Consider the following 72,089-nt stretch of genomic DNA (forward strand, 5'->3'; position numbering starts at 1 on the left):
CAGCATAAGAGCGTAAGTTAAAAACTTTGCAATTTTATCAAGACATACGAACAGCTCGAAAGTCAAATCTACACGGAAAGGAACATTTGTCCCTCGCCAATAAGCGTCCGAAAAATTAAAGCTTTCCTGAAAACAGTCAAAAAGTTATATTGACTTGAACATACCACAAAGTCTTATTTCGCTTCTCCTGTAAAATTACGAAAATGTTAGTTACGCCCTTATGTATTGAAAGCGACGAAATTACATATATTAAATCTAATCAAAAGAATCCTGAAATGGAAAAAGAGATACATTTAAAAACGTAACCTACTTTATTAAGGCCCTATGATGAAAACAATTCTTTTCACACCAAATTTTTAGCGATTCCGTACTCGGAAATTTTTGAGCAGAACCAAAACGGTCAAATATGGACATTTTCCTATTTCATGCTTTATAAGATACGGACACGGATATGGACTCAAAAATACAATCATCCTTACAAAATATGGACATATGACAACCCTACATACAACATATGTCGAAATCTATGTAGGTCATACAACACAAACAAAGCGAGAAAATTATCTTCAAACAAGATATTCAATATATGTTTTACTTGTATTTCTTTGGCAACTCGACATTGAAATAAGGGCAAAAGTGACTTAAGTCCTCGTCTTAAAAAAAAATGTTGCTCCAATCAAGAAATTTAGTAATCTTTTTAATGTTCAGCAAAATAAATGAAACATACAGGAATATTGGTATTTCCTTTAATTTATAATACCTAAAACCAATTTTATGATTAGCTTAAACAAAACATAGGGCAAAGACTTAGAATGCCTGTTTATGCCCAGTACCGGCGGAAGGGCCGGGTGAGCCGGGCGACCGCCCGGGGCGCCAAATTTTAGGGGAGTTTGGGGGCGCCAAATTCCTGGCTAAATTTATATTATTGTAAACGGTGAACTAAAAATTAACTTTTTCAGAAATCGTGTAGCAACATTGGTTACTACCTCATGCCATAGGCCTCACTCTTTATAACAGCCCCGGTTTCTTCTTGAATCTCCTATAAAGGAAATCCCTTCATCCCTTCACCTTATTTGTCTATAAAAAAATCTCCGCTGACAAAGCTAAAGGCTATTGTTGAGAGTTGGGAGTTTTGAGCAACAATAACACGCTCTGACACTTACAACCGCCGCGGTGCCGACAGTTGCACTCCTTGCGACAAAGCTATGTCGGCCGCTCTAACAATACACACGAACAATATTGAGTTATCGGCAACCAAAAAGAAATTAGTCCTGTTTGTACTGTCAAATGTCTCGTGAAAGTAAATTATAAATCAGAAGTCATGTACATGTAGTGTAGGCTTCATGGTATGCGTGTTCTTCTTTTGTCTCCTGAATTTCGACTCTTAGTAGAAGAATCGTAGCGTTAATGTGTTCTTTATCAACATGTCGGAAAAAAGAAGCCTTCTGGAAATGTACACAGAAAAAGAAGAGCAGAATTCGCGGCTGATAATGAGAAACAGGCAGCAACATTAAAGAGATTCTTTCGTACTCCTGAAACAGACAATAATGGAAATGAAAACGTAGAACCAGAGACTGAGGAAACCAGCAAGAAATCAACAAATATTCCAGAAGATAACAACACAGTACAGGTAAGTAGGCCTACATTACGTAACGTATTTTCGTTTTTTTACGTTTAATAGAGAAGAGGTGTTTACACACGTAGCGTCTTAACAGGCTGGGGTGGGTAGGGTGGCGGCCTCTCAGATACGCGGCGAACTTCAGGCTCAAAGAGAGTTCTTTCCCCATTGATATAAGTAGCAATAATTACATTCTATACCAACACTGATGCTTGATACATGTACCAAAGCGATGACTTTTACTCGTTAGATGTGTATTAACCAACTTTAGCTGTATTTCAAGCATTCATCTATTAATTAAGTAGAGGGACTCCATAGTCTAGAGGTTAAAGCGTTGGACTCATGTCTACGTGCTCCTGGGTTCAATCCCCGGTCTTTCCGCTTTTCAACGACAGGAAAACTGGGGAGTCACATAAATAAAGATATGACGGTCACTTGACCTGCAAAGCTCCTAATACGCCTGTTGGTGGGTAGTGACACGACCGGCTGACCCGCGTTCTGTTACACAGGTGGATGAATTTTCACCACTCGCTATCAAATGGCGTTGGAGCAGGCCCAGGATCTATTGGTCTACCGTGCCAGTGATTATTATTATTACTATTATTATTATATTATTACTATTATTATTATTATTATTAGTAGTAGTAGTAGTAGTAGTATTGTAGTAGTATCGTCTACTATCTAGAATTCTGAAGATTTAAAATGTATGATTGTTATCATTAACAGATCCCCGTGGAGTTTCGCTATCACAAATTTTGCAATAGATCCATTATTTCATAAACATATCGTAAATAAGTAACATGTTGGTGAAAGATAAAAATAAGCACTATAGTATGAATAAGGCATAATAAATCAATAGTTGATCAATTTTAAGTCACGAGCCGCAGTTCATTGCGTTTTCACTTCCCACTTCTATCAATCTTGATTCTTCCATTTTCTGACAGTCCTTCCATATTTCTGTCCCAACACTTTCATTTCACTCTAATCCACTAAGAATTCCGTGTCTGTCATATGTTTGTAGATAGCATTAGTATGTCTGATGAAGCCAAGGTGTTAGTTGGAGAAGTGTTACACGCTTTTGGCTTTTAAATAAAGTGTATTTGCTTTGTACAGCTATTATTTTATTTTATTCCGAACATGTCTGAAGGTCTGACTTATATTTTACACTGGTATTCCTTAATATACACACACATATAAATACTAAATATCAGTCAAACCTTTACAAATCAATGTAAGAGAACGCCAGAAACTAAAGTACTTAATAGTATCATTCAACTTGGCATAAATTTTGTAACGGAGAAATTAAAGGTGTAATGCATTTTGACAATACATTATAATTAAAAATTACACAAAACATGAATATCACGGGAACGCCCCCACAACGTTTACACACAAAAATGCAGTATTATAAGGTGAAGTACTAAGCGAAACGCTTATTATTTAATAGTGTATCTTGACTAAATTAATATTTATGAATTATGAAGAAAGAACAAGAAGTTTTCTTTCCTAATGTGATGTTCACTATCATTTTTTAAAGTTGTTTTTTTTTTTTGCAAATATATAGAAGTATATTGTTCCTAATACTAATATTATACTAAATACAGTGATGTGCCGTAAACTATAATTTTACGTCTACGCGATTGTCTACTGTAATCTATACGTAATCTACATTACACCTTTTCCCGTGTAGACTATGTAGGCAACCACCATCAAATGTAAGGAACAATTTCGTTGCTCGTTTGTTCATATTTCCTCATTCAGTTGTTTCGCTTCGGTGCAGCGAGCATTTTTGCCGATCCGAAACGTTTCAGCATTCTTGCCAATTTGATGTCGAGAACAGAACCCAAATAACCCCTGCGGGGCTTCTAACCCGTTCCTACTACTACTACAACTACTACTACTTTAGCTGTGGATCTATATAGTACAAGGGCAACCTACTACTACTATATTTGCTGTGGATCTATATAGTACAAGGGCAAACTTAATTTAATGAAAGAAGTTTAATGAAAAATTTTAATAAATGATCGTTAAAGTACTTTTGAATATTATTTTTAATCTTATTTTAACGAAAGAAGTGTTATAAAAAATTTTAAAAGTAGTAAAAAAGACTGTCCGTAGGCAGGATTTGAACCCACGCCAAAAACATTTTCTTTACTAGCATGTTGCGCTAGCCCACTCTGCTATTTTTTTAAAGTTAACTGAGCCACCGAACGTGACTCAGCAACTTACTTGACCTAACTACACTGGACTTGCTTTACGTGCTTTACTTGGTTAACTGGCTTACCGAGAAACGACAGGATACGAACACAGAAACATCGAGGACAATTAAAATCACAAAGGCTCTCCCACCGGGAATCGAACCCGGGACCCCGTACACCAAAGGCGCACGTGCTAGCCACTAGACCAGCGGGGAGGGCTAATGTTATCAGAGCCGACACCATTTGCCGTTTACTTTGTGCTATATGTAGAACATGTCTTGTGATATCGTATCTGTATCGACCAATCAGATCAGAGGATATCTGAAACGTTTGGGATCCGCAAATATGCGTGCAGCGAAAGATTAGGGAAACGAGTAACATATACAAAGTAGAGGGAATTATCTAATCTGTATGTTTACTCTGCTCTGCATATACCACTTCCTTAGATTTTCCCCTTCGAGCACTGGTTTTATAATGAAATTTACAAAACTAATTCTCACTTGTGAGCTTTCAGTCTTGAATATGCTGTATTTGACAATTTTTTCTTGCATATTTTACAAAATGCATAATATTTTTCATTTTCCTTCATCAAGACGAAACTAAGTATTCGAAAGTTACTATTCGCTGGTCTAGGCATTTTATTTTGTACGCAATTTCGCAAGGTAACGACAAAATAAAGCTCCTTTATTGTCCACGATGCCATATTAAATTACGTGTTGTTGACATATTCTACATAGTCTACGTTGTTTACATTGTCTACGTATAGTTGACACGTAAACGTAAACTATCGTTTTTTACGCGTAGACGCACATCCCTGACTAAATATAGACCGAGAATTTGATCCATAAGTTTTGCAACTATAATTTAGATCAATATAAAATATATCGTATGAAGAGGGTGAATTTAGAGTCAAGGTTTGTAGAGAACTCTTTTGGGAAGTTTGTCGTAGAAACATTGTTAGTAATTCTTCACTATTAACAACATAATGCTAAAGAGCATACATGTTAAAATATAATAAATTTTATTTGATCTGTTGCAATGTCTCTTTCTTTGAAGATAATCAAAATAATTATTATTTTCCTTACCAACCACTACTAAACTTATATATTCCTCACTTGTCATTTTTTCCTAACATAATGAGCTCCATAATTTGCCATATAGATCCATGAATCCTCGTTTGTGTCATCACAATATTCAAAATACGCTGACTTCAATACTCATTTTAGATCACTGGTGTCACAAGGCTGACTATCAGAAGTGTAATCCTGAAAATCGTCCCTACTGGGTATCCTTTATGCATGTTTACTTTTGTTGGTAACTAGCTGCACATGTGTTTTACATTTTTGCAGTGTTTTGAACAACAAACCGGAGTGTTCGCAAAATCTTAATATTTTTGATCTTGATTCTGTGTCAGGGGGCCAGCCTAACCCAGCGTATCCTAAAATAATTTAATAAACAAAATAATGAAAAAGATATTATGACCTTATATGGGAGAAGTGCCAGGAGTGGGACAGTTTTTAAGAAAATATATTTTGCACACGTATCAAGAATAAAAGAAAGATGATGTTAATTTTATTTGATGGTCTGATACTTTGAGTTTATAGAGGGTGAGTCAAAATAAGTGTTACAAGCTAATGTCTCGCGAACTATACCTCAAATAAGAAAAATATTATTAGTAAATGTACAATACAGACGGGCCTAAAAACGACTCAAACATGAGGTCCTCCCGCCCCTCAATTTTGAAGGGAGGGACATTTACGTGAAATGTTCAAATGGAAACATAGCTCGAGCAATATGTCGTTCGAAAGGTCTTGGAAAATAAAACAATTTTGTAGGAAACAATTTTTGATATGGGGAAACGTTTGCAAGATGGCCACCAAGAAGGGTCCTGAATCAGCTAAAATTTCCAGTACTTTAAATCAGAAACGGCTGAGTAGAAAACGGTGAAACAAAACATGAAAAAGCTATAGGCAACGTGGAATGGTATTGTTGCGGTGTCCCCAGGACCTCCATAATGTCGCCCGGGAGCAGCTTGAAAATTTATAATGGGAATATAGGTTGGGTGATACCTTGTTTGATACATCGTGGAAAGCCATAGAGTTTAGTAGAAAATTTGTTTTGATATTTGGCTAGCGAGTTTCAAAATGGAAACCAAAAATGGTTACTCATTCAGATACAAAACGCAGTGTTCAAATTTAATGTTACACGCCAATATCCAGCGAACTATGCACCAAATAAGAAAAGTTTTAAACCTCAATGTACAATACAGACAGCATAAAATATGTGATAAACACGAGGATCCCACGTCCCCATTTTGGAGGGAGAGGTGTACGTGCAATTTTAAAATGCAACATAGGGCGAGTGATACCTTCTTTGGTAGATCGTGAAACACCAAACGGCTTAGTACAAAATTAGGCCTTGTGTTTGACCCATTTTTAGGCCTGTGTGTATTGTATATTGACTCTTAACTCATTTCTTATTTGATGCATACTTTGCTGGATATTGTCTTTGTAACATTCATTTTGAATACTGCTCTTTGTATCTGAATGGGGAACCATTTTCAGCGGCCATTTTTAAAACAGGCTTGCCCGAAAACAATGTAAGATTTGTACTAAGCTGTTTGGTTTTCCACGATCTATCAAACAAGGTGTCATTCGATCTATATTCCCATTTGAAATTTTCAAGGTGATCCCAGGTTCACATCATGGGAGCAATGTTGACACCGCAACAGTACCATTCCACGTTGACTATGGCTTTTTCCTTTTTAATTTTTTTTCATCTGTTTCTACTCAGATGTTTCAGAATTATAAGTACTGGAAATTTTATCTGATACGGGACCATTTTTGGGGGCTATCTTGAAAACACTGTTGAAAGGGTATATTACAGTCATTTTAAATCGAGATATGATATTCTATTGTGTCATAGTACGAAGTCCTATAAACTCATCAATAACATGAACAGAAATTGTTTTTCCTGAATTATTAGCCAGCCAGTCATTGCACACCCGATTGTAATGGGTCTTTAGAGATCCATAAAGCGAAACTTCCACCAGATGCAGTTTGTGACGGCAATGCGGGGGGAAAATGTTCATAACACGCCATTTTGTTAAGTATTCTCTATCACAATGATGTTTACGTGGTTTTCGTGGTGATCGAGGAGCAATATCATTGGATTTTCTTTCGAATATTTTGAAATTGGTTAATGTGTTCTAAGCAAACACCAAATATCTCAGCAATCATCCATCCAGTGATACTTGCTAATGCCAAGCTATGAGGTGGTATTTTCTTCAAAAAAGAAATTCTTGTACCCTACTCTCGAATATCGAAAAAACGGAGGAATGCTATTTCTAACTGCATTGAAGGTACATAGCGCTGTCACTTGTTCAGCACGTTCCGCTCAAGTTACCTGTCAGACTTGTTTCTGTCCTCGTGAAGCTTTCACACGTGGCGTTGTGTGTACGATACTAAATCCAGTTTGATCGCAGTTAAAAGTACACTTCAGAGTGATCTTACATTTCTCATATGCTAACTTCAAATTGTTCAAAAAGTCGTCCACGTTCTGTTTATTGAAGCTGGTAATTCTTGATAAACTTTTGATTCCAGAGATCGCTGTGATAACTGAAGGGGATACTCCATAAAAACATTAAGCCAGTCGTATCCCGCACTTTTGTACACAGTTTAAGATTCCAGCATATTCTTCTTTAAGGCATTTGCATATGCGTAAGCCAAAGTTCGTAACTGCCTCGTTTAAGCACATAGTTCATCTTACTTGCGGTACGGAGAGTTTCCCACAAAAAAGATTTCCTTGAAATACTACAGCATCTCTATTTGAGTCTTCCTTGTACTTTTTAATATGTCTAGCAAAGGCTGATTTCGATATGCTGTGTACTCTTGCTACCTCTCATATACTATTCTTTTTGTCTATTACTATCTTTACAGCTTGCAGACTATCACTGTTTGCTGTTTGTATGTGAACTAAATTTATCTTCTTCCGCTTGCGTGGCATTTTTCTGAAACACAGATGTGAAAAAAGTACTAAATAACACAACGTTAGCCAACCAGAAACACAGGAATTATAATAAAGCTACCTAATGTTTTCACAGTTGTGAGTGGAAGGAGTGGGACAGTGTCCCAATCCTCCTCAATTCATCATGTCGTAATCAACTCTATACCCAGTTTTACTACTGTCACTATAAAGCCACGAACTCTGGTATTATAATCATACAAAAATGTTCTAAATATACTTTGAATACCTAACTCTCTACTCTTACATTAAATCCTCTACTACCTCTTCATATTGTCAAATATTTTTATAATATAAATCTCACATGATTGTTGTCAGCGATGAAGGAAAATTTGTCTTTACTTCTAAACATTTGTGCACATTCAGAATCTGGTAGCAATGCTGTTTAAGTGCTGCCACCACATCTGCTAGCAACCACTATGGCTTAACACAAATGACAATAGAGATATATCACTGTCCCACATCTCCAACTATCCCAAACGTCACACTTTCCCCTATATTTGTGTTTGCTCCCTGATACGGAATTTTATTTTAAAAAATCATTATCTGAAAGTGCCAATGGGGTACATATTTGGGCAAAAGTTTACTTTGGGTCTCACAGCGACTTCAGTCTTTTGATAAAGATATAAAACAAATAACTCTACGTTGCTTCAAGACATAAATTACCTATAAAACACCCTTTAGAAATAACATTACAAGTGAAATTATAACGTAAAGGTATGGCGCATGTTTGTTTTAGCTAACCACCTGCTCGAGGGTTATGCCCTCCATGGGGGAAAGATAAGTCAGGGGTAGTGCGAAAAAGGAGTTAGACATGGTCTAAGGGATTTCCAACATTTTATAATAACTTTATGTCATAAATAACGTAAGCAAATAGGACATTACGGTCTTTACAATCGTAATCATAATGACAGCGGAGAAAGGAAATTGTACAATGAATTATAGACATGATTAAAGTATTTGGATTTACATTTCATTACATTGCGTTGATGAGTGAAATATCTATGAGATAAGATGCATTTGGACGAGACAAATGGGATATTGTATTGTGACGGATATAGGCTATTCTTCCCCCTTGGCGACTGCTTCAAGCATTATTCAATGGGATGGGAAGCTATGTTAGTGACAAAGGAATTATTGTGTAGAATATGATTGTATGATATTGTGTAGGGTGATAGAGAAGAAACGTTCTGATGAGCGGAAGATCTTGATGATTCGGTGGTAAGGAATAATGATACATTGAAAAGAGGAGGAAGAGGTAGAATGACTGATACTGTGAACGACATTAAAATAGATATGGGCGTTGATGGAATCGAAGAGGGGTGGATGATGAGGATTGAGCGTTCCGGAAGTATTTGCGGCAAAGTTTTTCTACATGGAACCAAATGTACGGAACGCTCAATCCTCACACACACACACAAGCATAGGGCTTTGTAGCAGAGCTCGGGAGTTTGATGTGGTATGGAGATCTGAGGGTGTGATGTTCGAGAACCATAAGTTTTTGATTAAAGGGGGTAGCTGCCAAGTCCTAACGGTATGGCCGTAACTAAGCCTTTTTGTTGATGTCCTGGACATAAGTCTTCCATCTGAGGTGTCTATCTATGGCGAGTCTTAAGTATTAACGGTTTTGGAGGTTCTAAGACGATTGTCCTTAACAGTGATGGAGGTAAGTGTGTATTACTGTGAAATTTGGAGCGTTTCTTAGGAGGCAGAAATACTCTAGTTTTGGGTTTTTAGCAGCATTGGATTTCATTCGCCGTTTATTGCACCACAAAACAAAACTGTGCGTTGTTGGTTGTAAGGCGTTGTTTACTTAGTGTATAATACGACAAATTGCAAGAAAAGCGTATGGAAATAACTGAACATTTTGTGGGGGAAGAGGCATGTCAACAACATAAAGTAGATATAATAAGGGTCATAGTAAAGAGCCATAGATACGCCTGAGTGCACAAATATAATTTGATATAACTGTTGATTAATGTATTCGTAAGTAAGGTGGCCAAACAAAAAATGTAAATAAAACGGATATATGCGATAAGAAGGCGAAAATGTAGCAGTTTTGAAAGCAAACCCTAACGCTACACCTCATTAAATGCGTTCTCTAAATCAAAGAGTACCAGACAGAATGGCTTGGTGGTATTATACTGCATACGGATCCAGTTAAGGAGACGCAGAAGCTGATCGTTGATGCTAATTTGTTGGCGGGAGCCTGCTTGATGGTGTGGTAAGGATGGTAATGAGAAAGATGAGCATGAAGTCATTTGGCGATATATTTTTCTAGGATTTTGGTAAAGATTCTGTTGAGTTGTATCGGACGATGTTCTTGATTTTAAGGAACAAGAGACATTTGGATGATTTCTACATAATTGTTCCGTGGAAAAATATGACCAAGAAGATTGAGCAGTATTGGTGGATTGTCTTACATGTCGATAGATGTTATTGATTCCAGGGGCATTATAACGTTTATGATAGATGACATTAGTGATTTGTGTGGTAGAAATGGAGGCAGTGTGCTTTGTGAGTAAATATGTTGTGCGCCATGTTGGGTTGAAGATGAATATGTGGTGAATTGAAGTTGAAATGGTCTACAGGAAGATAAATAAAATGTTAAGTGAATGATAGAGGTGTGAAAATCTCCTATAATTAGGAAGCAAAGGTTTTAGGTTTTTCTTGGTCTCTGTGCAATGCGTAATCGTGGTGTAAGAGAGGATAAGAAGTTTGGGTAATTTTACCAGGTAATGCGTTGAAACGCATCTAAAATGCGAAGGGTGTGATATGGCAGAAATTGTGTTTCAGGATTTAATCCACTGTCGTAATTTGTATTCTTTAAGATAATTACACACTGTTCGGTGGAGGGCTCTATGATGCTGAAGAGCTTCACGGTTGCCAGGGCAAACATATTCTGTATAGATTGAGGTGAGTGCTTAACTAGACGAAAGTAGCGCGGATGGATTTTAGAACGATGAGGTGATATATATGCGGTTTGAGGGATGAACTGCTCGGTTGCGAGTTGAATGATTGGTGGTAGGGATTAACCCTTAGAGTACCAAGCCTACAATGTTAGGTAAAGTACTAAGCCTGGGTTATTTTGACCCATTCGTGCTTCTTGTTAAAAAAAAAAGATGAAATTTCATTCAGGGAGTTAAAATTTCTCAAGTACAATGAAAAGTGCAATGTACCTGATCGTTTTTTATATTACAGTAAATTTTATACGCGGTATACACTGTCAGTGGCGGCTCGAGTTTCTTTCATACAATACCTGAATTATAGTACTGTAAGATTAGAAATTTACACATAAAAAACACTCTCTTTGTTAAGAATAAATTCTGTCACACATTGTATTTTGATCACACCTGGCAGTCCGTGCAGAGCGGTTTGCTGGTACAATGCGCTTTACAAACAAGCTTGTGACAGATAATATACTTTTGAAGAGTGAAGAATCACGTAGCTTGCTAAAAAGAAAACCAGATATTTTAAAAAAACTGAACAAAAATTTAGCAATTGCTGAGGAAGAAATGTGTAGTGGTGAGTGCGGATGGGGAAAAGGGTGGGAAAAAGTGTTTGATAAAACAAAACTTTCTACTACTGTCACCCCAATCAAAGCTCGGTAGAGCGGGGAAGTGATTGTTGCAGGTAAAAGAAAAATACCATTTCAATAAGCAAAATAATAATAATAATAATAATAATAATAATAATAATAATAATAATAATAATAATAATAATAATAATAATAAAATATGTTATTTTTGTGTGCCGTGCCACGGAGTCCCATGGCTAGGTCAAAATGTCCTAGCTATCTTTTCTGCCAGTTTTTGGGTATTTTGTGTTTATTTTTATATGAATTCTACTGAAACGATTTCCAAAAATAAAAATGGTTGTTAATGGAGAAATACATAAAATAATAGCCCACTACCTCTCTTTAATATTATAGCATTTCTTTATAAAAGAACATCTGGGCCAAATTGACCCAGTCTTGGTATTCGAAGGGTTAAATTCATTTTTAGTAAAAGAGGGATAGGTCGCTGACAGTGTATGAGTTTAGTAAGTTTAGTAGCGAGGTATGAGAAGAGGGGGTTGTGAGATGGAGGAGGAAGTAGTGGAAACTTCTAGAGTAAGTGTAGTGGGCACATGTTCACTACCCAGGAGATCTAGGATGTAGATGAAAATACTGTGGGCGAGAAATGATGTGATCACTATGTCAGGAGTAGTGTTAGATAAGGAACGGATTGGTTTTGGTAATGGGTGAATGAAGCCTGTAGTGGAGGCAGTAAAAAAAATGTTAAAAGCTGTTTCTCTCGGTCTGAGCGGTATGGATGTTAATATCAGAAGATATCAGGTAATGTCGGAAATTATTAGAAATATATTGGAATGGGAGGGGAATAGGACGACCTGGTCTATCATAGATAACTGTTATTGTGACAGATGAAGATTTGTAATAAATAGTTATGATTAGATGTTCTGGAATATTCTGGACACATGGTGGACAGTCAATACTATACCATGTGTAAGGATAAAATACTATTGTCGCGCCGCTGGTTTACTTGAAACATGACACGAATCACTTCCAGTTGCCATCACTGGCGCAAATCCCGGGGGGCCGAGGGGGACATGTCCCCTCCAATCTTGAACCTGGGGGGACTGTCCCCCAATAATCTGACGTGAAAAGTGCTTTTTGGGATAAGTGTGATGATTTGTGTCACACTTATGTAAGATGAAAGGAATGTAAGATGAAATTGATTTCTCTTGGCTTTTCCACCTTTTACAAAGGATCGTATTCTGTATTATTTCAAACTGAACTTCGTGCTGTAGTGGGTTTAGTAGTCTCATCAATATCCACTTCCGCTACTTGGGTACAAATTGCAATAAATGCCAGAGGAGGATATGCCCCTCTCCTCATGCTGGAAAGTTGTCTCAGCTATAGGTACGGACACAAATTCTGGGGAAATGGCGGGACATGTCCCCCCCCCCAACATTTGAACTGAGGCTCTCCCAATAATCCCATTTGAAAATTTTTGCATATAAGTGTGATTATTTGTGTCTGACTGCCACAAACGAAAGTGAGATGAAATTGATTTATCTTGGCTTTTCCATTTTTAATGAAAATTAAAGCGTGCGACTGTGCGTGACGTAACCTGATGTGAAATTTTATCTCCTCCTCTCCCCTAGGCCCTAACATACGAAGAGTATATAGACTACCCAATGTCAGTAGAACCCATCTATTCAGTAAATGCGCATTTCATCTATTTGTAGTATTAGCCTAGGCATCTACTCATGCTTCTTAAGCTAACTAACTCTATGTCCTATTGAACCCGGAGGTTCAATGCCGAGTTCACAAAAGCTCTCCACTGACTTCTATCCTTAGCCGACTGGATCCACTTTCTACTTTGGATGCTTATTTCTGCGAGATCCATCTTAATATTGTCCTCCCATCTGCGCCTTGGTCTTCCTAATGGTCGTTTTCCGATTTGTCTTCCAGTCAAGACTTTGAAAGCGTTTCTACTTTCTTCCATCCTAGCTACATGACCTGCCCACCTAAGCCATCTAGACTTCATGACCCTAAGAATGTTTGGTAATCCGCATAAATTATGTAGTTCCTCGTTATGAAGTTTCCGCCATTCCCCATTCCTGTTCTTCTTGGGTCCGAATATTCCTCCAGGGTCTTGTTCTCAAGTGTTTTCAGTCTATGTTCTTCCCTCAGAGCAAGCGACCATGTTTTGAAACCATACAGAACAACAGGCATGATTATCGTTTTATATATTTTAAGCTTCAAATTCCTCGACAGAATTAGTGACGACAAGAGATTTTGAACTGAATAATAACACGGATTTCCTGTTTTTGGTCGACATTTCATTTCTTCTTGAATATGATTTTCGTTTGTTAATGTTGATCCTAGATATTTGAAACTATCCACTTTATCAAAAGTATTACAGGTGTTTAATATTTTAACGCATTCATAATTTGCCATATTACGGTCCCGACGCACTTCCATGTATTTAGTTTTCTCTGCATTTACTTTTAAACCCATGTCCCTGCAAGCGTTTAATAAGACCTCTGAATTTATTTGTATTGTTCTCCTATCACCTCGTATTAAATTTACATAATCAGCGTACGCCATAACCTGGTGAACACCGTTCAACTCTAGGCCCTGGTTGTTATCTTTGATTTTCCTTATAGCGTATTCCAGGACAAAGTTGAATAATAATGGCGACAACGCATCTCCTTGTTTCAGGCCATTCTCGACGTGAAAGCTCTTGGACAAAACTTTTCCTGCCCGGACTTTACTTTTGGATTCGTTTAAAACATGCCTTAATTAATCTAATTAGCTTTTTCGGTATTCCAAATTCTGTAAGAACCACGTACAATGTTTCTCTTCTAACCGAGTCGTAAGCCTTTCTAAAATCAATAAATAGTTGATGTAGCGGGGTATTGTATTCCCACTTCTTTTCGAGTTGACGAATGGTAAATATTTGGTCGATAGTTGATCGATTTCGTCTAAATCCGCACTGATAATCCCTAATAATTTCATCTGCGTAGGGGGTCAATCTTGCTAATAGAATGTTTCAAAGGATTTTATAGGATGTTAACAGGAGAAAAATGCCTCCATAATTATTACAGTCAGTTTTGTCGCCTTTGTTGTGGATTGGAACGATTGATTCTTTCCACTCTTGTGGCAATTCTTCCTTGTTCCACGGAGAATGAGTTGTGTATCTTGTTCCACGATTTTTCACCTCCAGCTAAAATTAACTCAGCCGGAATTTCGTCTATACCCGGAGATTTGTGTTTCTTTAATTTCTTTATATCGATTTCTACTTCTATTCGGTTGGGTTCTGGAATATATGGTTCTGCAGTGTGTATCTCCCTTTCTCCACGCACATTAGATTTTGGCTGCGTGTTCATCAAATCGTCAAAGAAGTCTTTCCATCTATTTAAAATGCTATCTGTATCAGGGAGAACTGTTCCGTCGGCTTTCTTTAATATAAGCACGAGGTTGATAGCTTTTCTTAGATTCGTTGATTCTTTATACATGTCCCGAATGTTTTTATTTTTACTATTATCTTGAAGTTCGTTAATTTTAGTTTTCAAAAAATCGCGATCCTTTGTTCTAAAAGTTTTGGAAGTTTCCCGCCTGATGTCTACGAAATTTTGTGCAGTTATTTCATTAGGATTTTGTAGCCAACGTAATTTTGCCTGTTTTCTTTTCTCTACTAGCTTAATGCATTCCTGGTTGAACCATGGTTTGTTCCTACGTATTTCCGCGTGCCCCAATTTTTCTTTTGAAAGAGGATGCTTCGGAAGCAAAGAAAAGAATTCAATTGCTGGAATATTTTTCTCCATAATCTTAAGGTTACATCTGTTAACTAAAGAGTATATGACAGGTTTCAGATTTCTGTAACGAATCCTCATCATTTTGCTCAAATAAGAGTACTGTTGCATCATACGTAATTGATATTCTTTCTTTATAGTTTTGTCATTATTTATATTATTATATTATTATAAAACAATTTTAACGTGGATCTTTGTGGATGTCTAGTTAGAAACATACCAATTATAAATATACATGTATTCAGATTTCAGAATGTGTTCACGGCAGTTATTTGTAATACTGATATGTAGTATTACTTCATCTACATCGCCTAATATATAATATACTCTACAAGAGGCTCACCTCAGAAACCAGATTCATCTACCGTAAAATGAGTTTCACCCTTCTCTAGAATAAGCCTCAAATCTGCCAAGCTCCCAATGTTGAAGACAATCAATGGCGTCTTTAGGATTTTGTTTCGATGGGTTATGCCCAGGAAAGTAAGTGGGCAATTGCACATCTGAGTTTGAGAATTAAATATACTTTAATTTATGCATAAATTGAAGTTATTATGGTAAGAATTGCAGACCGATAAATTCTATATGGTATGATACAAAAATTTAGGAGTGAATCTAACCCTTTATTCTATTCATAGAAGAAAAAGGGAACATCCTCTTGGCCATCCTAATTTCCCGGGCTAATTATTCCCCCGTTTTGGTTTTCTTTAATTCAAGCATTTCCGTCTTTTAAAAATAATTAAACGATATAAATTTTCCTTTGTTATAATGACTAAAGTCCTGTCATGTGATATCCGCGTAAGTTGGTGTGGAACACCAGTTTCACTTATCAACTCCTCTTAATTTTGGTGTTATTGATGACAGCCGACTTGAATCGCAACTAACAACGGTCGATAAAGTATGATAGCCGAAACGAAAGAAAGTAACATCAAGAAAAGGAAACAGAAAAGTAGAAAGGACGAAAGAAAGAACAGAAGAACGTAGTTCTTTCATGGAATGAAATTTGACAAGTACAATATTATTTCTGAACAAAGAGCATAAGAAAATGGAAAGTCAATGACATTCTTAGAAATGGTAAGAAGGATTATTGTTGTATGTGGAATGCGAAAAACTAACAAATTTATTTCAGAGGGAGCTTGAGCCCGATATCCCCCTAAATATGCCACTGTAGACGACTCTGCTCCCCTGATCCTCCACAACTTCAACCTTTTCAATTTCATAAATATTTTGAGCATTATATATATATATTATGGGAACGGTCTTACCCGTCCCCCCCAATGTTCAAGACAGATTTGCGCCGATGGTTGCCATCACAAGGTGACAAAGTTGCTCATTTTGGTGACTATAAGTTGGGCTTAGATATGGATCGACAGTAAACATGGGATAACGTCAGACACAAATGACATCCCTTTGTCGACAATTTTATTCGACTCGATTTGGGATAGTACAATATTCATAACGCGCGTAAAAATAACAGCTTACGTTATGTCGTCTCTATTTTTCAGACAGAATGTGTCATCTCATATAAGGAGTTGCTTCTCCCAGACCGCTAGTTCCCCGTTCCATATCTTACTCCCAACCTCAGAAGCCAGCAATCCAACTCAAAAAGGAAGTTTGTGCCTGACTGAAGGAAGGTCCCTTTGGTTGAAATTTGTAAAGTGCTACAGGTGTTACGGTGGACACTTTTACTAGAATGGAACAATAGACGAGACAGTGGATTCTTTTGCCGATATTTTTAATGCAACAATAAATACTTTGTACTGTTCAAAAAAGTAAAAACAATGAAATTTCCAACAAGGCACGGCGAACAGAGTCGTCACATATTCTGAAATAAGAAAAAGCTTTGGGAACTGTGGCGTGCATTTCCAAATGAACACAAATCTTTAAAAGAATTTCTGATATAGGACTTCATATAAAAAAGTTATTGAGATGCAGCAAATACCTAGACTATATTTTAAAAAAAATCAAACACCAGCATCAACAACACTAAACAATTTTGGTCCTTCTAAAATTCTAGAATACCTCTTGTAATGTACAATCCGCGGCAAAAAACCTGCAACATGAGCATATAAGTTTATTGTGAAATGACGAAGCCTTTTGCTCCAAAATAAGTGTGCACGGGAGGAGGCTGAGGTTTATCCTGGCGTGATTCATGCCACTTAGACGTTATGTTCATTCCCTGTGCTGTTAGGCGTAGTTTCACAATAAACTTACATTCTCATGTTGCAAGTTTTATGCCGCGGATTGTACAATGATGCATCAGGTGCAGAAGTTGAGGGAAGAACAGAAAATTTTAATGAATTATTTTGTAATAAATTCTAAACTGCATAATCAACGTACTTCCCTGTTCAATCCGTTTGCTCGTCTACTTTATCTCATTTATCTATCACTCCTCCATAGGATGAATTACTTTTATTTTCTCTCCGGCCTGAGAGCCTCTGGCCAGGACAATATAAGCTAAACCTTTGTGCGTTCGACGTCATCTATTATTTCTTTTCCACTTTCGTTCATTTTTCATAGATGTTTCAAGGAACCCTGTTTTCCCTGATCTTGGAAAACAGCCCGTTTCTCTCCCATTTATAAATCTGGATTAGATAGTTATGTGTCATCCTAAAGCAATATCTCGCTACTCTGAAACATATCAATCCTCTACGAGAAAATTATCAAAGACATTACTTCCGGTTCAGTGCAATCCCAAAGTTGGTATTGGAGGGTGGACGGCCCTTCTGCCGTCAGAGGGAGCAAAAACGTGATTTTTTTTGTTTCGCATTTACATAAAATGTAAGTAAAACTTTCATTATTTTTCAGTCGTTGTTTCATTTTTAACAGCCCTAATATCAAAAATAATACAAGAAGACCATATCTGTATGAGTTAGCATTAGAACAAATAAATGAAAACCTGAAAGCGCGTGTTCTGAAATCTCAACTTTAAAAAAAAAAAAAAATTGCTGCTCTTCTTGGCACAATACAGAAAGCAAACTGCCGATTATGAACCAGTCTAACCAATCCGAATAGATAATTCCTTCATCTCCGGGTCAAGAGAAAACAGAACTCCCCTTGAATGTAATGATTGTGAAAAAAACGTGTTCAGAAGGCAGTCAACAATTACTACTACTTGCAATACATGCGAGCAATCTCAGAAAGAGGGCAGTGACCTGGATGTTGATTAACTTTGAACTCGCCTTGAGTCTTCATATTGTGGAAAAACGTGCAAAAAGCACTCAATGATTACTGCTCCCTGCAATAAATATCAACATTATCACAGCTAGCTCAGTGACATGGATATTGATTAGGTTAGATTCTGTTCTTTTGTGTTTTATTCAGTGTGTTCACTCATATTTAGCAGTGTTGTAATTTAATTTAAATTAAAACTATACTTTTGGTCAACAATGATTTGTCTTAAATTACTAAACCTAAATGCTCCAAAATATACATTTTGCAACATGCACAATGCTGGAAAACGTGATTAATCGATGACGGCCGAATTGGCGTCGTCGCGAGCGGAAACGTGATGTGACAGTACGTGAGCGGATGAAGGTTAAGGAACGTGATATTTAACGAATTTTATCGCAAACTTAAGACAACTAAGATGTTTCGCATTTTTATATTTTATCATGTGTGTAACTTGACTATACCATTTTATGTACAAACATTATTTTTCAATAAATCTTTTCACATATCTTACAATATCTTTCCACTAACAAAATATGGACTTCATGTAAATGATTTTCACAATTATGCATAGCCATCTTTTACCTGTATGAGATAGCATGTTTCCCCAAAATTGAACTTCGACTATACCACTCTTCATGGTCTTGACACGAGCAGTTCCTCCCCACGTGTATTAACATTTGAAGGCCCACAGGGATCAATTTGATCCTTTTTCGATATTCATTTTTTCTTATCTATAATATTTTAAGGAAGTGAAAGGTGGCATTACCTGACTTTTCCTAAATTGTTTATGTCGCATTAAGAAAAAAATGATATTGTGGTTGTGCAATTCAATAGTCTGATATCGATCGATTTGCCTTAAACGCCCAGGGGATCAAATTTATCCTGAAGTTGAAAATGTTATACTTTCTCGCATCGACTATTATTTTGCTTTTCCTGGGCAGCTTTTAGTTAAAATGATTTAATTTGTCAAACCAAACGTTACGAAACCTTCCTTTCCCGGTACCAGGATATCTGTTGGGCACTATTGAGTTAGAATATGCACTCATAGCGTCATTTGTCGTTACGTGGTTGGCGCAATGCAGTAGTTGACACTTTGTTCGAAGGTGTGACAAATAAAATCTATGAATAAGTAATGTTATAGTAAAGAAGCATCTACGAAAATGGAACAAAGTAAACAATTAAATTCTCATGAAGTTTTTGAAGAGCTTCAAAGAATATCCGAAGAGAAATCTGATGGCGGTGAAATGTCATCGAACTCAGAAGACAATTTGGAATGGGATACTTATTTTAGAGAGCAATCTCCTGAAGAAGTTAGTGTTCCAGATGAAAATGAAATTCCCGAAGGTGAGTACATTTTATTTCAGTCTCTTTTATTCAACATGAGTTTAAATTCTTTACAAGTCAATGAAGAAATATGATGAAATATTCGTTGTATAGAACTGGGATCATCAGTAAATTTTTAGATTTTACTTCCCTGTAATACCGAAAGCATAATATATTCTATCATCAAGTTTAGCTAAAATTTTAAATCTTTACTTTGAGCAGAACTGTGCCGTTCAATTTTATGTACAAGGGCGAATATGCTACGAAGAAAGCTGCTACCTATCATGCATGTACAATACTAGGACAAGTAACAATCGCCCTTGTACAAAAATACAAATCAAGAATAAGCAGACTGTCTGCCACTAAATTGGTTATGGTCAAAGTAAAGAGTTGCCGCTAAAATAATATTACGTACGTTGATATATTTTTATTATTTTTTTATTACTCGTAATCATCTCTTAGATATGACTGGTCCTTCCTATGCAATATATCGATTCCAGGTTCGTCGCGTTATTTGTTTATTTTATAAATGCTAAAACAACCTTACTCATTGCGAAAGTAATAACATTTCTTCCTATTTGGTCAATTGCGAAGTAACATTTTATAGACCAATCATATCTTTGCATGAATATTTTATAATTTCATAAAAATAATGTAATAAATTTACATTATCTATTTGTAAAATACGAAAGCAGTCGCAGTGAATCTGCCTTTTTTTGCAGGCATTCCAGTACATAATAAGGTGAGATCAGAACAAGATGGAAACATGTGTGGATGTTCAAGTGAAGGCATCAGTGCGGCGGCGAAACAGTACACAGCTCCATACGGTACTGTATGGGAGTAAATACCTGCTAATGTTAGAAACGCGGGTAGAAAATGTCTACATAACATTCTAAGAGAAATTCCAGGACCAACACCGCATGTCAGAAATGTAAGTAGTGAATCTGTGTCAAGTGCATGGCGCGTATTCAAAGACAAACGCATACTTACCGACACACAAAAAAAGTATACTGAAACAGAAGCTCGTCGTGTGCTGAAGGACAATACTTCGTCACTAAGTTTATCGGAACTCGAAGCTTTCATAGGGATTCTGTATGCTCGTGGCGTTAGTGGCAGTAAAAATATTGAGGTTCATGCAATGTGGTCGAAGTCTTGGGGATTGCCATTTTGTCCCAAGACTATGAGCAGAAATCGATTTTGCGAAATAATGAGCTTCCTAAGATTTGATATTAAAGCTAACAGATTGATTCGTGTAAAGGAAGATAAACTTGCTCTTGTCTCTGAAGTTTGGTGTAGGTTCATTGAAAATTGTATTGCATGCTATAAACCAGGACAGAACATTACAATAGATGAACAGTTGTTTCCTAGTAAAACTGGTTGTCCATTTCCGCAGTTTATGTCAAATAAGCCAGATAAGTACGGGCAGAAATTCTGGCCTGCTGTAGATGTAGATGGGAAATATATTTTGAACGGCTTCCTTTGCGTTAGTAAGGAGGAAGAACGCAATGGAAATCCAAGAGTTCCGGAGTACGTTGTCATGCGTCTTATGGAGCCATTTTCTGGCAAAGTTCGAAACGTTACCACAGACAACTATTTTACGTCACTAAAGCTCGCTGACAATCTGAAAGCAAAGTCATCTATTATTGTTGGGCTAGTGAATGAAAGTAGAAGAGAAATACCGAAAGAAATTAAATCAGAGAAAGCACCTTTGTACTCGAAAAAGATTCTCAAAAGCAAGGACGTAACAATGACCGTTTATCAAGGTAAGAAAAGTAAGAATGTTTTGGTATTGAGCTCTCTTCATGATACCGTGGACATAATCGACAATAATAAGAAAGCTCCTGAAACCATTGCTTATTGTAATGAAACGAAATATGGGGTTGACGTTGTTGACAAAATGGCCAAGCAATATAGTGAAAGCGTCATCACGAAGATGGGCAATCCATACTTTTTATAATGTACTTGAACTTGCAGTAATTAATGTAGTTGTAATATACACAGCAGTCATTGGAGTTAAGATATCACGAAAGGAATTTATTCAAAGGCTATCAGAAGAACTCCGGAAAGAATACCTGCAGCTTCGGTCTGAGGATTCAAAACAAGCCACAAGAACAGAAGACGACACATATTGAAATTCAGAAATACCGCGTAAACGACGTAATTGTCAAATCGTTGTAAACTGCAAGAGAAACAAAGCGTCTGCAAACTGTAGCACTTGCAAAAAGGCAGTTTGTGGAAAATGTGTTCGTAAAGTAACTTATAAATGCAGAAAATGTGTGTAATCACGGCGATACCAGCGCAGTATTGAACATATTTGTGAACAAAGATAAAGGAAAGTTGTAAGCAGAACTATAAATAGAATTAGTTACAGAGCTTCCGAAATAAATTATGTAATAAGATGTAAGTAATGACTACTATGTACTTATGTGGTAAACACACCAAAAATATATGTTCACACACACACACACACACACATATATATATATATATATATATATATATATATATATATATATATATATATATATATATAACACGCTAATAAAACTTTACTGGAACTTGGTTTTGCTTTTCTACACAGTGAAGAAAAAGAAAAAACTCGAGTAGTGTTTGTTAGAAAAGTAGGTATGTACAAAAAGAAGCTAGGGATCAAATTAATCCCTACGGGCGATCTAGGTGAAACGAATTTCCGGGCGTTCTAGTGTTAATATATCTGCTGCGAAATATAAACTTTACTTAAGTCATTTCTACACACTTAGAACGCTTTAGTTTTTAATGTTTTCTCCAGTGTGTTTTAACATGTGCATTGCAAAATGTGAACTCCATATAAATCTTCTTTTTAACTGAGTGTTGTCATGTGTGTGAGATTTTCATCTGTGTATTAAAATGTCCTGCCAAACTTGAGTATACCAAATACTTTTCTAAACTCGTCGTATGTGTGAAGTTTTCCACTTGTGTATATTACAATTTGTCTTGCCAAGCTTGAACGTGAATGAAATGACACTAGAATCAGAAGTTGCTAGCTCGTTATTGCTAGATTTTACAGTATTGCGCTTTAATCCTTATAGAAATGTGTTGAAATACAGTTATATTAATACAATGGACTAAAATTTTGTATGCTGTTTCGTTTCGACAGGTGTGACGTTTTCTTACAATACCAGATAGGTACAAAGTAAGCAGGACGTTTTTGAATAAAATTTAAAACCTGATTTAACAACTTTTCCTATAAAGGTAATGAAAAGTTGGTAAGTCGTACACTCAACAACTTCTGAGTACACAATAAAGAATAGGTAAGGAATAGAAAACATAGGTACGAACTGTATTTTTAACCACCCACATGCACATTCACTTTACATCATCATCCCGCGCTTCAGAAACGACAGTGAGCGAAAAAGAGTAGAAGATACTGTGTAACGAGCTTTTGGTACACAAACTCTTTCCGAACATACACCACGAATTCCGTTAAAGTCATAAACAGTTTAAATAAGAATGCCATTAAAGTCCTTTGAAATCAAAGATATTAGGAACTGGAGTGAAATCATGTTCAATATTGTTAGTGAGTTCTTTTGACACATACAACCTTAATGCGATTTTTGAGTGAAGTTCGTCTGATCAATTTAACCCATGTGACAGGGAGGAGGACTTGATTTTTTGATCGCTTCTTTCCTTCAATTTGCCCAGTTTCCGTCAATGAAAAAACGTCTTGAGAAATATAAATATACGCGGTGAAACGGACCTGTACAACCATGTATTGGCCAGCAAGATGCAGCCAAATCGCAGATGGTCCAGAGGGCCCTAGTGTTGGAATAGACATAAAACATGTTTGTTCTGCTGGAACTACACTTGTAGCTGATGAAGGTGCACCCTCATTATCGATGTCGCTTAAACTTGTTACTCCTAACTTCATTACATATATGAAGACTCAAGAAGGGGTATATTTGGAGTCACTATTCTCAGACAAACATTCACTTGTGGAATCCTCAATTCGAATCTTCCTCGGCGTCAGCCATTTTTTCACTATGCTGCAATTCCTGTGACGGCAGCTCGTAGAGTAGATGTGGAACCAATTTGCCGTAATATGCCCCAAAATTACGAACTTAAAACTTGTATTCCAAAAGACATTTCGTTGCAAAGGGGAGGTATATCATTTGAAGGTCTTAATGTGGTCTGTTTCTATTAATATTTAATATTATTGTAGACCTCTTTTGTAGGATATTTTTCGTAAACTTAACATGTTTTCCAAAACTTGACTTAAAATCTTGTCAAATCCCGTTCTATATCCTATGTCTAGTTGCATGTCTTGCAAAAGCTGATTCCAGACTAAATCCTTTTCTACACCATTTGCATCTGTTTGGTTATTGTTTTTTTTTTAATATTGCCATTTGCCAAATGTGAACTGCCAGTAAATGTTTTTCTATACTCTCCGCACGTGCGATTATTGTCCTGTGTGGATTAACATGTGATTCGCAATGTGTGAGCTTTGAATCTCTGTAGTCTTTACTTTATTGAAATGTCTTCTAAGGTTCGAGCGTAGACTTTCTCCTTTTCCAGTTTTTCACGTGTGACGTTTTCTTCCTGTATGGGTCAACACGTTTGAACTTTGAATAAGTTCCATTCCAGTGTCTTTGCACGTGTGAGATTTCGCACCTGCATGGATTAACATGTATGAGGATTTTGTCCTGTGTGGATTAACATATGTCTAGCCAAACTTGAACGTAGACTAAATTCCTTACAACACTCCTCCCATGTGTACTAACATATGTGTAGCCAACCTTGAACGTAGATTAAATCCCTTACTACATTCCTGGCATGTGTAATATTTTTCTCCTGTGTGGATTAACATATGTGTAGCCAAACTTGAACGTTGATTAAATGCCTTACCGCACTCTTGGCATGTGTGAGGTTTTTGTCCTGTGTGGATTAACATATGTGTAGCCAAACTTGAACGTCGTTTAAATGCCGAACCACACTCTTGGCATGTGTGAAGTATTTCTCCTATGTGGATTAGCATATGTGTAGCCAAAATTGAACGTAGACTAAATGCCTTAAAACACTCCTGGCATGTGTAATATTTCTCCTGTGTGTACTAACATATGTGTAGCCAAACTTGAACGTAGATTAAATGCCTCACCACATTCCTGGCATGTGTAGTATCTTTCTCCTGTGTGGATTAACATATGTGTAGCCAAACGTGAACGTTCATTAAATGCCTTACCGCACTCTTGGCATGTGTGAGGCTTTTGTCCTGTGTGGATTAACATATGTGTAGCCAACCTTGAACGTAGATTAACCCTTTATTTACGACATTATGAACCAATGAAGCTAGACATGATCTCCTTAGTGCTTTTTGCTTGAATTGGAGTAAAATAAAATATTTTTGCGCAACAATTAAAAAAAAATATTTTTTGAATTTTTGGCGGTCCCTTTGACTCAAAAGTACCGTCAGGTCAGAAATGTCATTTTTCACAAAATGTACAGTATACAAGAAAATGTTTTAACTCTTTGTTTTGTGATTTTTTAAATAAAATATGACATTGTAAGCGAACAACTGACCTTTAATACCACTCAGAAATAAATGTAGACATTTACTATAGATATACCACATTGAGTTGACACCTAGTCTTCTGTTCTGAGCGCTGCTGTCGACTGAAGAAATTCCACTCCCTTTCGCTAATTCTCTCCCGTTCAGCAACAGCTGAACACTTATTGGCTCAACTCGTGGGTGTGTCGAGGGTGAGCTTTAGTTTGCATTTTTGCCACGGCTCAAGACATTTTGGCGACACTATAACCACAGTTGAATACAAGGTAGCCTAAGTACCAACAGGAATAACGTCGAAATTAGTATATACATTAATACTAATTTCGATCTATTTCTATTGAGCCTAGACTATTTTGGCACGATTGGAACGCATAAATCTATATCACTGCACCAATAGTCTTTGATTTTCGGAAGTTGTGCTACCCAAAGAGAAACTGTAAACCAAGAAACCCATAAATCTCTTCCACATTTATTCCTTCTGTATCTTCCTTTGTTTTTGCACGTAATACAAATTGGATTGGCAGACGATGTTATTAATGACATTATTTTCAAAAAATGTCAGGAAATAATCAGTAGCGGTATCCAATGAATAGAATATTTCTGTAATGGGACCTTTCTTTAGTGTGAAAATCGGAATAGTTGTGCTTGCATCCTTCTTCCGCCGTTTCCTTGCGATTGGAATATTCGATGGAAGCGAACTTTCTTCAACTTTAACAGCAACTTCTGGTTCCACATCTTCGGGTAATGGCGATTCTCTGGAACAAGAACTTGCCTGTTGACCAAAACTCGGATTTTCATTGTTTCCGTCGCTTGAAACCTCAGGCGTTACAACATTGTCGTCCATCTCTTCCAAGCAAAAACGGATTTCGTCTGAGGGGAGCAGGCGTCTATGTTCAGCCATCTAAAAATGTTAGTATCGTAGGAGAATTACATAAATATCGTACAAATAAGTTAATTTTAGAGCCCTATTTACTCAAATGTGCCTAGCCTGTAGCTCAGTCGGTAGGGTGGCCGACTGCCCATCCATCGACTACGGTTCAATTTCCGGTGGGTGTAGTAGAGGAACCGTTCACCTCAGACCTTAAGTCCCCGAGTGTTGCTCTCAAACGGGTCGAATCAGGTCAGAGCAGCTCGAGTCACTTGTCGGGTCAAGTTAGAGCTAATCGGGTCCCAGGTCGGGTTGGGTTGGACCTTGACCCGACCCGTTGAGAGCACTATCCCAGAGGTTCACTCATCCTCTGAAAATGAGTGCCGACGAAACCGGAATCAAACCAGTGGAGAAGGTTACTCAAAGCGGCTGGGAATAGCGGCACACTGACTACGTACACTCCGCAGACAAGCCGCTTAGCTGGCCCTGGTCCTAACAGGCTGTTGCGCCGTATGTTCATTTATTTACACTAATGTTACTGAGGAATCTAGTAGAAACTTACAAATTTACTAGCACAACCGGAAGTGTGATTGCTCATCAGATTGAATCCCAAACTCTCCCCATGGGTACCTTGCTGGTCGCACCAATGAAACATCTGAATGTATTAGTGAGTGCATTATTGGCGCGACCAGCATGGGAAGATTGATCATCAGATGCTTTCCCGAATATTCCCTATTTACTTTGACTTGATTACGGTATCCATTTTTCAGATTATTTCCAAATATACATTATGTTATATAAAAAAATTCATGGTGACGAATGCCCCCTAAACCCCTGTCCACATACGCCACTGCTTGCATCTAAGTCAGATAAATCTATGCTTCATTCATTCAAAGAAGTTGCAAACACATTTCACATTACATGGAGAAGTTTACTCAATTCTCCCAGAAAAATAACAAAAACAAGTAAAATGATCCAATGATCTATCTTTCCAGCCCGGACGGTACTTCAAAGGCAAGAAACAACAAATGGCTTTCTCGCACACAACAATCAAAAGATTCCGAAAATAAACAATGAATACATGAATACCGAGTACGTTGATAAAAATAAAAAATATCTGAGCACCTATCTGTTTTAGTTAACTCTCCAGGACCTTTCAAATCCTTAGTAGCGAAAACTTCGTGGCACCCTTTCTGAATTGCTGAAACAAAATGGCTTTGGTGGGAAAAATATTTCTTCTACATCGTGCAGCCAGCTGTTGGTCGTTTTGCAAAACAGAGTGAAGCGTTACCAAGAAGTACCGTTCGAACACAAAGTACGAATGATTTCCTATAACGTTTTCTTTCTGAATGTACTTAAAAGTACCGTCAGTAAACAAAGGGTTAAATCCCCTACCACATTCCTGGCATGTGTAATATTTTTCTCCTGTGTGGATTAACATATGTCTAGCCAAACTTGAACGTTGATTAAATGCCTTATCGCACTCTTGGAATGTGTGAGGTTTTTGTCCTGTGTGGATTAACATATGTCTAGCCAAACTTGAACGTTGACTAAATGCCTTACCGCACTCTTGGCATGTGTGAGGTTTTCCTCCTGTGTGGATTAACATATGTGTAGCCAAACTTGAACGTAGACTAAATCCCTTATCACACTCCTGGCATGTGTAATATTTTTCTCCCGTGTGGATTAACATATGTGTAGCCAAACTTGAACGTTGATTAAATGCCTTACCGCACTCTTGCCATGTGTGAGGTTTTTGTCCTGTGTGGATTAAGATATGTCTAGCCAAACTTGAACGTCGTTTAAATGCCGTACCACACTCTTGGCATGTGTGATGTTTTGCAGCTGTGTGGATTAACAGGTGATTAGCCAAGCTTGAACGTCGACTAAATGCTTTACCACACTCTTGGCAACTGTAATATTTTTTTTCTGTGTGGATTAACATATGTGTAGCCAAACGTGAACGTTGATTGAATACCTTACTGCACTCTTGGCATGTGTGAGGTTCTTGTCCTGTGTGGATTAACATATGTCTAGCCAAACTCGAACGTCGTTTAAATACCTTACCACATTCTTGGCATGTGTGAGCTTTTTTTCCTGTGTGGATTAACATATGTCTAGCCAAACTTGAACGTAGACTAAATCCCTTATCACACTCCTGGCATGTGTAATATTTTTCTCCCGTGTGGATTAACATATGTGTAGTCAAACTTGAACGTTGATTAAATGCCTTACCGCACTCTTGGCATGTGTGAGGTTTTTGTCCTGTGTGGATTAAGATATGTCTAGCCAAACTTGAACGTCGTTTAAATGCCTTACCACACTCTTGGCATGTGTGATGTTTTGCAGCTGTGTGGATTAACAGGTGATTAGCCAAGCTTGAACGTCGACTAAATGCTTTACCACACTCTTGGCAAGTGTAATTTTTTTTTCTGTGTGGATTAACATGTGCGTAGCCAAACTTGAACATACACTAAATCTCACTCCACACACTCCGCAGATGTGGGTTTTTTCACGTGTATGCAATAAGTTACCGCTTGACAAAGTTGAACTTCGACTAAAGCGTTTACCACTCTTTTCGTACGTATGACGCTTTTCACTTTCCTTTGTCAGCATATATCTTGACAAACGTGATCGATGAATTCCTTCGCCAAATTGTATCAAAGTATGTGATTCCTCATCTGAATGAGAAACTGCTTCCTTTAATGTAATGACTGTATCCTCTTCTCCGTGGACAGCTAATATGTTATCGCACCTGTAACAAATTCAACAAACAAGGAAATGTGAATGCAGACAATCATTAAGTAACAACAAAAAAATGTAATCATACGCTATATTTCATGATAAAATTACGCTTAGTCTTTTTATTACATGAACTATTTTAAAAATATGAAATGGAGTACCAATGAGAAGTCTCCATATCTCTCTATTCTCAAGATAAGTGGCTGTAGTTTGTTTCACTATATCAAATTTAACAATCATTTATATCGTGGCAGTTATAAGTCTTTGACGAGATAATGGCGGCTGCTTTGAAACAAATGTACAGTATGAGAATTAAATGTCTTATCTGTAGTTTCGCGTGAAAAAAAATTAACTTATGATCCACAGGTTTAAGAACAACTACCGAAGATTATTCACTTATATCATCATAACTGGAACATGGAAGATGTTTTGAAACGAAAAAAAAAAAAATAGAGTACCATACAACTTTCCAAGCTGAGGCAGAGAAATTTAACGTAACCAGACTAAAGATTTATCGTTTACAGCGTAGTAATCATGGTTCAGTGGTCCAGACGCTTGACCAGTAATCTGGAGGTTCTTCCACCGAATACACGTCGAGCAACTTTTTTTTTTTTTTTTTTTTTTTTAACTCTAGGAATTTCGATTACGATTGATCGGCAATGACAGACGTTTTATTACATTCATATATTTGAATAGTCGTTTGTTTCAATACTTGAAGTATCAAATTTTTAGGAATAATACTAGTAATAATAATAAGTATCTCGTGAAATATTTAAACAATAAAAACTTATTATCGCACAGGTCATACCATTACAAGCAGAAATGTGACATTAGGCAAAAAAAAATATTTCGGTTTTTTGTAATGATGTCCAATAAAAGGGAAATTTCCCATTTCGATTCTAAAACAAACCGAACAAAATCAGGATGAGGGTTAACATCCTAATTTGAGACGGGACAAGGCTAACTCACAATATCGTCACGCCTTGGAGATGAGAATCGAGACGAGACGAAAAGCATCGTAAACATTGCTCGTCTCATCTCGATTCTCGAAAGAGTATATACTACTCTTTAGGTAACAATTGCTCTGTAGACTGAATCTTATATATTATTTTGTTACTTTGTATTTCAGAGCTCACTGATATGGTCTGTGTATATATTTTTGTAGCAAAGCTTATATAATTACATTTGCAAACTACACATGTTAGTTTATTATAACCCTTAGTGTTCAGTGATATTCATTTCTTTTTATTACAATTGTTTTCCTGAAAACCTACAATAGAATATTTCCTACAGGAAACTTTAGCGGAAAGCTTTCGATTAAAAAGAACACTTACGGACACTCTTCACTAAGTATATCTACGTACCTTTAACGACGTCATACATAATTCACCATCTTTAAACACAAACTTGGAGGAATAAAATCACGTAATACTATACGTATAATATTGTATTGAACACTGGACACTTATAAACACTTACAGCGTAAAAACTACAAAATAATAATAATAATTAACACTTGAAATAAATTTTCAAGAAAATCTTTTCCCGACTCTACCATCGCATTTCGAAGGAAGTATATATTTTATTGATAAGATTTCAGTCAAAATATATTTTCTTCGCATAAATGCGTCTTGAAACTAGTTCACATTTCATTAAAGTACGAGTTAAGTTCAAGTTCCTGCACAAATCCTGAATCAGGGACAATAGGCATAAGCTTGGTCCCGGTTGTATTTACTGTACTATCTGTGAAATTTCAAAGTTGAAGTTACGCATTGGTTTTCTGCACATTTTGTTGCAGATAGCACCCTCATGATCAGGTGTTTGTTTCGCTGGTTAGTAGAAAGTACAGCATACTGAACATACGTTCGCGAAATTGTGAATGAAGGTCAAAAAACTAACTTAATTGCAAGAAACGTGACATTCATTTGAAGATTTCATAGTAATTTTCAATGTGTAATTTTAGCAGTAATAGCTTAAAAAGTAATATATATATATATTTCACTTTAAATTTTAGTATACATTCAAGAATATACGAAACTCATTCACCCAGTGATTAACAAAACCCGAAGTCCCACACCTCATAAATTTAACTTCTCGACTGGGTATCATCCTACACTAAACAATGCCAACTTCGATCATTATAGCCCATTCTTAGAGTATCGTATCCTATAATATTATCTTATTGTTTTTGACACACTAAAATCTCACAAACGTTTTAGTTCACAAGCATATTACTGACGCAAGCGACGTGACCCGCCTATCGTAGACATATCGATTTCATTATTTGTATAAAAATGTGATGTCTTCTTATTGTAAATGTTAACTAAATATATAGCACGTAAAATTTCTTTTCGTTTATCTCACGCTAAGTAAGTTATTCAAAATTTAACGTCTTTTTCCTGATTGTTAATAACCATCATTAACTCTTTCAGCTCTGACCTACACAATTGTGCAGGTAGGTAGAATCGCCAACATATACAATACTGGCCGAACGTTAGGTTTACACTAAGGTAACTATAATGAACAAGTTCAAAATGTTACAAAATTCGTAAATATCTGCGTTTATGAACAACTGATACGGTGTTAGCTGAATGTGTGAAATAACCAACGTAAATGTCGGAACGGTAAAATCTTGTAGTGATTAAAACATACATCACTGGCTCGAAAACGACCAAATAACCGCATTGCTAGTAGTAAAATAATATTTCAAATCAGGATAAAGGTTAAAATTCATGGCAGTAAAAAAGAAAGTTTGAAGGCGGAACATTTTTTTTTTAACCATTCACATAACTTCTGCCAAATATCTATTACATAGCTACAACTTTTTTATGCATGGCATGGTGGGGTTTATTAAATATTTTATACAATACCCAAACTAAATAAGTGAATATCGTTTCACAGTCGACTTCCAAAATATGCGAATTAAATATTCAAACATGAGGTAGTAAATCTGTAACAACATGTTCACATATATTAACAAGATCAAAGAAGAAATCTTTTCCTTGGACGCTGGATCTATCACAAATATCTATTACTAGTTATACGGTACTCTTTCACTTCTAAGGAGATAAATGTTGAAAAAACTTGTTAATTTGAAGCACTTTTAATTTGAATAGAAAGTTAAGGAAGAAGACAGAACGTATAGTTGGGACGCTGACCCGATCGCAGAAGAGCTGCTCCACAGCTTATAGTTTTTCTCTATGAAAATCAGATAACAGGATTACTAATCACTTACAAAACAACAGCTGCTACATACTTGTTATCATTTTCGTTTTATAGCGATAAATGTTGAAACCGGAAACGGATAATTTTAACCACGTCCAGCTTGAATTGAATTTCAATGGAAAAAATGAACATACTATTTGAATGCAGAATCGATTACAAGAAACTGCAACGTGATACATTTCAGCACTCTTCCTCTAAGAAAGTAAGTAATGAAATTGGATGTAATAGTAAATTTGAACTACTTCCGTATTTGACATGTATACAGTTAAAAAAAAATAGTCGTGATATTACGCCAGATTCGACACCAGTTTTGGAATTCCTGTTCTAAAATAGTGTTAAAATGTGTTCATATATAAAAAAAACGATTACAATTTTAACACTGATACTTTCTATATTTTATCAGAACAATAATCCATAGGTCATTTTTGAAGAGAAAAACTGATTTTACAATGCAAGTACGTCCAGAAAACTGATGCCACCGGCAGTATCAGTTAGTGGAAGGTTTGGCTGCATAGCACACAATCGCAGTAACTTTCGGAATAAAGGAAAAATAATGCATTCCTGTGTTAAAAAAATGTGCTTTGGCATCGTTCTAAATTTTCTGCAAATATATATTCTTACTTGTTAAATAATTATTAACTTGTTACCTTATTAAATAAATATTAACAGATGTGAAGATATAGAAATCCATTTTGAAGGGAAGATAGGAAACTGTAAGCATATACAACGAAACCTCGTGTAAACTACCCTAATCCATGAACACATGGTCTAAGAAAACATATGTAAAGTGCAAGAAAAGTAATATTAATAATACATGTGAACATACAGAAACATATTTAGAATGAAAATATTTCAACTTCTGTGACTTGAATCCACGACCATTTGTTCCAGACAGTAACGCGTTAACCATCTAACCACCGAATCAACCTTGGAAGTTTTGGTTTGTCTGTTTTACTTACTGTGCAAAGAGGCGAAATTAAATCAAGATGTAAATTATTCCGTACAAAAATCCTTACTATACATAGCATAACTCCATAAAGACAACGTTTCGGCTATCACGACCTGAGGCTGATTTTTGGGAATTTAAAAGATATAGGACAAAGTTAATTTTAGACTTTATTAACCAAGCCTCGTATATGGAGGAGAAATCTTGAACCATTTCTCATCAGTTTTGTATTTTGTACATTTGTGTTAGTAAGCCTAGCTCCGGTTTTACGGCCATATATGCTCAAGAGACAGGGACACTGATCACGTGAGTGCAGCATTTTTGGTGATTGTTTCCTTATATCTGACTTTCGGGACAATCACCTTCCACCTACGCAGTTATAACTAAAAGCTAATAGGACGATAATTCCGGTCCCGATGCCAGGAGTGAAAATCGGGATTTTCCCGGCTGACCATATACAAGCTTTGGTTTGCTAAAAGAACCTTCAGTGCTTTGCACGAACGCCTGGTCGTCGCTCGGAAGGACACCCACGAAGGCGAGTGCGGTGCATTGTTCCTAAGTAAACACACGTTATATTTTTATGAGTGCTATCCTTGTACGGATTGAGCTACGCAAGCTTAATCGCTGTTTGCGTACCTGATAGCCAACTTTTTTTTTAGTTTACCATCAGTGATTGTACTACATTTGCATACGCTTTGGGTAAAATATTTTTTCTAATATTGTGCAGAAATCAGCAGTGAAGTGACTAGTACATATGTGTTAGCACGTTAACATTCGTTAGTAATTTCAGTTTTGCGTGACAAACTCTGGCTCCAAATCATTGAAAAGGAAGGAATAATTGTTCCGGCTTGGACGATCGTTTATTACTATCAGCAGAGGACTCCAGCGGACCCATGGGATTATCCGACTTGGAACGTCTGAGATTGTTATAACTGCAACGCTCCTGAAGGTGTTGACCAGTCGAAGTTTATTGTAAGTGAAATCTTAATTTATCAATTGTGCCACACAGCCCCCTGTATTAAAAGAAAAAAATAAAATAAAGGTGGAAATGAAGAAGTGGAAACGGCCGTAAACATATACAGTAAAAGCTACTTGTTCATTTGTAACCTTTTGATGTTCTTTTAATTAGTATGAATTGCATTCAGTATTATTAGATTTTCTATACAGTTTAACCAGGTTTCGTGATATGCACCGCAAGATAATTTTAGTTTTTTTAATATCTGAGCTTAATTTGATCATTTGCTCACTTTTCCATTTTTACGGTATCTATGCATTGTCTACCGTTCTCTCCAACTTCGGTCTATGCAAAACGTAGGTACAGAAGAAATCGTAATTTGCCGTAGCAAAGCAGGGAAAACGGAATAAACAAGTGACAGAGGGATGTGTAAACTTTGGGGAAAAAGGTAAAGATCAATATGAACGTTACGATTATATTTACAAGATTCAAACAACGACAAGAAACACGATTTCACGGCCAGAGGAAGAACCCATGCAGTAAAAAGAAAGAAATAGAAGTGTAAAGATATTTGACCGAAACTAGCCTCCACTAACCACTAGTCAATAAAATTAAGATATCAACAAGAAACGCAGAAAACAAATTATTAATAACAAAACAATGTATTTTGAGAGTAAAATATAGCTTGTACCAGGCGATATATTCCTGTGAGAGCCTGCACATATTATATTCGAAGTTTTATTTACACTGCACGAACATTACCTAACAAAGCTACGAAATGTCATTCCCGCATGGATTATTGGTGAGGAGACTTCCTTCAAGAGGTAGAATTGGCTTCGTAGATTTATGAAATCAACTTTGTAATTATCCTTAAGGAAGTAGTGTCAATATCGTAAATTTGGGAAATCACTCTTTAAATCATCGGTTCCTTCTTGTTCCTCCCAAATATAGGTAGGTGGGCAACATGGAAATTATGAAATGTTTCTCTACCATGAAAGATCAGTTTTAAAATTTGATAACGTCACTTCTTCGTAACTGTCTAGATACTATATCCTTGGTCTTCGTTTTGCTGGTATTCCTACTGCATTTTCAACTAACAGCATGGTGATACAATTGGAGTGCCGAATAAGATGGCCAAGCATGCTTTTTCTTCTTTTTCCTATTATTTTCATGATAGTTTGCCCTTCATTAGCGTCACTTAGTCCTTGTTGATTTCTTTTTTTTTTCGGTCCATGTTATACGCAACATTGTGCGCCAATACCAAATTTAAAGTGCTTCTATCTAGGATATTTTAGCTTTTCTCAATGCAAATCCTCGATTAATCCTACATATATGTAGACGCAACAGTAAGTTCTGAAGATTGTGGATAAACTTTTGCCTGATTTTGACCTACAGATCTAAGGTTTCTTTCTGGAGCCAGATGTTTAGCCATATACATCTAAAAACCGTAAATAAAATTAAAAATTGAAATGGAACCGGGGACAACTATATTGCAGAGTGCAGTTACATGGCTGATTTGAATATACGCCTTAGATTGTGCCCCTACTTGGACAGCATGTGAGACTCATTCTAAATATTCTCCGTTCGATTCGCCTAGTTTTTTTTTTCAATGAATTACACATTGTAAATTATGTTGGCTATTGATACTTAAATGCGATTTATTCCACAAGGGAAGAGAAAAAACAAACAGAAACATGGGGCAGGAGGGAAATCCAGACCGTCTATGCTTAAGAGTTAAAATTTCGTGGTTCTGTCCATCTTTCTCTGTCTCAGCATGATGCACATTATTATATTCATTTTGTTTGCATTAATTTTCATCTCTTAGAACGTGAGTGTAATTTATCCTATCTAGTGCTTCTCTAAGTGATGCCGAAATACTCATTCTTTGTTGCTTCAATTGGAGAAATATCCTGGCGTCTCATGTTCGATGTTCAGCTTTAAGACATACACTGAAACAAGTCACCTGGATAAAGGAGCTACTATTTCTTAGAACGCCAGCCTCCTTAAATGTTAGTGGTTAGCTGACTAGGACAAGAAATAAAAAAATGGATTAAAAAGAAATAAGTGAACATTTAAGAATTAATTGTAAAAATTCCGATTAGTAATGCAACTAAACGCAATCATCAAAAGAAAATGCATAACATGGTGAAAATTAACCATAAAAGGAAAAATTGGAATAATACACTCCGACTATTAAAATTAGGAAAGGGGAAAGAGAATTACACAAAGAAACGATGGAAATTGTTACAGGTCATGGTTCCTGTAATTTTTATACTAGAAGATTAAATATCAAGTATGATTAAACATGTTACTGCATGGTAGACCAAACGCCGGACTAACCTATCGGCCATGGGTTTATGCTCCCTACAAGCAACGGCTTTTGGGTCAAATATAGTGAAATGTCACATGGTCGTTTTTCTGAAGTTTGATCCCACAGATATAAAACAATCAATCTATGTGACTACTCTATCTTTGATTTATATTATATTCAACTTTTCAATTTGGAATTCATGCTAAAATTTGTACATGTTTAAATATTTGGTTCTGTAGCTATATTTTGCACATTTCAAGTTGGTAGCATTGCTATCCTGGATGTGTAGGCCTGAATCAGAAATATTCGATTAAACTTTTCTATGCAAACGTAAAAGTTATAAAATTGCCTTCTGCCAGTTTCGATGACTCACTACGGTACCTGTGTTTCGAGCAGGTGTGTTTCCAAACCTAGTAACTTATTGTGAAATAGCTATCATTTCGCTGCGTTTTATCTTTTTTTTTTTTTTTTTTTTTTTTTTTTTTTTTTTTTTTTTGGAAGAGGAAGGTAAGATGAATATTGTGTAGAAGCTGCACCGTGTACTGTGTGAATAGTGTATAGAAGTTGTAACGTATAAGAGATGTAAAGAGTAGTTTCCAACCTTATCTATCAAGATTTGTGTGTTTTTAAGATTCCTGGAGACATTGGTTTCATGGTAAATTCAAGGTCCAAACATAACAGCGTCTGGAGGAAGGTAGGATCATTATGTCGTTTCATTAAGTTCCTGGTTTCAAGTTTGTAAAAGTTCAGTTCTGCGCTTAAATACAATTACTATTGATGCGAATACAGTTACCATTGCCTTGGACATTCCTGACTGGGTATATACTATTCATTTCACTCCGTTTGCTTGTTTGGAAATAGTTCCGCAGGTGTGAATTCGTTGTGCTAATGATGACACTATGATATTATTGCCACCTGGAATACAGTTTTGATATTTCGTGACTTTTCACGTCACACTCAGTTAAAATATAAATTAGTTGTTTAACAAATTGTTCAATTCTTGGTGGAATTCAATCGAAAATAGTCTGAAAATACTTTTAAAAATTTAGAAAAGGTGCAAATTAAAGAAAGGGAAATATACGTGGAAACACAAAATATATCAAAGAACTGATACACAAGTAAACTATAAACCATTAGCTCCATAACCTTCTCGTCAGTCTTGGTTCATTGTACTCTCACGTTCCTACACTTTCGATTGGATCATCGAATATATTCCCCCGTGTAAGAAATATAATAAAAGTGGACAATAGTTTTTCTTAAAGCAGTTTATATCTTTCTCTCATAAAACCTTGGATTCAAAGCCATCATCGTGCTCTCCTAATGTAAACCTGCAATCCAGAATGAAATTCAGCTTAGACAGTGTAGTTTTCTATGCTACTAAAAAATTTTGTTCGAAAGGCGGGATGTACCTAATAATTTCGTATTTACGATTATATTCCTAATCTGGACTGTACCGGGCTAATTTGTAAATAAATAAGTAACGTTTCGCTTGCATTTTATGAGTATATCTCATTAACCCACAATGAAATTCGACTTAACATCGTTCTGAAATGAAATTAAATAATAATGATGATGTCAGGCTACAGGAGTTCTATATAGAAGAACGAAAAGTCCATTATAAAATACAGTTTTCAAATGTACTACGAGAACATTATCTGATAAAATGCTGCTGCCCCTTAACAAAAACTGAAACTAACCTCACTTAGGAATCGATTAGTAGTCATAATGGCAACCTCCCTTTAAAGGAAAACTAAAAACAGGCCGAAGTTGGGCAGATCTTTAAAGGTATTAGGATTCTATTTTGTCAAAAAACATACTTTGCATAGTTATTTTGTATTGATAAATCTATTCCTAATTTTCTATTCCAAAGCTTTTCTTAAATAAAAAAATACAAAATCCTGCGCGACTTGTATCTAAAAGCATTTTCACTTGTCTAAAATCTAAAAGCAGAGTAAAAAAAAAAAATATTTCACTCACCTAATAAGAAATATCTTGTACTTAAATTGCATTCTCTGCAATTAGAAGCAAAATAACTGGCAATAGCTGTTAAATTTCGAAAGATGTATCAAATAGAATGGTTAGAATTTTTTTCAAAGTTTATACCTCGGATATTCTTACATTCATTTATATTCTCAACTAAGATCTCAATTCATTTCACTCGTCTAAAAGAAACGGTCTCAAATTATACCATCCGCAGAGCAGGAGCCGTTCTGATCACCAAGTTTGAAACAAGTCTAACGCTACGATCAAAATTTCTTTCATTGTTTGTCAGTACGGACATTAATACTTCCTTCTTCATTAAAAAAACATACTCACGAATTACTTGCCTCTTATACTAGGAATAGCAATATGTCAAATATATACCTGTACGATAGGATCAGAGCACCGCAAAAAAAAAAAAAAAAAAAAAAAAAAATCGAATTGGAAAGCGTTTGAAATAGAACGAGTTGAAACTTTCTTTGTAGTTTTCAGCTAAAGATATTCTTACAAATTTCTAAATTGTAAAAAGCACAAACTCCTAATTTATTACACTTAACTACTAAAAATGAAAATAAATAAATTTATTATTCCGTAAAGTTGGTTGTAGAATAGCTGCAATTAAAAAGGTACAAATCCGAAACAAAGAAATCCGAAGTCAGAAAAATATTCCCAATCCTTCTTCTTGAAATATTATCAAACATGTAGTTGGTAATAATGCTTTTTCCGCTTCTCAACACAAAGGATATAATTTGAAATTGTCTTATCCGTAATAACTAAGGGAAATACATGTGTTGCTATATAATAAAATATAAAATATAAAATTATGTCCGTAGATAACAGAAACTAAAATTATCCATTTCTTCTATTTTTTTTACCTACTCTAAATTTTGATCTCTCATTTACGCACTCCGAGGGACTAAGTTGGAGGTGTTACACTTCAAATCAGGTTATCGCTACCCGATGGGTGAAATAGTTAGTTATCATTTTCTACAATGTAGGAAAGGATAATAATATCCTAGGTAAAGCTATACAATAATACCCAATCGTTTTATTTGTATCATGTTTAGAATTTGGATCTATTAACGGCGTCCGTTCTGCTTCTCACCATAGGGGTTATAATTTGAAATCACACCATTTAAAAGACAAGTGAAATGACTAAAATTTTCGAGGATCTTACAGAAAGAATGGGGCTAGATATGAATCACAAACAATTTCTTACTTTTTTATTTGAGACCCTGAATATTCCCGGTTTTTCTCCCTGGCCTATAAAATCCCGGGAAGGAATTTATTTCCATTTCATTACTTTATCTTCCAAATTATAAGAACAATATGATTAATTCCTTTATTTTAATATATTATGACTTACTTCTAGGTTTTAAAGAATTTGGACGTTAAAAAATCAAAAACTATTGACTGTACTTTATATAACTAATAATATGATTTTTTTAAGTTTAATTTCCATTTGAACTAAAAAGTAGGGTAACTGTTTAGTATAGGGGCCAAACACTAGCAAAACGTAGGACAATTTACGGAACAAATGAGTTGGTAGTGATGTTCAAGTAATCCACAAAGTATCGAACACAATTTTTTAGGGCGGTATGGGATTTGCACGAACCGTAAGTGTAAGTGGAAGTGATTTATGTGAGAAAAGATAGTGAATTGCTGGTAACGAAGGTAGAAAAGAACGTGCCCTGCGGGGCTATATCCCACCTTCACTCGCTAACGCTCGCTTGGCAATGCTGTGTGAATTTAATGTTGGTAACGTAATTTAACATATGAAAACATAAAACAACCGCAACAGAATAGAATATCGCAAAAAGTAGGAGCATATGCTGGTCCACCAAAGATAAACAATAGTCAAAAGTAGCAAAGTACTAAATAACAAATTATGAAAAGGAACCATTTTTAAGTAATTTAGAATTACGTAGAAATGGAGATGTAGCGCTATTAATAAACTCTCAAAAACCTTAGCAATAGACGTTGGTCTGTCTCCTGTCTCTGGCTTGAATTCTTGAAGAGGTACTCGGACTTCACTTACATGTCAATTAAAGCATGACATTTTGAGAAATGGGCAGGAAAAAAGATCGTGTGGCAATATTACATGCAAAATTATAAAGATAAGAATTCTTCTTGCAAATATTGTGAACGTACATATTTATGCCTAAATGTTGACAAAATGGTGGGACATGTGTCTTCTGCCAGTTACCCAACCTAATTTGTTTATAACGTAAAAATGTAATATCTTTATATCAGTAGTAGAGTCAAGTTTAGGAAATCCACTTACATGTAAATTTAAACTTTTTAGCGGGTTAAAAGTATGTGGACCTACTATACCATTTTTGAAACATATTTTCTTTCGTAAAACATATTGTAAATAAACATCCATTTATGCGTACTCTCTAAATATAATAAAATATTAATAAAATAACATCATTGAGAATATACATTTTAAAGACTCCTCTGGGGAAAACTGTAATAATATACTGTGATATAAAAAAGAATTTACCTTTGAAATGATAATATAGAAATAGAATGCATTTTTATTTGTGATTGTTCATAAATTCAAAGAAAATTCCCATTTTTGGGAATCTTCTCGGGAACATTCCCGAAAAATATATTCCCAAGAATTTACCCATCACTAGTCTTGTCATGTTCTCGTCATAGGACAGTTTGTGCATGTGGATAAAGCCTTCGCCGTTGTTCGAATTGCTAGCGCGTGCCATTGGTGCATGTTGTCCCGAGTTCGATTCCCAACGTAAAAGTGCTAAAAATTAATTTTACAAACAGCTTTTTTAATTAATTATCCGTCATCAGCTCAGAAGTTAGATGAAAAAAAAGACAAAATCTATTGTGCCAATAGTTTCGAGAAGCATGTTCTTAATTATATCATATTGTAGTTAAATTCTGAAGTGCAAAATTAACTAATATCAGTATAGCATATGTATTGTAGGAGAGCTGTAAAGTGGTACTATTTTATTTTTACTGGGGACACGGTGGCTGAATGGTATAGCTCTGCTACTTCGTTTGGATTCCCTCAAGCTAGTTTTTTAGTTGAAGAACAAAAACGTGTACGTGGGTTTTCGCGGTATTCTGCCGTTTCCTCCCACTTTTCTCACTCTACCGTTCATTCATTGCCGTCATCACCGTCTGCCTTGGTGCATAATTAACCCATTCCGGACGGGCCTTTTAATACCTGATTTTTCCTTGTAGACGACGGTTTTTTGGCATATTTTAAAAATTCGTAGAAAATACAGTTTTCAACACAATGCTACTGATTATACCATTTTATAAACTACAGAACTTCCCCTTTACACAGGTGTGTATCATTCAACACTTGGTATATATTTTCTAACATTTTACTGCATATATACTTATATCAATTACGCAAAGCGAGAAAAATTTTTACAATGTAACAAAAACTACAAAAATATCCTATACGCATGTAATATATAAGCTATAGTTCGAAACGAGACACAAAATACACAATGTGAGAGTTTCAATAATGATACTTGTTATGCCCACATGGAAACTCGAAAATCATGTGTAATTAGCCTTTGTGTGAAAAATTCAACTTCTTCGCTATTTTCACAAGAAAAGGCAAAAAACCGCGTATTCCTACAAAGTTGTAATTACAGCTCAGTTGTGACAAAAATTGAGCACACACGCCACCTAGCACTTGGAATCTGAACCACGTACTCACGATTAACAAATACACGAAACGAGGTGCGAGCGTCGCCCATCGTTTCATTGCTACAAAAAAGAATAGTACAGTGCGAGGATAGCTCGCAGCTCGTCTACAGGGACAAAACATTCACTGCGAGCTATGTTCGCAGTCCGTCCGGAATGTGTTAAGTAATATTTAAGTAAAAGTAACAATAACTAAACCCCTTCTTCTTAATATATAAAATGATTAGCCCGTGGGCAGGATTCAGGCTTACAAAGCATAAATCACATTTGGCCTGAGTAGTAAACTTTTAAATATACAACCATATTTCTCGGGCCTAACTTTCTAAATATGCACTACAACGATATTTATTGGGCAGTTCTTTCTGGAGAACTTTCAAAGCACAACTGCATAATTAAACCTCCAATTGCTGTAAATAAAAATACATTACAACTTCCAACAATACAATACAATACAATACAATACAATACAGAAAATACAACTTTCTTTGTAGTTTCCAGCTAAAGATATTCTTACAAATTTCTAAATTGTAGAAAGCACAAACTCCTAATTTGTTACACTTAACTACTAAAAATGAAAATAAATAAATTTATTATTCCGTAAAGTTGGTTGTAGAATAGCTGCAAGTAAAAGGTACAAATCCGAAAAAGGTCAGGAAAATATTTCTAATCCATATTCTTGAAATATTATCAAACTTGTGGTTCATAATAATAGTTTTTGGCTTCTTAACGCAAAGGATATAATTTGAAATTGTCTTATCCGTAATAACTGAGAGAAACACATTTGTTGCTATATGATACAATATAAACCATACAATTATGTCCGTAGATAACAAAAACTAAAATTATCCATTTCTTCTATTTTTTTATCTACTCTAAATTTTGACTTCCCATTTACGCGCTCTGAGGAACTAAGATGGATATGTTTCATTTCGAATCACGTTATCGCTACCCGATGAATGAAATAATTAATTATCATTCTCTACAATATAGGGAGGGATAATAATATCCTAGGTAACAGCTATAAAATTATACCCAATCGTCTTTTTTGTAACATGTTAAGAATTTAGAACTATTAATAGTGTGCGTTCTGCTTTTCACCATAGGGGTTATAATTTGAAATCACACTATTTAAAAGACAAGTGAAATGAGTAAAATTTTCGAGGGTCTTACAGAAAAAATGGACCTATATATGAATAACAAACAATTTCTTACATTCTTTTTTATTTATTTGAGACGTGTTTCCAAACTGTAGTGATTAATGATGCCATTTTCGATTTCAAGTGCTGAATGTTTTAAAGATTATTATAAATCTTTTAATACATAACTCAAATCATTATGTATTGTCCACGATTACTCCATAGATTATGATTATTAATATATATTTTATTGCTATATCTTTTTATGTTATGTTAAACAAATGATACACATTACGAATTTTTTCCGCAGCATTATGTAAAAATTCTTATTATAACACTATACAAACTTGTATTTTACCACGCGCCAAGCGGAATAGCACTAGCTTCAGGAAAAAAAAGTGCATAAAGAAATTTTGAAATAAAAAACTGATAAGAATAAATAAGAAAAGCGACAATCTTGCGATTCTAATGTCCTTTCCGATACATTCTCAATTCCTTATCATAATTATAATAATAACTATTATTATAAAAACTAAACAAAATATATACTAATGAGTATAAAAAACTACGCCAGAGGACTATGGAGTCGAAAGTGATAGCGGCCCTATTTGATCATTTTCTCATCTCTACTCTTTCACATCTGTACTACCCTACTCCATAATGTTAGTTCTAATTGTATATTAACTAGCTGTTATGAATGAGTATACGAATAATCGAGCTTCATCCTCCTAACGTGATGACACAGAAAGAGAAAGTTAATAACATCTTCTTTAACACTTCCTTTTCCCCAGTTAACGTAAACCAAATAATGATATATAACCTACCGTTTAATCAAAACTATAATGTCTTGCATAAAACTGCTTTGAAGTACCATAAGACGGGGTTACTTTGCACATCGGGCGTTGCTTTGCACAAAATTTGAAGAAGAGTTTCACAGTACTCTGTCGGTAAAACCATGAACAGTAGAGAGGAAGTTTCAACTGCCACCGTAAGATAGAAGATATAACTGTATTTTGGCTATAATGTTTGCGGTCAAATTCAGTTCAAATTAACGGTAAAGTTCGTTCTAGTAGAGGTATGGAAAGCAGTCACTGTAAAGGCTGATAAAATTTAACAGATATCATCTAGAAGAATTTCCGTCCAAGTTAAATTAGTTTCGTAGTATACTGCCATGTATAATAGGACTTTGATGCAATCGTTGCAGTCACTAGCAATGGATTCTTAGGCAAATCTTTACTTTGACTCAAACAGTGACTGCAGCGATTTATTTGATCCGGTGTCGGGAGCAGTTTAGGAATGATTTCTAAACTGCTTCAGTTTGCTCCCGGGACCGGATCAGTTGAATCGGTTATAGTTACTGTCCGAGTCAAAGTAATGTACAAAGTTAAGAATTATACAATAAAGACAAGTGCCAAAATGTTACTAAACACCTTTCTTAATCAATCCAGGTGAAGTGGTGACTATCAATATTGATATCTATATGGGCACTACCACCCCACTCCCACCCTACTCAAGCACCATAGAAACATCCCAAAAAAATAATATTCAGTCAAACCACTACTATAAAGCTAACGTAAGAAGGAAAAAATTTAAAAAAAACACTCATCACTAATTATAAATCAGTGAAGCATGACAAGGAAAGACAAATTACATTTCACCAATATAATGGAACCAGCAGCAAAACAAATACTTCGCCAAATACTCAAATGCAAAGCAAATCAAGAATAAAAAAATATCAATTAAAAAACGAAAGCACTCGCCGTTTCGCCATATCAGAACAATAATGAACTCATAATTGTTGATTCCCTAAAAAGTAAGATAGCAGGAACACATGCTCAATACTTAACTACACATTACTGAAAAATGTTCCTTTCTGCACGACGTCGATTTATTAAAGCGAGCAAACTTGTTATTATTACAAAAAAGACTAACCAATAAACGCCTACTTTTACTATACGTCGGGAATATCTTCAGCCTTCGACCACAACCATCACAGGTTTTCTCTAACTCAATTAAACCACACAGTGCTGAAAAGCGATATGAGTTAATATCCGAATCTAATACAAACTTATTTAAAAACGACAAGTTCAAATTCTTTGTATTGAATTCATGTTACGGTTTCTCAATCGCACTTGCTGACTGGATCGTCGCCATGAAACGAAAATTCACTTACCCGCTCACCGCATCCCACAAGCAACAGCACACACATACAAACAGACAGAACATGTGACGTCACAGTAACAAACTACCATATGACTGTACAGAGACACTTAGTGGGAAAAATATGAACTACCACTAATCTCTGAACTAATACGCCACAACAAAGGCACGAACAGTTCCAACAAGTGACTCACGCAGAAGCAGTTCCAGGAAGTGAATAAACCTGTAAGAACCGATTAAAGTCACTGTTTGAGTCTAATTGCAGACTTGCCGTTAAAAAAAAAAAAAAAAAAAAAAAAAAAAAATCATGCAATTTTGGGTGGGTTCGAGCCTGAAAGTTACCAACCCCGTAAATCTTAAACTGACTAGTGCTCGGATCATATTCTTGGACAAAGGGAATAACCAAATCAAAACAGTTTACAAAAATGATTTTTTCTGTTCGTCAGATGGCATTTCTGTGGGACATATGTTAAACTATTAGAATGTAGTTCCAGAGTCAATACCAGAAAATTCATAATTTCCTTTACAAATATCGATAATTCGAAGTAAGTACTGATACCGGTACTATCAGTATAATATCAATGTTAATAAAATGCATGCAGTTTTGTGTAGAGTGTGCAATGTTTAAATACTGAATAAAAACACTGCACAGAAACGTATGTTCAACATACTTTTTTGTATGTTGTTGAAAGTAACCTCACCTCTAAAACGTTTCACATTTCAATTTCAACAATTGCATCAAAGTCCAATTATATGCACTAGTATTCTACCAACTGACTTAACTTTGACGAAAATTCTTTTAAATTTAGGCTGTTTTTAGAGTAACTGCTTGCCATACCACTAGAACAAAAACTCCCGGTAATTAGAACTGATGCTAACCCCCAACATTATATCCAAACATAAAATACAGTTGCATATTCTATCTTAGAGCGTAGTTGAAACTTCCTTTTTACAATTCATGGTTTTACCGACAAAGGTCTATGAAACCCTTTTCATATTTCGTGCAAAGTAACGACCGATGTGCAAAGTAATCCCGTGTTACGGTATCCAGTAACCACTGTAAACGAAATGGAGAATCAAAATTCAATGAGTCATGACACGGAACTAGAAAAGTTTGAGAATGAAAGAATCCATATAATGTTAATTAAGAAATTACGTGCCTAATGTATTGTGGTACTTCGGAACACAAATATGCAAGCAAAGAAAGCATTTCAGAATGTTACCTATAAAATACTTAGGAACGTTCAAGTACACATTCAACACGCAAGACATGTAAGTTTATCCTAAATAAAGTATTTTGCGCTATCCTCGTTTACCAACATTCTGCGTAATGCCCTAATCTGCATAGCAATCTTCCTTTTACTAGCCATCTAGCGCATGCTCGTTAGAGTTGTTTGGACAATAATTCATATATCATGTACGTTTACTAAACCCCTAAAGTGATCCTATATTGAGAAATGGAGGTCCATACCCTAGAAATGATTGCTGGGAATATAAAAACTCGACTTCCTTGAAAGAAATTAGTGCACCTATGAAATGGATTTGTGTATGGACCTCTACAATTAATGAACATCCATTGTTGGTAAAAAAATATTCTTTATTTTGTATTTTGCTAATGTCTTTCTAAGCCCTCCGGAGAAATGATGCTAGACTCATTGAGCTAAATCCTGACTAGAATTACAAACGTGCATAGTTTTTGTTCCAATATAATACATTCCACGTTTAATTTGGAAAATTATAGGACGAATATCATTCTCGCAATTTGTTATTTTACAAAAGTCTCTATATAAATAAAACAATATCGTCGAGCACCTATATTTTAAATATGTGCAATAATTAGTGAGTAACGTGTAATTAATAATAAAAGAATCTTTTTTTTATCAAGATATAAACTGCAGAAGATTTGTATGAGTAGTAGTGTTTATCTTGAAAAAGAAAATACCCCTTCATAACTTGACAAAAATCGATCCCTTGTTATTATTTGGTATGTGTGCCACGCTATTTCCAAATTGTAGATTACTAACTTACGTTCGAGATATCTCCCATATGTAAATACTTCTTATGAAGCATTTCTTTTAACCAACAATTTTCCGAACCCATGTAACCGTATTATCAATCTGAGCCATTTAGTATATGAAAAATTGAACGTTACCTTTCTGACCGAACTAAATTTAAATTTTTAGTGGTTAATTGTTGGGAGTCATTAGAGTACGACGCGCAAGTCTCCTGAACCACTTTTTTTCGTAGCGTGTCTATATTACTTTCTAATGCAGGATCTGAATCTGCAAGTTCTGATTTCAGCATATTACCGGTCAGTTTCACATCCAAAGGATACATAGCTGTACCCTTGTCTATTGTTTGCTCTCCTTCCGTTGTAGATAATATTAACTCTTTGTTGTCAGTCATCAGTTCGTATGTCCACCCTTTCCCTTCGAGTGGATCATCCTGAGGTAAGTCACAAACAATTTCTTCTTTGCACTTCAATTCCAACTTAACAGACGCCTCACCAGCCATTGTGAATTCAAATTATATAAGAATTTAACACTATTCTTTTACATCCCTTATAATTTTTTTTTTTTTTTTTTTTTTTTTTTTTGCCAGTGTTAGTGAAATGATTTACGAGAACTTTGTCTTGTCTTGTCGTAGACCATTATCGGTCAAATAGGAAGGTGTACCGGCTCAAACGTCATATGTGCTACTATTGCAAAAATGGTCAAATGTGTACCTCAAACAGAGCAAAATAGAATAAAATACAGGACACAATCGGGAAAAGGACACAAGTCGGAAAAAAAATCAAAATCAGGAAAAAGTCAAAGTCAAAGTCGGGAAAGAGGGCGAAAAGCCAAGGTGAACAGGGCACAAAAGTAGAGGAAAGTGTGAAGTATAAAATGAAAAGATAAAGGAGAAATAGAAAGTGTAGATAAAAGAAGAAAGAAGAAGGGAATGTATGAGGACTAGCTCGGGAGAGTAATGCTCCCGGAAGTAGAAACGAGAAACACAGTTCTGATTAGTTGGCGTTATCCACTTCTTGCCACGTTGTATTAAAACAGCAAGAATCAAACACTTGCTGCTGTCGGCCTCCGTGGCCGAGTGGACTAGCGCTATATGCTAGTAATGATAGCTTCTTTTGGCGCGAGTTCAAACCCGGCCCGAGGGAAGTTTTTTTAAATATTTTTTTTTACATTTTTATAAAACTTATTAACTTAAAATAATATGAAAATAATACTTAAAAAAGTGATTTATTTATTTTTGTTTAGATAAGTAGTTGTAGTACTTATGCCCTTGTACTCCATGATATAGGGCTCGTTTTTTTCCCCTTGTACTTCATGATATAAATTTTGTGACCAACTTAAAACAACTGGCTAGGATAGCGCGTAAAACAGCTGGCTAGAGTAGCGCGAGGAAAAACGTACTTCCGGGAGTATTACTCTCCCGAGCGGGTCGTAATGTATGTACGTGTAAATGGAACAGAAAGTGTAAGTGTAGTGTAGGTGTATCACTGGGTCCACTTAATCTCCTTCCTCACAGATCATCACCAGCCACGAGGCACTCACTAGCACGGGGCGCGGTAATTTTGGCACCACTAGTTTTGACACGGTAATTGTAGCACCAAAAAACGAAGCAAACGGAAATTTTGGCACCATTTATAATTGAAGTACAGAAAATGTGAGAAAATACTCTGAATGTAATAGATAGGCCTATTTAAATTCACATGTTATTAACTAGGACTCTTCCAGCGCGACGAATCAAACCAGTGAAGAATGTACAGTCAGCGACCAAATTTCTTTCTCTTCTGTAAAATTTATTTGCTTATAACCTTGGAATTGATGCACTGATTTGAGAAGTTTTCTGTAATTTATGGAAAACTGTATCTTCTTTGAGTTGCTAAAGACTGCACTATGTTCACTGCACTTGGTTTGTATTTTACTTTCAAGTTCAAACAGTAACAGCTGATTCGAACCATGGAAATTGAAGTACAGAGAAAAAAAATAGAAAACACTCTGGATATAGTAGATATTTACGTTCACATGTTAATGACTAGAAGTGTATCAGCACGAATAATGAAACCAGGGACGAATGTACAAACACCAGTAAAAGATAATATTGGCAGCTTCATTAGATATTCAAAGCAAGTCAAAATTATCCCCTAATGGGTTTGTATTTTACTTTCAAGTGCAAACAGTAACAGTTGACTCGAACCGTGGAAATTGAAGTACAGAGAAAAAAAATAGAAAATACTCTGGATATAATAGATATTTACGTTCACATGTTAATGACTAGAACTGTATCAGCACGAATAATGAAACCAGCGACGAATGTACAAACACCAGGAAAAGGTAATATTGGTAGCTTCATTAGGTATTCAAGGCAAGTCAAAATGGAAATTATTGAACTCAAGAAAACTTAAATACACACTTACGCAAGAAAAATTAACAAATCAATAAATGAATTTCAATAACACATGATTTGCAATAATATATGGTTCACAATAATCCCTATTGTAAAACATTGCACCTTTTCTTTACATCTTTAACTTTTGTTGTGCACAACATTAAATGAAACAGCATGCAAAAATTCTTGCAAGCTCTTTGTTCCAGCATTGCAGGCCAAGCACAAATTTTGAAGTCTTTTGTGCAAACGTTCATAGATCCGCTTCGTCTTCTTGACTGGATGCTCTCTACAGCAATCCGGAGCAGTTCTAGTTAATAACATGTAAATTTAAATATCTAATACATTCAGAGTATTTTCTCACATTTTCTGTACTTCTATTATAAATTGTGCCAAAATATCCGTTTGCTTCGTTTCTTGGTGCCAAAATTACCGGTGCCAGAATTACCGTGTCAAAACTACTGGTGCCAAAATTTTCGCCTTTCCACTAGCACAGCCACTGTCGAACGCTAGAACTTTGGGAAAAGCAACTATATTTTTCCAGTCATTTTCTTCTTCGCTTGCGTATTTCTTTCGTAGAGTGATTCAAGGTTACTAGAATGCAGTGATGCCAGTTTGGTAACAGAGAATTTCCCGTCCGAAGCCATGAAATTTCCCGATTGGAAGCAAAATTTCCTGCCAACTAAAATAGATAGAATTTATAACACCTAGAAATAAATAATTTTGAAAAATATCACTTTAGAGGATCTATAAGGTGCAGTTGAACTCATTCTCGTAACGTAGAAGCTACTATTTACAGTTATGCATGATAATATCACAAAGATGCTGCCACAATATTAAAAAAAAAAAAATCAAGAACACTGTGAACATTTCTTTTTAACTCCACCAACAACATGTTTTTCTTTATTGTTTGGAAGGGAATGTTGTGTTCGGCAAAGAAACACAATACAATTTTTTGGTCTTAACAAGATTTTTGTTTTGGTGCACACTACTTGTTCCTTGCTAAGAAAGAAAAACAAAGCTGTAACAATAGACAAGGTATTTTGCTATTGCGTTACATTAACTAGATGCTTAAAGTCTTTTGTGTGATACTGAAGCTCATTTTTACTACAAAAGAGCTCGATGTTACAGGTCTTATACCTAGTTTTGGTATCGATTCCCAATTCCTGCTTTTTCCTATCATATGTATCGGATGGGTTTGATAATTCCTTTCATTATCGAAACATAGCAGTGACACCTGTGTGCGTGCCAAAACACAGATACACACACCAGACAACTGTACCCCATTTGTTTTGGAAACAATAAAACAATCTCACGTGTGCGAGGGGAGGGGTAGCACGGCGGAAAGATCAGGTATTTACTCACGGTCAGTTCGCAGCAGGAGTCCATAGTACCAGACCCTTTTGGTTTCATTTTGTTTTTACTACTCGTTTGTGCTGGCTATATGCCTGCTTAGTTGGTCAACATTGAGATAAGTCAGTGAAAGAATTGTTCATGTGAGAAGGAGAAGAGCAAAAGAAGAAAAATGAATGAATGATAAAACATACCAAAAAAGTTGAGAATGTCATAATTTCCCGTTTTCAGCCTATTTTAAAGAAAAATTCCCGGCAGTGCTCAGAATTTCTCATTTTACTGGAAATTTCCTGCCAACTGGTATCACTGCTAGAATGAATAAGGTTGGTTTATATCGGCAAAAGGAGACTGATTGGCTGTTGACATGACGTCACTGCAGCAGCAACTAGGATGACGAGAAAGTCTAGACGAGCAGACGAGCGAAGCGACAGCCACAAGCAACACAAGACAAGGTTTGCACAGGAAATAAACAATAATAAATAATTTTAAATAATAATTCCACGTACCTTTTTCTGCTTATTTGTTTGTTGTAATCCTCACTGTGGCTGAGGCATGCCTAGTCGAGATTTTCTTTTATGGGCATTTGTTGATTTTAGAATTTTATTTCTATTATTCATGAATTTTATGCGAATGAACATCCTAGTTCTTACATATATCTTAATTAAATATTTATTCACATCAGGTTACTTTTCACTTATTTTCGCGGTTAGTCTTTTTAAAGTTTTTTAAACTGGACAATTTGCTGCTACCATTAATGTCATTGAAGATAAGTTCAAAACCCTCATTTTTGACATCCACTCCTCTCATGGAACGAGGAGACCACCACGCGACAGAAACTTGATCCAACCTTCAGATGCTGTACAGGGTATGAGAGGAAGTACATCCCTAGATAGTGTACCCATTGATGTGTCGTATTTTCTTCCTTGATGAGCGATGTAGCCAGCAAGAAATCGAAACCCTTCCACTGAGCAATTTGCCTTTTGTTCAATAGCCGGTTGTTCGGTAGGTGTTCTGTCATGTGATACAAAGATATTTTCGATTTCGGTTTCGCCTTCAATCATTGCCAAGGGTTGCGTCATATCTGGTAGAATTCCTTCTAATAATTTCGATGTCAAGAAATCTCCATCATCTTCTTGCGCAAAAAGAATTTCATTCGAAAGGGGGATTTCATTTATATTTTTCCCCATAACCAAAAGCCGCAAACGGTGTTTAAATTCGATTGGTGTCGGATGGTCATAGCTCATGTAACCAAAATGGCTGGGCCAACGTTAACATATGGTTGCGTTCATTTTTGGTGACAAAAGCAACGTTGGTCCAGTGTTCTTTGCGCCATTATTTGCAACCAACCAAGTCCCAGTGTTGGCCCAACATCATTTTACGTTGGAATAATAATTGAATTCAACCAATCTTTTTGCAACAGTGGGCCATTGTTGATTTTTAGGTGTATTTATATATATATATAAAATATGTATTAATGGAAAGTTTACAAAGGATTTCGTTTGCGCTACCTTCAACAACCTTCAGGTTTTTCTTTTGATTCGTCTTGCGACGAGCCACAGGTTTTATATTTCCACTTTAAATTAGATGTAACGGCATTTTAACGCCGAGTACACATGTACAGATACAACTGTACTTGCATAATCAACTCCTGCTCGGAAACATAGACCAAAGTTTTTTTTTTTTTTTAAGTCCTGGAATTGTGCAAATTATGACCTGGAAGAGTCGGGGAATTCGCGGTCGACAAATCAAATAGCTGGGAACGCTGACTATTATATACACTGATATTTTAATTATCGTCTGTTTTTCATTAAATATCGAAGTTTGGAATTTGAAATAAAAATATAAAAGAAACAAAGCAATATATATCCGCATCATATATATAGCCGCATCATATATATAAGCATGTAAAGACGTATTTTTGTACTTTTCAGAGTATACATTTCTAATTTTTGGTGCAAATCCTGGATCTAGTTATCACAACCTTGAAGTGATTGTTTAAATATGTCATTATTAGATCAGTTCATTTAAGCAATTGAAGTTGTAGCACCTGGCGATTAGATATATGATGCGGCTCGTGCAATATTATGATCACTATTTGCCGATCACTGGGGTAGATGTATTTTTTCAGTTCGGTTAGGTTCTGAAGCTAGATCCCGATTTGAACTCTCCCTTCAAACTGATCATAAATTGATCGAAAGTGATTTCAGATTTACTCGAATGATAATGACAATCATTAACGTATTTGATTGTTTCAGTTTACTAGGTAGGTTTCAGAACAACACCTTTAAGGGGGAAAATGGAATTGTCGTATCATGTTGTTGAGTTTAAAGCAGACAGTGTCGGAGGTGTAGGGATCTTACATGAGTCTTGGCTGACTCCCAGGAAAAGAGTTACGTATTGGCTACCTCGCACGTTAATGTTTAAATATAATAAACTCTCAGCGGAGAATAGTACACGTACGGAAGATTGGCCTCTACACACCATAAAGGTTTTCTTTTTATCACACAGGCTTGTTTTCATTATCTTTGTGAGCGATGTGGAATAACAAAATGTAGATGTTATTGAAGAAAATGTTAGTTTGTTTAATGAGATAATATTAACGCGATAATCTTCGTAGTTGATCTTGTGTCGAGTCGGCCCTATGCCCTTCTTTTGTGCCCGAAGTTTAATGTTCAGTTGATATTCAAATTTGTAGAGAATGAAACGTAATAGCCCATTACCGGGTTCTGTTCGTTCGTATTTGCTATTTTCTTTATCACTGAAAGAGTTTTATTGTTAAATGTATAGGAGGCATTTCATACGAATTTACCAGAGGCATGTTGCTTCATAGTCACAGATTCGGCTGATATTTATTTTACTGAAAGCTAGTGTTATATAGGTAACAGAAATGCAATATGAAATTATCCTAACAAATACTGCTGAAAATACAGGGTGTTAAAATAGTGATGAATATTACCAAATTGGTCGTTTCTGAAACACACCCAAAAAGAGGAAAAGAAGCACATCTCAAAAACTATATTTGGACAATTATATAATGATTTTGGTTTTATTTGAAAGCGAAAAAACTTCCAGTTTTACGTCCCACGATTATGCCGGATAGGATAAAGGAGACGGCATATTTGAAAGCGAATGATCTGTGTAAACTAAAAATGGAGTTTTTGCATGTCAAATCCCAAAAATCGGAGAAAAATATTGAGCAGTATACGAAAAATATTGCCCCAAATTACATCTGAAGTGAGACCTTTTTTAATGGTGAATTCCGGGTGGTAGAATAAAATAATTTAGTACATCACATTATCCAAACATACACCATAACATTCACAAAAGATAACAAATAAAAAAATTAAAAAGGTAATCTCTCTAATAACTGTTCTTAAAATTTCTAAATACAAAAGCAAACCATAGGTTAAATATTATGAGTAAATTGACAACATCCCCAAAAAAATATGAGCAGTTACGAAAAATTTATATCAAAAGGTGAAAATATAGGGCAAAAACGAAGCCTGGTTTCCTTCACCCCAGGTATGTCTTATAAAGTTAAGAAGTACCTTTTGAAATATTCAAGATCAAATATTATGACACGGATAACAAGATCCTGTTTAATATCATGTTTATTTTTTAATGAAAGAGTAATGTTTTGGCTTTAAAATAAGCCCTACACGCTGTTTGTGCCGTACCTATAACCAAAGTTATGCAAGGATTTCTTCGGCATTTCATGTTAAAATTTACTTAACACTTCAAATTTGGGAACTCTGCAACATGAAAACTGTACGTTACTGGGAACTGTTATTTTGGAAATACTCTTCTCTCATGAAGTACTAATTATATCCTAATTTCATGAAATTTGGAGATGACGAGGTTGAAAACTATTTTTTTTCTTTTTTTTTTGTGATTTGTAATGGTAGTTCAAGCCGTGGAATGCACTCTGTAAATGCCATCAAAAACTCAAGTTGATGCCGCAAGCCACCCACATATAAGATTATAATGGTATACTCGATATATTAGTTCCAGAGAGACGAGAAAGAATGGTCTTTGCTGATATAGGGACAAATCTTGTGCTTCAGACTGCAAACACGTAAGGGTATAGTAAAATCATAATAATTTCATTCTCAGAAATAATACCTTTTTAATTTCTTGATATGTTATTATGTATATCTTTATAATGTGATGTACTAAATTATTTTGTTCTACCATATGGGATTCACCATTTAAAAAAGTCTTACTTCGAATGTATTTTAGGGTACTATTTTTTGTATAATGCTGAAGATTTTTCTCGGATTTATGGGATTGGTTTACACAGATCATTCGCTTTCAAATAAAACCCAAATCATTGTAATTGTCCAAACAGTTTTTGAGATGTGCTTCTTTTCCTGTTCTTGGGTGTGTTTCAGAAATGACCAATTTGGGAAGATTCATCACTTTTTGAACACCCTGTATTTTCTGCAGTATCTGTCAGAATAATTTCATATTGCATTTCTGTTACCTATATAACACTAGCTTTCAGTAATATAAATATCAGCCAAATCTGTGACTAGGAAGCAACATGCCTCTGGTAAATTCGTATGGAATGCCTCCTATACTTTTAACAATAAAACTCTTTCAATAATACTCTGTGGTTACTAGAGATATTCAAGGTATAAATGAAGCGACTTCCACAAAGTAGAAAAAAATAGTAACGGATACAATTCTTTACAGTGTAATGGAGTTGAAATCTCTTCCTGGATGGAGAAATGAATGTATATTGACTCAGCCAATACTTAGAGTAAAAGCATATTCCTATAAGTCACATTAAATAGGCTACTTTTCGTTTTTCATTAGTTTCCAGTCGAGTGTAATAGGGAATTATACCGGTTTCAATTTATCGTTTTGAATTCAAATTCGTTTAGTCGGGATGAGCGAAAAAAAATATAGATATAACAAGTCTCGTCGAGTTGTCTCCTTGTATGTCTTGGAAACTTAACGTTGGTGTGTGTTTCTTCTTTACGTTATATATATGAATTGTTGCTTTCTTTGCTTTTTTACTTTTCCTTTCTATCGAAGTTTCTGGTGTCCCGTTCCAAAACGTCCACGACTTTCTGTAGCCGTAAACTCTGTTTGAAAAGTGTCAATGTTCTTCCTCATGAACAAAGCCTTAAATTCACAACCAATGTGTATGTGTGTGTGTGAGGGGGGAGTTTCGCCTGAGGATGTTATCACTCACCGTATTGACCTGTCTGAGTGATACCATCCTTCGGCGAACCTTCCCCTATACACGGTGATTGTGAAAGAACATTGACAATTTTCAAAAAGAGTCTACGGCTGCAGAAACTTGTGGACGTGTTTTCAAACGGGACACTAGAAAGTCGATAGAAAGGAAAAGTACAAAGCAAAGAAAGCAAGATGTGTGTGAAGGAACAGCCGCAATGTTAGATGGCTGCACTAGTCTCGTATACAACTAATTTGTTTTGGGTTTTCTGGTGCTTCCACAAAAATGTATTCCCCTTTATGTAGCAGTGGCTTCCGCTTAAATTGTCTGATTTTCACATACGTTGTAGTCCATGACGACTACATCAAAAGTTGTCATGGGCGCAAGCTCTGGAAAATTCATATGCGCGCGCGACAGCGCCTCAAGTTTACATATGGCTGAAATATGGTTTAGATCAATTCGCTTTGTTTTTCATTGGCCTTCGCCGGCCAGGTTGACTTTCTTGTTAAATGATTTTCATACTCGACAAGCTCTACAACATACGGGAAAACAATCTTATTCGAACTGAAGTTTACATGGACATGAGCGCGCTGTAGCGCGCATATATGAGTTTTCAGAGCTTCCAGGTTTCGATCGCTATAACATATGTGAAAATAAAGTGATTTACACTTCAGCCACATATAAACTCGAGCGCGATGTAGTGCGCACATATGAGTTTTCAGAGCTTGCGCCAGTGACTTTTAATGTACTCGTCATTCTCTACAACATTTGTAAAAATGAAGCGATTTGACCGTTGCCAGATTTCGGCCATGTGTAAGATTTAAGCTCATTGTAGTGCTCGAAGCTCTTATGTAAACTTGAGCGCAAATGAGAGTTTTTCAGAGCTTGCGCCCATGACAACTGTTAATATACTCGTCATGGACACCAACATATGGGAAAAGCAGCAAATATAACCGAAAGCCAGTGCTTCACAGACGGTGTGTGGACTACTGACGGATTTCAAACATACAACAAAACCATTTCAAGGTGTCAATTTGTGCCGAATGTTTACTTTAGTTTTTCTCCACAAGTAAAATTGCTTTACTGTTATTTTGAGAAGCTCCAGCTTGTTATCAAACTTAATATAACCTTTTTGAAGACGTCGGATATCTAAATTCGGCAGTGATCGACACCTGAATTTAGACCCTCCCAGCTCTGAGAATATGAACACTGTAGTATATTTGTTCTGATAACGAAACATTTGAAAGTATTTCAAACGTTTTTCACACCTCCGAATTTCATTAGCGTCTTCATACCGTTATGTTTTTTTTTACATAAAGTGACTCAGATTTATTTTTCAGATGACCTACTCAAGGCAAGAAGAAAGCTGGTACAAGCCCAGATGAATCGAATCTAGAAACTCATAACGGAATTACAGGGCGACCTCAGAGAAAGAAAAAGAGTCCGAGTAGATTAATTAGTGATGATAATGATGATAGTGAGGATGAAATTTATGAAAGAGGGCAATGTCGTACGAATTGCAGGAATTTATCACTAAGTTTACCTTCACCGCCTCGTTCAATAACATCAGAAGCAGCTTCATGTGATGCAGGTGTGTATTCTTTATATTCTCTTAGTTAGTACCGGCCATTGTGTTGTTTTTCTGCGTGTTCTGCCGAATGCATAAACTGATTCGAATGAAATTTTCACAGATTGTTTATTGTTCAAAGTACAGGTCAGGCTAGTTGGGGAAGTAAATCGGACAGTGGGGTGAAACCCTGGTCTGAAAGGACAAAAATGCATGAAAAACAATAATTTTTTATTAAACACAAATTTAATGCACTGTCTTCTGTTAGATCAACCATATAAATGTGCACACATACTTTGGAGATTCCAGGCTATCTGTGTGGACGGGAGGGGGGCTAAATCAAAGAAGGGGAGGCGGTGGAATCCCCGTAAAGGGCAAAAACGTAGAAAAGCAAGAAAAAATAATTTAAAACGAATGTAATGGACTGTTCCAGGGACCTTTGGGTCAAAGACCTGTCTTCGGGCAGAACACCAATCATCATCTTCGTTATAGGAGCCTTATAAATGTGCAAACATACTTTGGAGATTCCACGCTGCTGGTTGGGGGTGGGGGTGGAGGGTGAAAAGGAATACTCGAAAAATGAATCCGAATAACATTTTTACAGATTTATCGCGAGGTCTACTGTTAGAATAACCTTCATACTAGTTAGATTTGAGCACAGTTGCAGACAGGGTGCAGTTTCCTGCCGTTTGTGATCAAATATTCGATTTTGACGATAAGTCTTTCCTTTTTTACCTGTGCAGCGTGACTGATTTGTGCAGTTGGAAGTGCATTGTAAGGGCATCTAAAATGTACCAGGGTTTATCCCTGGTCCTGTCACATAGTTTTCACTCTTTAAAATAAATATCTGCACCATACAGAGTATTGGCACAAAAAAAGACCAAAGCAATGCTATTTAAAAAAAACGCACTCCCATACGTGACAAGTCAGTGCGTCTGAGGAAGGTCTTGTTACAAATTGCACCTTGTCAAGTACTTATAATTTTTTTCTTCTACTTTCGACTTTTAGAGAATAGTCGTGTAGTACAAAGTAACGTAGTACAATTTTAACATATATGAATACTGTACTAGGGGAAACTGTTGTACCATGGAACACTTTTTGCGTTTTCCAAGATATAATATTACCAACAGATATTTCTGCAATTCCATTGCAGTGCATTTAAACTTGGATGTTTTCTGAATGAAATTGTGTCATTATTTAAGTTTTTATTTCTGTTCTTCGTTATGATTTTAAGCTTTCAAAAATTCCCAAGAAAGTGTTCCATGGTACAAATACTCATGTACCTTGGAACACAGCCTCATGTACCTTGAAACATATATTTCTAATATGATAATTCACAGAAATAAAGTCTCAAATAATTATTCTAAGATTTATTTTGTATATCCAGATTTGTCGTTTTTGATATACAAAAGCGTGTGAAAGAAAAGAACGGAAATTTTAATACTTACGCTAATCAGGCTTTTACCTTCATATTGAATCTAATATTAATCGGAAGGTTAACCTTATTTATTTATTGAAAAATTTGTAAACTTAGCAAATACTAAAGTATGAAAAGAACACTATAACAATATTCTATTTGTTAGTCTATTCTTAAAATCCTGAAGAAAGAAAAACAGAATAAAGGCTCTAAAACAGTTACAAAATTGATCATATGTTGGGCATACTATGTTCTAATTCTTTGCACGTAAAGTAGACAGGCCTATCAGAAGATAACATAAGGAATTGCTAAATTAGGAAGTATTGACTTATTCGTGGAAACGGTCTCGGCCTGCGTGATCTATTACTTATGTACCTCAATGTTACTCAATTATCAGAACCAAATCCACTTGAAACCACAATTGTTCAGACACTCTACTGGAGCCTATTGGCCGAACAGGTGGTGGTACTTCCACTATCATGTCAGATGCATTCAGTTCAGACTGTCCTGCAAACTCTTCATAAAATTTATTTGCAGTACCTGAAATATGCTTAAATAATTTAAATTCGTTGTAATTAGATTCAACTGAACAAATCTTTCCTGCATAAAATTCAGTGCTTCGTTTTTTCTTAAACTGCACCAACAGGTAGTCATCCGGATTGACATTATGGCTTCAATATTTTAATCTAATTCAACTTCTGTGTCCATCAATTCTGCAAGCACAGCATCACTATCATCATTTTCATACAGGCTTATATTCTCAGATTCTTCATCAGATGTTTCGAAACTAATTTTTATATTGGATTTGTTCTTTCCTTTTGTTTGCTGTTCTTGCTTCTTGTTTCCTTTCTGTGTGGCTCTGTGCTTTTTCTTATCTTTCAATTCTTGCTTTGCAAGTGTGTCTCTTACTAGACAGTCTTTCTTCGACATTTTCTACTTTACGGAGTTTGTGCTTTCTGGTTTGACTGTACTTCCTCTTTAAAGACTAATGTAGAAGGCAAAACTTGCACGAGTTGCACAATTGTTTCGTTTTGTTCATGCAACAAAGTGTTGTCCTTTTTACGTATATCATTTAGATGACAATCTGGCCGATGGTCTGTTAGTGAAGCTGGTAAAAAGTCTAACTTTAAGCAAGTGATTGTATCTATAGGATAAATCCCTGAACAGAGAAAACCACTGGTGATATTTGATGTGCTGAAGGCATGGGCGAATATATAATTCCCAACACTTCGGCCACAGCATAAATATCAAAATGTTTCCCCGGATTATTATGTAAACATTCTTCCACAGCTTGGTTATAAAAACATTTAAAAGGACCGTAAACAGGCACATCCAGTGGTTGAAGTCCTGAAATATGCGAATGGGGAGTCAGCATGACTACTCCATCTTCAGGAGCCCTCTCAACAGCCTCGAGAGATAAGTGCGTTTCATGGTTATCGATGTGGTCATTGGCCACATTTGTTATGATGTAGTTAATCTCTCCCCTTCGTCCTCACATTTCACACTATACTCAAATGTTTCTTTCCCTGACTGTCTAAAATATTTCAGATGTCGGGATAAGTAGCTAATGACACTTGGTAAACTTTGTTGCAAACTTCACACGCTTCCCAGGCTCGGGAATGACTGCTTTAATTGAGTTCTTAATTGAATTTGGGATAATGGCAGGCCTTTTCTTTCCTATCTTACCTCTTGGCATTTCGATTCCTGTAACGATAATAAAAGAATGTTCAAAAATACACTTGACAATGAGCTCATGTACCTTGGAACATGTTCCAAGGTACAAGATGTGTTTCTGTTTCACGGTACAAGAGGCTGTTGACAATTACTAAAATGGCGCAATAATGATAACGCTACATTCAGCGTAGAAAAACAAGTCACAAAAATACTTACCTAATCCCCTTGAACTAATAGATTTTTACAGATTATACAAACAACAAACAGTAATGGCATTAAAAAACAATATTTCAATTTCTAAATAGTTCGTTTTATCCCTGAAAAAAAGGTTTTCACTTTCATAAATCACATACGCTTTTGAGCACAACGAAAGACCCGATGGCACTGTCTGACATTGTCAAAGCATCATATAGTTCATTGAGTCACTACTAGATAGTATAGCAGCTCAGAAACATGCGAGTGTTCCAAGGTACACTATGCTCAAGGTACAACAGTTTCCCCTATATGTTATTTTACATTAAATATTTACAATGTTAAAATATATGTTATTAACTTTTCAGTACCTTTGTTTAAGAAAACATTTTCTGGGTTTGGACGTAGGGCCAACATATTCACATGATTATGGACGTAACTTAATATCAAGGGTTTCAGCAAAAATCAAGTATTTACCAAGATGTGAGTGAGAGTAAATTAAAAATTATTTATTTCTTTTATACTTCAGGGTTATTTTATTTATTTACTATCTCTTTTTCTTTTTTTTTTAAAATACAAGAACCCTAGATATACTTAGACCACTTATTCCCAATTTAAACGGCAAATGGTGTGTTTATGGTATTCTGGCGTTTCGGCCTACCGTCCCTTCCTACCGCCTACCTTTTCTAACAAGTATTTTCTTTCATCCAAAAGTTCATACACGGCATGCTTAAACACAACAAGAACATAATATTTGAGAGTAATTATTACAAAAATTTGAGAGTATTAATTTTCTCCCATTTTGTTTTCATTCTAAGTTTTGCAGTAGTTGCAAGACATCTTGCAGAAATGAAAAATATGCTAATAGATTTAAGCAATGATGTTTGTTTACTGAAGGACCAATTAAAAACGGCCAATTCTACATGGCCTACAAAAGTGAACTTACCAGAAAACTGCACTATTCCATGTACATCAGTAGAAGACATGTTAAACTTGGAAGAATGGCTTCAAGTACGTGATAATGCAAGACGCTGGTAAGCTTGTGTTCTAAATAATAGTATATTTGCATTTTTACGCTAATTTTGTTTCCGTGCATCAATATTTAAAAATTGAATTAAGGAGACAAATTAAATATCATTCAAGCTGTCTACTTTAATGAACATCTTGTCAATTTTAGATACTTTATCGTAAATTGTTTATGTAGGAAGATATTTCTAGTTTTTCCTTGGGAGGGGGCTCACAGAATCCAGAGTCAAAATTTATTTTTGCATTTTAGGCAACTGTGGATAAACACAGGGGAAGGAAAGGGCGTGTTAGATATTGGGAGGAAGTCGTAATAAGATCTATTCATGCAAGGTAACAGTGCAGTAGAAACAGGCCTGCAACTAAACTGCCTGTCATTTTTATCTTACACCCTTCCTTGTCCCGTGTTAACCAAAAGTTGATTAAAAAGAAAGAATAAAAATCGAATGAGGATTCTTCAAGGGATCCTACCGGCGAAAGGAGACCCCCCCCAGTGAAAAGAGGCCAATTCAGTACGTTTGAAATATTGAAGAGGACTCCTTTAATTAATTAGTAGAGTGAATTTAAGAATCAGTTAAAATAAATTGGGGAGTGGGTGGAAGGACCTAAAAGATTTGAAACCAAGGGGATAGAGCCTCAAATTTCTTTTATTAAAATAAAATCCCATTTGAATAACGGAGAATTTGGCAAGTTAAAAATAATACCTAGAGATGAATTTAATGTGTAAACGTGTCTAGGCCTTTAACCTTTCGTTGCGCTACGTTCGTGAATTGTTGAATTAAGTTTACCGAACCCCATTATTTATTGTTTACGCGTCTTAAAAACACGTCCAACTTTCAAATTTTGTCCAAGGCAATACATTTTCATTTTTAGCATCCTTCTTTAAAAACATTGAAGTGCCAAATTTTGTAAACACATACCCACAAAGTAGATCACACTATTGTAGTTTATTTGTGGCAGCCCTGCTTCTAAACAATTATACGTTCAGATAATAAGGATGTTGTTCGGTAAGTTGGGTTAGAAACTATATATATATATATATATATATATATATATATATATATATATATATATATATATATATATATAAACGAAATCAATGGTCCACTTAACGAAGAACAAACCCTGGTAATACTTAACCGGATGGAATGCGTAGAGAAGGCTTTTTCCTTCATATTCAAAACTCTATCTTGCACACGTATACATGGTTCAAAATATTCAACATGAAGCACACCGTCGTCTCTTACGTTACAACTTTGACCTTAAGTACAACAGCGATCTGTGTGTGAGATGTTCTTTGAGCATTCCCTGTTCTTAAGTAGTTCCCACAAAGTATTAGAGCTTTAGAGCAGTTGTCAATGGGAAACCCCGTGTGTCAAACTACTCTAAAGATGGGAGATCAACCGATTCGTGTGCTGTGTGCTTTCAAATTCAATGCATGAGCCACACATCATCATGATTGTATCGGTACGCAAGAATGGGATCGAAATCATCCTTTATTCATCTATGAACAGTTATTCTCCGTGAATAATGTTCTATCTTTTCAAAAATACGGAGTTATTTCATTACTAAACGGTTCATTCTGAAAAATTGCATCTTAGTTACCGACTAAACACCTCCAAACAGTAACTAGATTACTTGGGCTTTCAAGCGACGGCTGAACCGTCGCATTCCTTAAATGATAACTTTGCAACAAAAAATGGACTTTTAAACAATCCTCATCCTAGTCAGTGCTTAAGTAGTGTTATAGAAATCAACCCTTAGATGTTAAGTTATTGCAATTGACGTGAGGCCATTGGTCTGTAGACCCACTAGTGTATATTGTGATTGCTTTACTTACAATGTGAAGGAAGTGTTTCATTTCTTTCCTTATTTTTATACTTCTGTTTCACGAAACGTACCTTTGCACTTTTGGTGGGAGAAATTTTGGCCACGGCGTGAGTTTTTACTGACGAAGTAGCCGTCTTGTACAACTGGACTGGGAAATGTAAAAAGAGATCCCTGGAGAAGTTGACCATTTCAAGAATAATAACAGGTAGGATATTAGCACATCTCGATATTTCTCGTAAATTTGATGCAGTGGCACTAGTCGACTTATGTTTACGCCTTTCCTTTCAATGAAGGAAATTCAATGATACTACTACGTAAGGAGCAGAGGTTGATAAAATATATTTGAATTATTTCATGTTAAAAGGACATATCTGCAAAATCAATGAAGCTCATTTTCGCATTTCATCACCCACTTCTAGCCTGGGAGTAGTAATGGCGTGACCTGACCTAACTTTTGGGACCGATCCGATTTTGGGACCGGGATCCGATTGGGATCCGGATTGGGATCCGATTTTGGGACCACCATGGACCATAGCGAATGAATCAAGGATGCTTTGGCCCGGGATTGCGTCACCTATTGAAATTTTGCTTATGCTTATTCAGGAGCCATGCACGTTGGTGTGAATGAGTCAGAGGTACCTTGGCCCGGCTATGACGTCATTGAATAGGGATTTTTGAATTAGAGGTCATTATGATTCTTTCAAATTACTAAAAATAAGGTCCTAATGATTCATTACGTTATGAAATAGTACAGATTTACGAATGCTTATTTTATTTTTCGTTCCCTTTTATGGCATAAAATTTGGAGATTGTTATCCCTTTGATGCGATGGACTAACACTGGTGCAAATGAAATCTTTAGTTTTACGTCCCAAGGTTATGGCGTTTAGACTAAAGAAGACGGTGACGATGAGAAATGAATGAAAGTGTGGGAGAAAATTGGAGTATCCTGAGCATAATGTTGCCCACCACAAAACTATTATCGCGTGATTTGAACCAGGGACCACATACAGCAAAGGTGAACGCTCGACCACTGATCCACCGCACCTCTACTGGTATGAATGAATTAGAGGTATTTTGTTCGAGCTAATATGTTCGTTTGACGTCACTGAACTGGGATTTTTAGCTTGGAGCTTATGATGGTTTTTCGTTCCCTTTTATGGGTATAAAATTACCAAAACAAGGTTTGATCTCTTTCTTGATGACCTATTACATTATGAATTAGTAGACCCAGTAATAGTATAAATTAGTATTAGTATTAATATGAAACTCGAAAACTTTGGAGTTCCTTCGTGACTAACCGGTTAGCGTATGCGTCTTTAACGTGGGAGACCAGGGTTCGATTCCCGGAAGGAGCTCATGCGGTTCGGATTTCACGTTAATTAGTAGGTTCTATTTTTGCTGCTGAACGGGACGTTAAACTCAAAATCAACTTAACTCGAAAACTTTGGGAGGAATACTTGATTTTTGGTTGTTATCCGTTTGATGAGATGGACTAACACTGGTGCAAATGAAATCCTTAGTTTTACGTCCCACGCTTATGCCGTTTAGGCTAAAGGAGACGGTGACGATGAGAAATGAATAAATTGGTGGGAGAAAATTGGAGTATCCCGAGCATTATGTTACCCATCACAAAACTACTTTCGCAGGGTTTGAATCAGGGACCCCCATACAGCAAAGGTGAACACTCTACCACTGAGCCACCGCACCCCTACTGGTATGAATGAATTAGAGGTATTTGGTGCGAACTAATGTGTTCGTTTGACGTCACTGAACTGGGATTTTTAGCTTGGAGGTTATGATGGTTTTTCCTTCCCTTTTATGGGTATAAAATTACTAAATCAAGGTTTGATCCCTTTCTTGACGATCTATTACATTATGAATTAGTAGACCCAGAAATAGTATAAATTAGTATTAGTATTAATATGAAACTCGAAAAGTTTGTATTTTCTTCGTGGTTAACCGGTTAGCTATGTGCCTTTAAAGTGGAAGACCAGGGTTCGATTCCCGGAAGGAGCTCATGCGGTTTGGATTTCACGTTAATTAGTAGGTTTTATCCTCGCTGCTGAACAGGACGTTAAACTCAAAATCAACTTAACTCGAAAACTTTGGAAGGAATACTTGATTTTGATTAAGGTATACTTTTCATTCACGGGACTTATGGGACTCGAACCACGATATTCGATTGTCAAAAAGTGTGTCCAGGAAAGCATACATTTATTGAGACGCATAAAAGATGTGGAGGGACGATCCCGGACCTGGTTAACAACAATAATTGATATCGTATTCGTTTGTGGGTTAAATAAAACTGTTGGAAAGATTTAAAAAGTTTTTTCGTGTATTGACTTATAATCATATGTTGAAAAGGAAACGTCAGCTATATCGTGTTAACTATGCTTACGTATTCGTTGTCACAGTGTCGTTGGCATCGTTTGTTCGAACAAATACGACGTTTAATTGTCAAATAGTGTGTAATGGTTTACTTTGAAAAATTATATTCATTCTTTGAGAAGGAGAAAAGGGATGGGATGAGGTTAGTTTGGACCTAGTTAGTACCTATCGTTTTCGTCTGTGATGTCACATTTACTTTTCGCTTAAATCTGATTGGTTCATTGTAATAACGATTAATCTACTTATGTAACGATATAACATTGAGGAGTTATTTCTTGTAACAAAACAAGAACATATATGTGTAATGGTTTACTTTGAAAGAATATATTCATTCCTATAGAAGGTAAAAGAGGGAAGTGATGAGCTGACTTCGAACCTTGTTACTACCTTTCGTGTCCGTTCGTGAATAAATAATAATGACGTTACATTTAGTCTTTGCTTAAATCTGATTAGTTCATTGTAATAACTCTTACAAAACATTGTTATTGGTTTGAACGATTTAAACGTTCAGCGTTTGTGTTTAGTTTAATTACTAAGGGCTTAGCTGATGAAAAACTGTTCCGACAGCACTTGTTATATGCTTGTTATATGTTGTTTAGGTTCATGATTAAAATGTTCTCAATATTGTGTAATATTTCTAAGCTTGATTGGTTCTTTATTACAGTATATGGATGGGTATAGGCTTTTATAGAGCAAGGGTACATGGACGAACGTGATTGGTACCAAATTTTTGTGGGTTAATTTGGCAGAACCAAAGTCATGGCCCCAGAACTAATGTTAGTATTTGATCACATAAAATTGGTAAAGATATAATTTGGGAAGGTTTCTAGCCTCATGTATTCTCTTTATTACGTTATAGCCATGCACGGTCTATATTTATTCTCCGAAGGTCATGAGTTTGATTCTCGATGAAAGTTTATATGACTTTGATATTAACTTAAATTCTTGTGCTGTTTAGGATTTATGCTCTACATAGACATTGACCGAGCTCTTCAAAGTAGAGTTTGCTGATACTTTATTTACATATAATGAGGATATGCGTACCTAAACGCACTCCTCTTAAGCTTTTTGATAAGAGAGAACCACGATACTTTAAGGTTACCTTCTTGGTCTTGGTGTTAGTTCGTGTAATTTATATCTTAATTAACATTGACGGTTAAGTTAAAATCATCTAATAATATTTTAGCCAAAATTTTTCAGTGAGTGCCACGAGGGAATTGTTTCACGGTTAACCGCCAAACGTTATCCGGTTTTTAACTATTCGATTAAAAATTATCGGTTTTTAACTATTCGATTAAATTTTGAGTCCACTAATTTCTAGTTATTACAAAAGTTCAAGTGAAAATTTGAAACCAAATTTTTTCGAACTCAAATTTTTCAAATGAAAAATATTCAAACTGAAATTTTTCGAATTAAAAACATCAATCTAAACTTTTGGAACAAAAAAGTTGAAATCAATATTTTCGAATTCAAATTTTTAAACAAAAAACTAAAACTTTCGAAATATAAACATCGAAAAAAATTTTCGAACAAAAATTTAAAATAAAACTTTCCGAATTCAACTTTTCAATCCAAACAATTTCAACTGAAATATTTTGAACTAGAAATTCTAAACTAAAATTTTCGAATCAAAACATTTCAAAACAATTTTTTGAACTAGAAATTTGAAACTAAAGTTTTCGAACAAAAAAATGAAATAAAACTTTTCGAATTCAAATTTTTCAAACCACACAATTTCACACTGAAATTTTTGAACTAGAAATTTTAAATTAAAATTTTCGAAAAATGAAATCAAAATTTTCGAACCAAAACATTTTTCCAAATTTTTGAACTAGAAAGTTGAAACTAAAATTTTCAAATTTAAATTTTTGAAACCGAACAGTTTCTCACTGAAATTTTTAGACCAGAAATTTTAAGCTAATTTTTTTCGAAAAATGGAATCAAAATCAATCCAAATTTTAGAATTAGAAAGTGGAAACTAACATTTTCGAATTAAAAATTGTTATAACAAAATTTTCAAATCAAATTTTTTGGACCTAAAATTTCAAACCAGAATTGTCGAACTGAAAGTTAAAGTTTCGAACAAAAGAAATAATTCGAAATTTTCAAACAAACTTCTTGAAAATATTTAACCATAGCTAGACCGAGACATTGATATTGCTTGAAATGAAATTTAATCAAGCTTTATTTCATCAGACAGTCCTAACTTACGATCGGTTTTAGTGAACTATAATTTTTATTTGTTTAAGATCATCGTCGACGTGATGGCCAGCCATAACCGGACATTCTTTTTCGTATCATCATGAAAGTACGCAAATTTTCTCTGGTTATAGTCGCTACTCTACGACAAACCCGAATCCCTACCACAAAACAAACATAAACGCATATTTTCAAGTCCTTGAGTCGAACCAAGGACCATTTTAAGAGAAGGTTACTTACCACAGCGATTCCAATCCGATGAGATCAATCGACCCAGCCAATCTTTTGAAACAATATTATACTGTAAATTGATCGACTTTCAATTTAAAGAAATCTTTATTTTGCACTTGAAATCACTCAATTTCGTCACAGGTAAAGAATGCAGCATTTGCAGTTTTGTTTTGCGACATCATTCAAAGCTCAGTTTGCTTCGTGTTCAGCAACAGGATTTCTTGAAAACGTGTTTGTGATGTTAGATTGATTTCTTCCCTCAGATACGATACCAATGTTGTGCCGTTCGCGATAAGTGTCTACTATAAAGGATCGCTGTTTCACAACAGTGCCTAAACTTCATTCGTCAGTCTTTCCATGAAACGTTATCGTTCTCAAGGAAATACAGCTGATGCTGACACTTGCAGAAATCATCTTAACCGACCTTGCCATAGGAAATCGCATTTGTTTTCATTACGAAATCCAACCATTCAACCTATCTTGAGTTGTACTTTGTTATTACAGGAGGGGTGGTAAGTATCCTTCTCTCAAAATGGTCCGAGGTTCGATTCAAGGTCTTGAAAAATATGCGTTTATGTTTGTTCTGTGGTAGGAATTCGGATTTTTACGTACCGTAACGCCTGTAAACGTTCTAAGAAACCTTCCATACTTTCATAATGATACGAAAAAAAATGTCCGGTTATGGCTGGCCATCACGTCGACGATGATCTTAAACAAATAAAGAATATAGTTCACTAAAACGGATCGTAAGTTAGGACTGTCTGATGAAATAAAGCATGATTAAACTTCATTTCAAGCAATATCAATGTCTCGGTCTGGCTATGGCTTACCAAACGTTTCATCGTCTTAAAACCTTAGTCCCAAATATTTCTTCAAGATAATTTAAATTTTAAAATCAGTAAACGGCTATGGTTAAATATTTTCAAGAAGTTGGTTTGAAAATTTCGAATTATTTCTTTTGTTCGAAACTTTAACTTTCAGCTCGACAATTTTGGTTTCAAATTTTTGGTCCACAAAATTTGATTTGAAAATTTCGTTATAAAAATTTTTAATTCGAAAATTTTAGTTTCCACTTTCTAGTTCTAAAATTTGGATTGAAATGTTTTGGTTCGAAACTTTTGATTCCATTTTTCGAAAAATTTTAATTTAAAATTTCTATTTCAAAAATTTCAGTGTGAAATTGTGGGGTTTGAAAAATTTGAATTCGAAAAGTTTTACTTCAATTTTTTTTGCTCGAAAATTTTGGTTTCAACTTTCTAGTTCTAAAAATTGGTTTGAAATGTTTTGATTCGAAAATTTTAGTTTAGAATTTCTAGTTCAAAATATTTCAGTGTGAATATGTTTCGTTTGAAAAGTTGAATTCGAAAAGTTTTATTTCAAATTTTTGTTCGAAAATTTTTGGTTCGATGTTTATAATTCGAAAATTTCAGTTTTTCTTTTGCTTAAAAATTTGAATTCGAAAATATTGATTTCAACTTTTTTGTTCGTAAAGTTTAGTTTGATGTTTTTAATTCGAAAATTTCAGTTTGAATATTTTTGATTTGAAAACTTTGAATTCGAAAAAATTTAGTTTCAAATTTTCACTTGAACTTTTGTAATAACTAGAAATTAGTGGACTCAAAATTTAATCGAATAGTTAAAAACCGTTTATTTGTTAATCGAATAGTTAAAAACCGTTTATTTGTTAATCGAATAGTTAAAAACCGATATTTTTTAATCGAATAGTTAGAAAAAGGGATACCGTTTGGGGGTTAACCGTGAAACAATTCCCTCGTGGCACTCACTGAAAAATTTTGGCTAAAATATTATTAGATGATTTTAACTTAACCGTCAATGTTAATTAAGATATAAATTACACGAACTAACACCAAGACCAAGAAGGTAACCTTAAAGTATCGTGGTTCTCTCTTATCAAAAAGCTTAAGAGAAGTGCGTTTAGGTACGCATATCCTCATTATATGTAAATAAAGTATCAGCAAACTCTACTTTGAAGAGCTCGGTCAATGTCTATGTAGAGCATAAATCCTAAACAGCACAAGAATTTAAGTTAATATCAAAGTCATATAAACTTTCATCGAGAATCAAACTCATGACCTTCGGAGAATAAATATAGACCGTGCATGGCTATAACGTAATAAAGAGAATACATGAGGCTAGAAACCTTCCCAAATTATATCTTTACCAATTTTATGTGATCAAATACTAACATTAGTTCTGGGGCCATGACTTTGGTTCTGCCAAATTAACCAGAAAAAGTTGGTACCAATAACGTTCGTCCATGTACCCTTGCTCTATAAAAGCCTATACGCATCCATATACTGTAATAAAGAACCAATCAAGCTTAGAAATATTACACAATATTGAGAACATTTTAATCATGAACCTAAACAACATATAACAAGCATATAACAAGTGTTGTCGGAACAGTTTTTCATCAGCTAAGCCCTTAGTAATTAAACTAAACACAAACGCTGAACGTTTAAATCGTTCAAACCAATAACAATGTTTTGTAAGAGTTATTACAATGAACTAATCAGATTTAAGCAAAGAGTAAATGTGACGTCACAGACGAAAACGATAGGTACTAACTAGGTCCAATATAAACTCATCTCATCCCTTTTGTCTTTCTCAAAGAATGAATATATTTTTTCAAAGTAAACCATTACACACTATTTGACAATTGAACGTCGTATTAGTTCGAACAAACAATGCCAACGATACTGTGACAACGAATACGTAAGCATAGTTAACACAATATAGCTGACGTTTCCTTTTCAACATATGATTATAAGTCAATACACGAAAAAAACTATTTAAATCTTTCCAACAGTTTTATTTAACCCACAAACGAATAAGATATAAATTATTGGTGTTAACCAGGTCCGGGATCGTCCCTTCACATCTTTTATACGTCTCAATAAATGCATGCTTTCCTGGACATACTTTTTGACAATTGAATATCGTGGTTCGAGTCCCATAAGTCCCGTGAATGAAAAGTATACGTTAATCAAAATTAAGTATTCCTCCCAAAGTTTTCGAGTTAAGTTGATTTTGAGTTTAACGTCCCATTCAGCAGCGAGGATAAAACCTACTAATTAACGTGAAATCCAAACCGCATGAGTTCCTTCCGGGAATCGAACCCTGGTCTCCCACGTTAAAGGCACATACGCTAACCGGTTAGCCACGGAGAAAATCAAAACTTTTCGAGTTTCATATTAATACTAATACTAATTTATACTATTACTGGGTCTACTAATTCATACTGTAATAGATCGTCAAGAAAGAGAACAAACCTTGATTTAGTAATTTTGTACCCATAAAAGCGAACGAAAAACCATCATAAGCTCCAAGTTAAAAATCCCAGTTCAATGACATCAAACGAACATATTAGCTCGAACAAAATACCTCTAATTCATTCATACCAGCATGGGTGC

The 72,089-nt window shown here is 35.4% G+C and overlaps 1 protein-coding gene across 2 annotated transcripts; it reads right to left on the minus strand.

Moving 5' to 3' along the window:
* Window positions 1-22,954: 22,954 nt before the first annotated feature.
* LOC145670442 (uncharacterized) lies at window positions 22,955-48,237 on the minus strand. 2 transcript variants are annotated; one of them, XM_081739119.1, is made up of 2 exons: window positions 47,515-48,237; window positions 22,955-28,818 (listed from the first exon to the last, which is right to left on the minus strand). In XM_081739119.1, the coding sequence occupies exon 2, from the start codon at window positions 28,531-28,533 to the stop codon at window positions 27,220-27,222; it is 1,314 nt and encodes a 437-aa protein (XP_081595245.1). In that variant the 5' UTR covers window positions 28,534-28,818; window positions 47,515-48,237; the 3' UTR covers window positions 22,955-27,219. The 2 variants fall into 2 exon arrangements, with proteins under 2 accessions (XP_081595245.1, XP_081595246.1); XM_081739120.1 differs by having other exon boundaries at window positions 47,358-48,230.
* Between the last annotated feature and the right edge of the window lie 23,852 nt (window positions 48,238-72,089).

Source organism: Thermobia domestica, chromosome 14 (genome assembly GCF_964235325.1).
Source record: "Thermobia domestica chromosome 14, izTheDome1.hap1.1, whole genome shotgun sequence".
NCBI classification, from domain to species: domain Eukaryota; kingdom Metazoa; phylum Arthropoda; class Insecta; order Zygentoma; family Lepismatidae; genus Thermobia; species Thermobia domestica.

Excerpts from the sequence above, each read along its gene's own strand:
- LOC145670442 (XM_081739119.1), bottom strand. The coding sequence starts at position 28,533 with ATGTTCAAGTTTGGCTACGCACATGTTAATCCACACAGAAAAAAAAAT.